At 43.9% G+C, this 72,089-nt stretch overlaps 3 protein-coding genes and 1 pseudogene across 6 annotated transcripts; 2 read left to right on the top strand and 2 right to left on the bottom strand.

Annotated features, from left to right (window-relative positions):
* Positions 1-23,214: 23,214 nt before the first annotated feature.
* Positions 23,215-38,908, top strand: LOC106573697 (WAP four-disulfide core domain protein 1). 3 transcript variants are annotated; one of them, XM_014148982.2, is made up of 8 exons: positions 23,215-23,363; positions 26,378-26,750; positions 36,776-36,974; positions 37,154-37,237; positions 37,336-37,476; positions 37,559-37,609; positions 37,701-37,766; positions 37,936-38,908. In XM_014148982.2, exons 2-7 carry the CDS (start codon positions 26,640-26,642, stop codon positions 37,763-37,765), a joined length of 651 nt encoding a protein of 216 aa, XP_014004457.2. In that variant the 5' UTR covers positions 23,215-23,363; positions 26,378-26,639; the 3' UTR covers position 37,766; positions 37,936-38,908. The 3 variants fall into 3 exon arrangements, with proteins under 3 accessions (XP_014004457.2, XP_014004459.2, XP_045553135.1); XM_014148984.2 differs by lacking the exon at positions 23,215-23,363 and having other exon boundaries at positions 26,190-26,750; positions 37,893-38,908; XM_045697179.1 differs by lacking the exon at positions 23,215-23,363 and having other exon boundaries at positions 26,190-26,750.
* A 128-nt stretch (positions 38,909-39,036) lies between these two features.
* Positions 39,037-47,976, bottom strand: LOC106573694 (U3 small nucleolar RNA-associated protein 4 homolog). Of its 2 annotated transcripts, none has more exons than XM_014148977.2 (17): positions 47,857-47,976; positions 47,322-47,490; positions 46,918-47,106; positions 46,725-46,809; positions 46,471-46,560; positions 46,135-46,346; positions 45,730-45,904; positions 45,533-45,624; positions 45,264-45,360; positions 45,031-45,095; positions 44,712-44,834; positions 44,135-44,288; positions 43,864-43,970; positions 43,642-43,737; positions 43,302-43,487; positions 42,968-43,078; positions 39,037-39,410 (listed from the first exon to the last, which is right to left on the bottom strand). In XM_014148977.2, exons 2-17 carry the CDS (start codon positions 47,478-47,480, stop codon positions 39,294-39,296), a joined length of 2,058 nt encoding a protein of 685 aa, XP_014004452.1. In that variant the 5' UTR covers positions 47,481-47,490; positions 47,857-47,976; the 3' UTR covers positions 39,037-39,293. The 2 variants fall into 2 exon arrangements, with proteins under 2 accessions (XP_014004452.1, XP_014004451.1); XM_014148976.2 differs by having other exon boundaries at positions 47,322-47,509; positions 47,857-47,966.
* Positions 47,938-49,592, top strand: LOC106573698 (chromosome transmission fidelity protein 8 homolog; annotated as a pseudogene).
* Positions 49,593-52,078: 2,486 nt separating this feature from the next.
* LOC106573695 (hyaluronan synthase 3-like) lies at positions 52,079-57,170 on the bottom strand. Its single transcript, XM_014148979.2, has 3 exons — positions 56,526-57,170; positions 55,640-55,741; positions 52,079-55,512 (listed from the first exon to the last, which is right to left on the bottom strand). The coding sequence occupies exons 1-3, from the start codon at positions 57,168-57,170 to the stop codon at positions 54,583-54,585; spliced, it is 1,677 nt and encodes a 558-aa protein (XP_014004454.2). The 3' UTR covers positions 52,079-54,582.
* Positions 57,171-72,089: the final 14,919 nt, after the last annotated feature.

A 72,089-nucleotide genomic window follows, 5' to 3' on the forward strand; every position in this document is an offset into this window, starting at 1 on the left:
GTAGAGATGGCACTACATTACTTTAGACTAGAGCAATCGCCAATCACTAAAGTGACTTCTTGTAGAACAGCACTGTGGCATTATCTGTAATCAATAGTCCTAAGTGGATCTTAATTACCCTGCTAAAACATTTAAATCCGTGTCTCTGTAGCTGCTCATTAGAGGAACTGGAACATCCTAGTCAACATAGCAAGGCAAAGCACTACTACTGTCCTGACAGCAGGTTATAGCCCATGTAGGGATCCAACACTTAGAAGACCAGGAGATGTGATAATGCATTTTAACCACCCCTGACTGCCCTAAGGTCTTCAGTGGCTGTATATTCTTGATACACCTGACTTGTTAAAGCAGGAGGGCTGAGTTCACAGAGGCCAACATGGCATTACAGAGATCCCTCTCACTATGCGATACAAGTGACATAAATCCCATTGCCCTTACAGTGCTGAAGGAAATAAGCCATCACAGACGTGTTTGTTTTGCTGTTGAGAGGACACACCTATGTTATAGAAGAGGCAAATCATTGGATGTGCAGCCATTACCAAATGTACTTTCATCACTGACTCTTACATTATCTTACCAAACACTTTCTTTTCAAGACTAATAATATTGTTGCAGAAAATGTTCTCAGTTGAAATGTGAAGAGAATTAATTTCTGTTTTCATAGTTTTACTTTATATGGATCTGATTGACAAGCAACAGGCCTAATAAACTCTCCACTTTCTGGCATTAATGATGTGCTAATTCCATGGAGCCCAGAGTGTGTTTGCTTGCTTCTCACATACTGTTTGTCATGTGAGAATCTACTTTATCTCCCTAGGAGTTTACCATCCTAAGTCAATGAATACTTGTTATGGAAACTTCTGCTACTGTATTCTGTATAAAAGAGGAAAAGCCAAGGGATTGAATGTACATTTTCTACACTATTTTGATTAGGTTGGTGGCAGTGAGATTTATTAAGGGAAAGGCAAAGTGTGAAGGATTCATTGATTTCTGCATATATCAATTAAATCCAGATACTTTATGTTACATGCATATAACAATAAGACACACACAAACCACAAAACACAGATGTTGGCTTTTCAATGGCCACAATTAAATGGCAAACCACATCATCTCACCTTTCATTTCTGAATTACAACTCAGAGTTGGTGAAACGTATAGTGAAATATAACACACCCGTATAACATTAGCTCAGTGTCTCTGCTGACCAGCTGTGCTCAACACAGGTTAGATACAATAGTCTCAACTGCTGAGGTACAGGTAAAACCCCTAGGGGAAGCAGAAATCCAATGATCTCATACAGGCCTCTGACTCAACAGCATTAGGAAGATTCAGGAGTGTAATCTGTGATAAAATATAGCTGGTCTCACAACTGTAGGCATACAGTAAGTGCTCCCAGTAACTCAGCCTATATTGCCTTTTTAGCTTAGAGTAGAACGTTGGGTAATTGTTTTGACTTAAGGTCAGATATGGTTCAGCTCCTCAACCAGATAGCAATGTGCTTGAAGAGGGATTTCTCAATCACGCATTAGAATAGAATGTGATATTGACTTTAATTGAAATGGTGCTTCTTCGTTAACATACTGTAATATCCCCCAGTGTATAATAAACCAACCACTAAAATGTGTTGAGTGTTTACACAGGACATGCATGGTACAATACATGATTACTTTGCAACTGAGGGGTATACTACAAAATAGGATCAATAACCACATAATTTTCCTCCCTCATGATGCCATCTATTTTGTGAAGTGCACCAGTCCCTCCTGCAGCAAAGCACCCCCACAACATGATGCTGCCACCCCCGTGCTTCACGGTTGGGATGGTGTTCTTCGGCTTGCAAGCCTCCCCCTTTTTCCTCCAAACATAACGATGGTCATTATGGCCAAACAGTTCTATTTTTCTTTCATCAGACCAGAGAACATTTCTCCAAAAAGTACGATCTTTGTCACCATGTGTAGTTGCAAACCGTAGTCTGGCTTTTTTATGGTGGTTTTGGAGCAGTGGCTTCTTCCTTGCTTAGCGACCTTTCAGGTTATGTCGATATTGGACTCGTTTTACTGTGGATATAGATACTTTTGTAACTGTTTCCTCCAGCATCTTCACAAGGTCCTTTGTGGTTGTTTTGGGATTGATTTGCACTTTTCGCACCAAAGTACGTTCATCTCTAGGAGACAGAACGCGTCTCCTTCCTGAGCGGTATGATGGCTGTGTGGTCCCGTGGTGTTTATACTTGCGTACTATTGTTTGTACAGATGAACGTGGTACCTTCAGGCATTTGGAAATTGCTTCCAAGGATGAACCAGACTTGTGGAGGTCTACAATTTTTTTCTGAGGTCTTGACTGATTTCTTTTGATTTACCCATGAAGTCTAGCAAAGAGGCACTGAGTTTGAAGGTAGGCCTTGAAATACATCCACAGGTACACCTCCAATTGACTCAAATGATGTCAATTAGCCTATCAGAAGCTTCTAAAGCCATGACATAATTTTCTGGAATTTTCCAAGCTATTTAAAGGCACAGTCAACTTAGTGTATGTAAACTTCTGACCCACTGGAGTTGTGATACAGTCAATTATAAGTGAAATAATCTGTCTGTAAACAATTGTTGGAAAAATGACTTGTGTCATGCACAAAGTAGATGTCCTAACCGACTTTCCAAAACTATAGTTTGTTAGCAAGAAGTGTGTGGAGGGGTTGAAAAACAAGATTTAATGACTCCAACCTAAGGGAATGTAAACTTCTGACTTCAACTGTACATTGTCTACTGGTATAATATTAATTTGAGAACATATAGCTGAACATGTAAACAATGTGTGAGTTTAGCTATTCTCTGCTTCAGATGACAGATGCCCATAAAGCCAGTAACGCCATCATACTCTAGGCGTATGGCTGCATTGGTGATGCAAACCATATGATACGTTGTAAAATGTATTCACATAGCTGATATAGTGAGAGAGTGACAATCAAACCAAACAGATTGGAGATCAACCAGACAAAAAGGAAATGTTCATTTGAGAATAAATCTAATCAAATAAAATAAAATGTTATTTGTCACATGCGCCGAATACAACAGGTGTAGACCTTACCGTGAAATGTTTACTTACAAGCCCTTAGCCAACAATTCAGTTCCAGAAATAGAGTTAATAAAATATTTACTAAATAAAATAAATAAATTACAAAAATTACAAAAATAACACAATAAATGTACATAACAATAAAGGGGCTATATACAGGGGGTACCGGTACCGAGTCAATGTGTGGAGGTACAGGTTAATACAACATACAGTAGAAACAGAGACAGAACCCCTTCCCCTCTTTATTGCAGGATTGTGATAAGTGATTCATCAACATTGACACTAGTTCATTTTGAGCAATAGTTTAACAATTAAAACAAATGTAAACACTTCATTTCATAGAACAACACTTAATCACTTCAAAATGTACAAATAAGCTAACTCCTACGTAAAGATTAGACATCTTAGTCTAAACAACATAAGATAATTTAGTAATAACAAGTAGGCTATTAACAACAACAACCTCCATACAGTGGTGGCCAACCTTGATCCACTGGTCCCTGATCTTCTGGGTGAGCAGACTTCTATTCCAGCCCAGCTTTCGCACACTCATTAGATTTGATAAGTTGTATCAGGTGTGTTATTGCTGGGCTGAAACAGAACCCTGCACACCCAGCAGACCTCCAGCAGGATCGGCCTGCTCCAATTGTAATAGGTTTATACATTGTGTGTGATGTTTAACTGTAGTTTTGTTTACAACATTTGCTAACATAGTTAGGCCTACACATACTGTATAACATGCAGGCTTTCCATTAGGAAAATGTGGCGCCAGACATTTGACGGGCAACATTTTAATTTATCTGACATTTGAGAAATCTGCCAGACTCATATGAATTAGGTATGTAACCTGATTAGGGCATCCACCCACGGTGCTCAGAATGACAGAAATCACATTTAGATTATGGTAATTAATATTAACAGAACAAGCAAGTCTAGGACGCAATAATGTGCTGTCCTTCTTATCAAATTCTGATGTGCACTTTGAAGATGTTCGAATAACTGTCCACATTTACTTTTCCTCAGCCAACAAGACAGGTAATGAACAGCAAAACCACTAGCCTATGTCAATCTACTATCACCCATAGTAGAAAAGTTGACCTATTCTATTGGTCAGCTTGCCAAGAAATTCCAAACAGACTCTGGGACAGTTGTGGGAAGATACTTTTGTATATATAGTGTATGTGGACACCCCTTCAAATGAGTGGATTCAGCTATTTCAGCCACACCCGTTGCTGACAGGTGTATAAAATCGAGCACACAGCCATGCAACCTCCATAGAGAAACATTGGCAGTGCAATGGCCTTACTGAATGGCTCAGTGACTTTCAACATGACACCGTCATAGGATGCCACCTTTCCAACAAGTCAGTTCCTCAAAGTTCTGCCCTGCTAGAGCCGCCCCAGTCTACTGTAACAGCTATTATTGTGAAGTGAAAACGTCTAGAAGTGGTAGGCCACAACAAGCTTACAGAACGGGACTGCCGGGTGCTGAAGCACGTAAAAATCGTCTGTCCTCAGTTACAACAATCATTAACGAGTTCCAAACTGCCTCTGGAAACATCAGCACAAGAACTGTTCGTCGGGAGCTTCATGAAATGGGTTTCCATGGCCGAGCAGCCGCACACAAGCCTAAGATCACCATGTGCAATGCCAAGCGTCAGCTGGAGTGGTGTAAAGCTCGCCGCCATTGGACTCCGGAGCAGTGGCAACGCATTCTCAAGAGTGATGAATCACACTTCACCATCTGGCAGTCTGACAGATTAATCTGGGTGTGGTGGATGCCAGGACAACGCTACCTGCCCGAATGCATAGTGCCAACTGTAAAGTTTGGTGGAGGAGGAATAATGGTCTGGGGATGTTTTTCATGGTTCGGCAAGGCCCCTTTGTTCCAGCATACAATTACATTATAGACAATTCTGAGCTCCCAACTTTGTGGCAACAGTTTGGGGAAGGCCCTTTCCTGTTTCAGCATTACAATGCCCACGTGCACAAAGCGAGGTCCATACAGAAATGGTTTGTCGAGATCGGTGTAAAAGAACTTGAATGGTCTGCACAGAGCCCTGACCTCAACCCCATCAAACACATTTGGGATGAATTGGAACGCAGACTGCGAGCCAGGCCTAATCGCCCAACATCAGTGCCCAACCTCACTAATGCTCTTGTGGCTGAATGGCAGCAAGTCCCCGCAGCAATGTTCCAACATCTAGTGGAATGCCTTCCCAGAAGAGTTGAGGCTGTTATAGCAGAAAAAGGGGGACCAACTCCATATTAATGCCCATGATTTTGGAATAAGATGTTCGATGGGCAGGTGTCCACACACTTTTGGGCATGTAGTGTAGATCCCAAATTCATACAACCAGTAGGCATGGGCTACATAAAAAAGAAACATTAAAAATGGGCTACATAAAAATTTTAAATTAAAAAGTCTGATGCAACATATCAGAACGTTTAGCTTAAAATGTTGATAAACTATTATTTCTTCAGACAGTAGGCTATGCTCAAATGTTCGTTCCATAATGCAATTAGCGGAAAACACTGTTGTCAAAAGGGCACCTCACATTCCAGCGGTTTCATGGGATAGAGACAGAAATATCCGTTAGAACTTAGAAAGAGAGGAGATCTAATAGGCTACTTTGAAGCAAGGTAAGACATGCCTTATAATATGTATTAAAACGTTTCGGTTTCAAATAACTAAGCATATCTTTTCACAATGCATAGCCTACTTCCTCCAGCTCACTGCAAAGTGGCGTGTGATGCGATGATAAAGCCTGCCTTCCATGGCCGTTTGAGATGCTGCAGCAGCAGCTCTCGAGACGTCGAAGAGTTTTCTGCTCAAAGGATCTGTATGTTGTATGCTTGTGATAAATAAGATACATGACGAATATACTGTAGCCTACACACATGCCAATTTAATTCCACTAAAGTATGAAAATTAACCTATAGACTGATAAGGGACAGATCGCAATTTACTTGGGGGGAGGTGTGGTCCAAAATAGGGGAGGGTTGTCAAACGTTTTTCCTTTGAGGATTCTTGTGTGTTTTTTTTATTGGGCCACAGGGGAGGGTAGTGCTTTTTTTCCATGGTTTACATTCACTCTTCTGATGGTTTTACTGTATAATTTCTTCCATCCTAGCCAAATTTCCTCATCCGCTTGCATGCATCTATATCAAGGTGTTTTGGTACTTCACTTATACACTATCCTTTTCCATGTGCTAACTTTTACTATACTACAGGTCAGTATAGTCTAGCAGTCTAATGGTATATCCTGGCCTCTATCCACCATTCATAGTGACAATAGTTGCATAGCCACAGTCAAGGTGTTTTGGTACTTCCCTTACACACTATCCTTTTCCATGGGCTAACTTTTAGTATACTACAGGTTAGTATAGTCTACCAGTCTAATGGTCTATTCTGCCCTCTATCCACCATTCATAGTAACAATAGTTGCATAGCCACGGTTAGTAGGGGTGCTGAGGGTGCTGCAGCACCCCCTAAAAACTCAGAATATTTGTTTTTTTTAATAATAGTGGTAGGTGGATCGTTTGTCCAGATCTGCAATAGGCTAACTAGCAATCATACCACACAAAAATATTCAAGAATGCAAACACTTATTTATATGAATCAACAAGAACAAATAGGAAAAGCTGATAGGCAGCAGAGAGGTCAGGTGCATCATTGCGCATGAAAGAACAGTGAAGACATGAGACACACAGCTCAAAAATCTCCCCTATTGATCTTGTTTAGGGACAATACACTTATCCTACCTAGACTAGCCTACAACACCACAATGCAATGAATAATTGCATTATAGTTTTCAAGGGAATGACACATTCTAGCCTACAGTGAAAATGTAATTTACATTTTAGTAATTTAGCAGATGCTCTTATCCAGAGCAACTTACAGTAGTGAATGCATACATTTCATACATTGTTTTTTCTTCTTCTTTTTCTCTCCATACTGGTCCCCCATGGGAATCGAACCCACAACCCTAGCGTTGCAAACACCATGCTCTACCAACTGAGCCACACAAGTCCTTTGAGTAATTTGAATAATGGCACAAAAGCCCTGTGATTTGAATGTTTCATTCAATTTGGATCAGTTGTGGGTCGACTCTCCACAGTTCATAAGGTCTAGAAAGGGACAGTAGCAGGCCAGTCTGGCTGTATTTTTACTTTTGATACTGAATGCGCTGTCTGTTGCAGATCATTCTCCCAAGTCGTCCTATAATAATGTGGCCACATATGCTCCTGGTAGGCCCAGTTATTCAGGAAAGCTTAACACATGCTCTGCCTCCTCTCCAATCTGAGCGACTATTCCTTGTGCACCTAGAACCTAACGCTTTAATATAGTCTAAATATATATCATTGAACTTTTTCAACGTATTACCTTTTATATTTGGCATAAACACAACCAGTCAAAATGTTTGAATCTGATTAGGCTACTTCAAAAGTCTCCTGTAGGCATACGCACATTCATCCAAAATATAATTCCAGCAGTGGCGGTTGATGCTGTTTAAGATGAGGCAGGATGTTAGTTTGTTTCTTATGAACATGGGCTTATTTCTATTACAGCATATTGGATGACTGTCATTCATATTCCATTCACCTAGCTCAATGTAGCATCAATAGGTTTAGGCTACTGCATGATACTCAAATTCTTCCTGAAGACATCATGAGGTTGCTACAACCTAGCCTATGAATTAAAGTTTACAATAAGGTGCACAGGTCGAGAGAATTTTGAGTAATCAAGTTGACAGACAATGACACATTCACTACCGCCTGGCACACTCCTGCCTGCATCTGTGATCTAGGGTGTAATTATTAGTCCAACAGTTGCAAACAAGAGTTTCTATTGGACAAATTCAGGAATATTTATTCCAGTTTTGTTCCGTTTGCTTCCATTTAAGAAACGTTTTTCAATAGAATCTGCGCAAGGCAACAGATCACATGCAAACACAGTTCACTTTCATACCAGACACATACAAACAGCTCATTGTACACTGCTCAAAAAAATAAAGGGAACACTAAAATAACACATCCTAGATCTGAACGAATGAAATAATCTTATTAAATACTTTTTTCTATACATAGTTGAATGTGCTGACAACAAAAACACAAAAATAATCAATGGAAATCCAATTTATCAACCCATGGAGGTCTGGATTTGGAGTCACACTCAAAATTAAAGTGGAAAACCACACTACAGGCTGATCCAACTTTGATGTAATGTCCTTAAAACAAGTCAAAATGAGGCTCAGTAGTGTGTGTGGCCTCCACGTGCTTGTATGACCTCCCTACAATGCCTGGGCATGCTCCTGATGAGGTGGCGGATGGTCTCCTGAGGGATCTCCTCCCAGACCTGGACTAAAGCATCCGCCAACTCCTGGACAGTCTGTGGTGCAACGTGGCGTTGGTGGATGGAGCGAGACATGATGTCCCAGATGTGCTCAATTGGATTCACGTCTGGGGAACGGGCGGGCCAGTCCATAGCATCAATGCCTTCCTCTTGCAGGAACTGCTGACACACTCCAGCCACATGAGGTCTAGCATTGTCTTGCATTAGGAGGAACCCAGGGCCAACCGCACCAGCATATGGTCTCACAAGGGGTCTGAGGATCTCATCTCGGTACCTAATGGCAGTCAGGCTACCTCTGGCGAGCACATGGAGGGCTGTGCGGCCCCCCAAAGAAATGCCACCCCACACCATGACTGACCCACCGCCAAACCAGTCATGCTGGAGGATGTTGCAGGCAGCAGAACGTTCTCCACGGCATCTCCAGACTGTCACGTCTGTCACATGTGCTCAGTGTGAACCTGCTTTCATCTGTGAAGAGCACAGGGCGCCAGTGGCGAATTTGCCAATCTTGTTGTTCTCTTGCAAATGCCAAACGTCCTGCCCGGTGTTGGGCTGTAAGCACAACCCCCACCTGTGGACGTCGGGCCCTCATACCACCCTCATGGAGTCTGTTTCTGACCGTTTGAGCAGACACATGCACATTTGTGGCCTTCTGGAGGTCATTTTGCAGGGCTCTGGCAGTGCTCCTCCTGCTCCTCCTTGCACAAAGGCGGAGGTAGCGGTCCTGCTGCTGGGTTGTTGCCCTCCTATGGCCTCCTCCACGTCTCCTGATGTACTGGCCTGTCTCCTGGTAGCGCCTCCATGCTCTGGACACTACGCTGACAGACACAGCAAACCTTCTTGCCACAGCTCGCATTGATGTGCCATCCTGGATGATCTGCACTACCTGAGCCACTTGTGTGGGTTGTAGACTCCGTCTCATGCTACCACTAGAGTGAAAGCAACGCCAGCATTCAAAAGTGACCAAAACATCAGCCAGGAAGCATAGGAACTGAGAAGTGGTCTGTGGTTACCACCTGCAGAACCACTCCTTTATTGGGGGTGTCTTGCTAATTGCCTATAATTTCCACCTGTTGTCTATTCCATTTGCACAACAGCATGTGAAATGTATTGTCAATCAGTGTTGCTTCCTAAGTGGACAGTTTGATTTCACAGAAGTGTGATTGACTTGGAGTTACATTGTGTTGTTTAAGTGTTCCCTTTATTTTTTTGAGCAGTATATATATAATTCCTTCTCACATCTATCTACGTTCTCTCCTCCTATCACCTTTTCCCCTTCACTTGTGGACTTCAGAGCACAACACATCAGCTGTCTTTGATCAGGCGAAAAAACCTTTCCAAACCAAATCTTCATATCATGACCGCTAACCACTACACATAGCCTACATCGTTTGTCACGTCATAGTCAAAATAGCTACCACAACTAATGCGTTAGTAAACCTGCTACAATCATGCAGGACAGTCATTGGCGACTCCATTACCCGCAGTATTAGACTTAAAACGAATCATCCAGCGATCATACACTGTTTACCAGGGGGCAGGGCTACCGACGTTAAGGCTAATCTAAAGACAGTGCTGGCTAAAGCTAAAACAGGCGAGTGTAGAGATTATAGAGATATTGTTATCCACGTCGGCACCAACGATGTTAGGATGAAACAGTCAGAGGTCACCAAGCGCAACATAGCTTCAGCGTGTAAATCAGCTAGAAAGATGTGTCGGCATCGATTAATTGTCTCTGGCCCCCTCCCAGTTAGGGGGAGTGATGAGCTCTACAGCAGAGTCTCACAACTCAATCGCTGGTTGAAAACTGTGTTCTGCCCCTCCCAAAAGATAGAATTTGTAGATGATTGGCCCTCTTTCTGGGACTCACCCACAAACAGGACCAAGCCTGGCCTGTTGAGGAGTGACGGACTCCATCCTAGCTGGAGGGGTGCTCTCATCTTATCTACGAACATAGACAGGGCTCTAACTCCTCTAGCTCCACAATGAAATAGGGTGCAGGCCAGGCAGCAGGCTGTTAGCCAGCCTGCCAGCTTAGTGGAGTCTGCCACTAGCACAGTCAGCGTAGTCAGCTCAGCTTTCCCCATTGAGACCGTGTCTGTGCCTCGATCTAGGTTGGGCAAAATTAAAAATGGCGGTGTTCGCTTTAGCAATCTCACTAGTATAAAGACCTCCTCCATTCCTGCCATTATTGAAAGAGATTGTGATACCTCACATCTCAAAATTGGGTTACTTAATGTTAGATCCCTCACTTCCAAGGCAGTTATAGTCAATGAACTAATCACTGATCATAATCTTGATGTGATTGGCCTGACTGAAACATGGCTTAAGCCTGATGAATTTACTGTGTTAAATGAGGCCTCACTCCCTGGTTACACTAGTGACCATACCCCCCGTGCATCCGGCAAAGGCGGAGGTGTTGCTAACATTTATGATAGCAAATTTCAATTTACAAAAAAAAAAATATGACGTTTTTGTCTTTTGAGCTTCTAGTCATGAAATCTATGCAGCCTACTCACTCACTTTTTATAGCTACTGTTTACAGGCCTCCTGGGCCATATGCAGTGTTCCTCACTGAGTTCCCTGAATTCCTATCGGATCTTGTAGTCATAGCAGATAATATTCTAATTTCTGGTGACTTTAACATTCACATGGAAAAGTCCACAGACCCACTCCAAAAGGCTTTCGGAGCCATCATCGACTCAGTGGGTTTTGTCCAACATGTCTCTGGACCTACTCACTGCCACAGTCATACTCTGGACCTAGTTTTCTCCCATGGAATAAATGTTGTGGATCTTAATGTATTTCCTCATAATCCTGGATTATCGGACCACCATTTTATTGCGTTTGCAATTGCAACAAATAATCTGCTCAGACCCCAACCAAGGAGCATTAAAAGTCGTGCTATAAATTCTCAGACAACCCAAAGATTCCTTGATGCCCTTCCAGACTCCCTCTGCCTACCCAAGGACGTCAGAGGACAAAAATCAGTTAACCACCTAACCGAGGAACTCAATTTAACCTTGCGCAATACCCTAGATGCAGTTGCACCCCTAAAAATTAAAAACATCTGTCATAAGAAACTAGCTCCCTGGTATACAGAAAATACACGAGCTCTGAAGCAAGCTTCCAGAAAATTGGAACGGAAATGGCGCCACACCAAACTGGAAGTCTTCCGACTAGCTTGGAAAGACAGTACCGTGCAGTATCGAAGAGCCCTCACTGCTGCTCGATCATCCTATTTTTCCAACTTAATTGAGGAAAATAAGAACAATCCGAAATTTCTTTTTGATACTGTCGCAAAGCTAACTAAAAAGCAGCATTCGCAAATGGAGGATGGCTTTCACTTCAGCAGTAATACATTTATGAACTTCTTTGAGGAAAAGATCATGATCATTAGAAAGCAAATTACGGACTCCTCTTTAAATCTGGGTATTCCTCCAAAGCTCCATTGTCCTGAGTCTACACAACTCTGCCAGGACCTAGGATCAAGGGAGATACTAAAGTGTTTTAGTACTATATCTCTTGACACAATGATGAAAATAATCATGGCCTCCAAACCCTCAAGCTGCATACTGGACCCTATTCCAACTAAACTACTGAAAGAGCTGCTTCCTGTGCTTGGCCCTCCTATGTTGAACATAATAAACGGCTCTCTATCCACTGGATGTGTACCAAGCTCACTAAAAGTGGCAGTAATAAAGCCTCTCTTGAAAAAACCGAATCTTGACCCAGAAATTATAAAAAACTATCGGCCTATATCGAATCTTCCATTCCTCTCAAAAATTTTTGAAAAAGCTGTTGCACAGCAACTCACTGCCTTCCTGAAGACAAACAATGTATACGAAACGCTTCAGTCTGGTTTTAGACCCCATCATAGCACTGAGACTGCACTTGTGAAGGTGGTAAATGACCTTTTAATGACGTCAGACCGAGGCTCTGCATCTGTCCTCGTGCTCCTAGATCTTAGTGCCGCTTTTGATACCATCGATCACCACATTCTTTTGGAGATTGGAAACCCAAATTGGTCTACATGGACAAGTTCTGGCCTGGTTTAGATCTTATCTGTCGGAAAGATATCAGTTTGTCTCTGTGAATGGTTTGTCCTCTGACAAATCAATTGTAAATTTCGGTGTTCCTCAAGGTTCCGTTTTAGGACCACTATTGTTTTCACTATATATTTTACCTCTTGGGGATGTCATTCGAAAACATAATGTTAAATTTCACTGCTATGTGGATGACACACAGCTGTACATTTCAATGAAACATGGTGAAGCCCCAAAATTGCCCTCGCTAGAAGCCTGTGTTTCAGACATAAAGAAGTGGATGGCTGCAAACTTTCTACTTTTAAACTCAGACAAAACAGAGATGCTTGTTCTAGGTCCCAAGAAACAAAGAGATCTTCTGTTGAATCTGACAATTAATCTGGATGGTTGTACAGTCGTCTCAAATAAAACTGTGAAGGACCTCGGCGTTACTCTGGACCCTGATCTCTCTTTTGAAGAACATATCAAGACTGTTTCAAGGACAGCTTTTTTCCATCTACGTAACATTGCAAAAATCAGAAACTTTCTGTCCAAAAATGACGCGGAAAAATTAATCCATGTTTTTGTTACTTCTAGGCTGGACTACTGCAATGCTCTACTTTCCGGCTACCCAGATAAAGCACTAAATAAACTTCAGTTAGTGCTAAATACGGCTGCTAGAATCCTGACTAGAACCAAAAAATTTGATCATATTACTCCAGTGCTAGCCTCCCTACACTGGCTTCCTGTTAAGGCAAGGGCTGATTTCAAGGTTTTACTGCTAACCTACAAAGCATTACATGGGCTTGCTCCTACCTATCTTTCCGATTTGGTCCTGCTGTACATACCTACACGTACGCTACGGTCACAAGACGCAGGCCTCCTAATTGTCCCTAGAATTTCTAAGCAAACGGCTGGAGGTAGGGCTTTCTCCTATAGAGCTCCATTTTTATGGAATGGTCTGCCTACCCATGTGAGAGACGCAGACTCAGTCTCAACCTTTAAGTCTTTACTGAAGACTTATCTCTTCAGTAGGTCCTATGATTATGTATAGTCTGGCCCAGGAGTGTGAAGGTGAACGGAAAGGCTGGAGCAACGAACCGCCCTTGCAGTCTCTGCCTTGCCGGTTCCCCTCTCTCCACTGGGATTCTCTGCCTCTAACCCTATTACAGGGGCTGAGTCACTGGCGTACTGGTGTTCTTCCATGCCGTCCATGGGAGGGGTGCGTCACATGAGTGGGTTGAGTCACTGACGTGGTCTTCCTGTCTGGGTTGGCGCCCCCCCCTTGGGTTGTGCCGTGGCGGAGATCTTTGTGGGCTATACTCGGCCTTGTCTAAGGACGGTAAGTTGGTGGTTGGAGACATCCCTCTAGTGGTGTGGGGGCTGTGCTTTGGCAAAGTGGGTGGGGTTATATCCTGCCTGTTTGGCCCTGTCCGGGGGTTTCATCGGATGGGGCCACAGTGTCTCCTGATCCTTCCTGTCTCAGCCTCCAGTATTTATGCTGCAGTAGTTTATGTGTCGGGGGGCTAGGGTCAGTCTGTTACATCTGAAGTATTTCTCTTGTCTTATCCGGTGTCCTGTGTGAATTTAAATATGCTCTCTCTAATTCTCTCTTTCTCTCTTTCTTTCTCTCTCTCGGAGGACCTGAGCTCTAGGACCATGCCTCAGGACTACCTGGCATGATGACTCCTTGTTGTCCCCAGTCCACCTGGCCGTGCTGCTGCTCCAGTTTCAACTGTTCTGCCTATGGAACCCTGACCTGTTCACCGGACGTGCTTGTTGCACCCTCGACAACTACTATGATTATTATTATTTGACCATGCTGGTCATTTATGAACATTTTAACATCTTGACCATGTTCTGTTATAATATCCACCCGGCACAGCCAGAAGAGGACTGGCCACCCCTCATAGCCTGGTTCCTCTCTAGGTTTCTTCCTAGGTTTTTGGCCTTTCTATGGAGTTTTTCCTAGGGAGTTTTTCCTATCCACCGTGCTTCTTTCACATGCATTGCTTGCTGTTTGGGGTTTTAGGCTGGGTTTCTGTACAGCACTTTGAGATATCAGCTGATGTACGAAGGGCTATATAAATAAATTTGATTTGATTTGTAGTCAGCAGCAATCAGTTTAGCAGTTACACCGGCTAAACTAGCTAAGTAAGTGAAACTGAAACTGAAAAAATATATACTACAAATTACAGCTCTCTCTCTATCTCTCTCTAAGCTAGCTAACATAGCATCCCTCTCTGTTTGAGCCGGGTGTTTGAGTAGGCTAAACTAGCTAGCTGCATAAGCAGTTTAGCAGTTACATTGGCAGGCCGCAGTGGCAATAAATTAATAAAACCAAAAGCTTACCTTAGCCAGCTAGCTAACATATGGCATCAAAATGTTGAGAATCTGACTTCCCCCTAGCTGATCATTGTCTGCAACCAGCTCTGATCATGAAGTAATGAAACAGGCAGGAAGAGTGAGCCCCTCTGTGGTGGTCGGCGAACCCTCAACCTTCTGGCCCGTAGCCCTGCATAGCATCAACTGTAACACAAAAGCAAAGTAAATATCCACGTTTATAAACACAAGGTTGCAACAGTTATTGTTATTTGTGGTCGTAAAGATAATTTAGAGTTAATTTTATGAGGGGGGCACAGTGTTTTATTTATTTTACAGTACAAGGGAAGGGTAGTGTAAAAATATGTTCTACACCTTGCACTACTCAGTAGCCTACACTCTCAGCTGGAGCTGCAATTTCACCTTCTCCATGGCTGTCATCTACAAATCTATTTGGAGACTGTGTTTTTCATTTACAAAGATTACATCAAGATAGCTAGCTAATAGAAAATTAGCTAGCTGGTGACAATTCATTTAGCTAAACAGTGTGTAAAGTTAGCTAGCTAGCAGCTCAGTTTAGTTTGAAATAAATATACATCGCAGACTGTCGGCCACACCTGATAACTTGAAAACCAACACTTGAAACTAGCACAATAAACAGCACCCCTTCTACAGGCGTGTGGGGTTGGTTCTTGAAATGTAACATCCAATCAAAATCTTGCTGCTGGGAGCCAGCGGACCATTCAAACAGTTTTTACAATACAAAATTCTCTAGACCTCCAAGGGAGGCATGACAATGACGTGAATTTGAAGGTAAAGCAACGCACAATTTTAGCCAGGGTGATGTAGGGACACCACATAGTTGTCATTTTTTATTTAACCTTTATTTAACTAGACAAGTGAGTTGAGAACAAATTCTTCTTCACAATGACAGCCTACCAAACCCTAACCCGGACGACGCTGGGCCGATTGTGCGCCGCCCTATGGGACTCCCAATCACGGCCGGTTGTGATACAGCCTGGATCCTGCTGGCTATAGTCCTGTTGTTGTGTCTCCTGGCCTCCTCCTTCCCTGAGTGCAGACTATGGCCTGGTGTTCGGACCACCGTTTCCATCCACATCCCTGTGCTGGCTGAGGTGGTGGGCGTGCAGCGACTGGGGACCGCCCTCAGAACATGTAACCTTGAGTAATGAACCTTGTGTGATTACTGTAACCATGTTCTGGTTTTAACTGAACATCCCCTTGTGTAGCTAACCACCGGGGGATTTTATATCTTCCATGAAAGGTCATCATCCTGTAGATTGGGGCTTTAACTAACATTCATATACAGAGATACTATATTCATTGACGGTCACAAATATATTTCATTATGCTTTACAGTTCTGTTAATTTCATGGGCTATTGGTCTCATGATAAATGTCTTTTTCTGGGATGGGTTTCCTCTCCATTGACTTCCTCTTCTAACACACACGCTTCGCTCCAGCTCTTTGTCTGAATGTAAAATTATGTTTCACAGACTATGATTCTTCACAGACCTTGTGAACAACTGCACTCACAGCATTAGGTAAAAATAAAAACAGCAAAGGCACTCTTAAAAGTAAACTCTGGTCCAAAACAAATAGAAAACAACCTTGTGGAAGAATACCAACAGTACAATAGATGTGCCCCACCACCCACAGAATATCTCTGATAACCATAGCATTTGGGGTTGTTTACTGAGCTGGTAACATTTTGCCCCTCTCGGTCTAAACAATAGCAGTAAATATAGCCTGCCAAATCAAGGCTTGGTTTGGCACCACACAGCTCGGACATGCCAGAAAGGGTCGTACCTTATAGCACATCCAACACTAAATCAAGTGGAAAAACCAAAGTAAAAACATGACTTTCATTGTGGCTCTAGCTTTTCCAGAAGGTCTCTCTCTCACTCACCATTACTCTTCCCTCTGATTAAACAACACTACTGCTGAGAGAGAGAGAGAGAGAAGAGAGAGAGAAGCGGTTTCAAAATATCACAAAATTCTGTTTCAAGTTAACATAAAGAAAATTGTGCTAAATATACGTTTTATGTTGATTGTAAGCAAGATATGAGTTGGCTTGTGTAATTCTTAAACAACTTAGTGTCTGGAAATAGTAAGCAATCCTTGGAGTGAGGGGAACAAAATACTTAGATCACATAATTAGCGAAGAAAACTATTATATTTGTTCACCTCCTGCATCCTCTCTTGTCTCCTTTTGAAAAAGGTCAAAGTTAATCGAAGAGAGTCAACGAGGAGAGTGAAATGCGCTTGCTTGAAATGAGACGTTTTTTCTCCGCTCATGCGTCATTAGGAAAATTACGTTTTCAGGGTGGATCCCAAAATAAATGTGTAAAGTGGTCCAAATAAATTAAGTTAGTTGTGAAAGACATGTATAGAAAAAACAATAAGTAGCATATTGTTTTTAAAACGTGTACATGTATTTCTCCTCTGAGAAAACAAATGCTGATTCATCGGTGTGGCAGATTTCAAAACTCTTCCGCGGTAGGATGCACGAGTATCCTTGATGAAGTGGCTATCAAGGAGGGGACAACAATCTTCTGTTTGCATACTAACGAATACACTCCTCGACCACTCCACCACTTATCGATTTCCGGGTCACGGAGAAGAGAGGACGGAGAAAAGAGGATGGAGGACAGCCTTTTTCCCAAATGAGAAAACCCTAGAGAATTTGTAACTGTAGGTGGAAGAATGAGATGGAGAGGAGACAGGTGGGGCTAAGCCCTAAGGAACTTCCTGAGCCCAAAAGTGCTGAAGAGACAGGAGAGGAAAGGCCTCACCAGTCAAGAACCTCAACAGAATAGTGACAATCACATTCAAGATTTATCTTCTAAACTGTTTCTGCTGAAACTACTGCCTTACAGCACTGGTGGTCACCTCTGTTCTGCCCAGAGTTTAAATGAGCTAATAAGGAAATAGCCCCTAAACTCTTCCGGATGGCTTGAAGTATCACAACAACTATGCAGGTATTCACTTTTGATTCACTACAACAACAAAAAAAATGGGATAATGACCAAAATAAGGTTAATTCCTCCACAATAATGCTTTGATACCCACACATTCAAATATCTGGGACAGGTTTGATAATTCCAACACGTACTCCCTCTAGTGGAGCTTAGAGGTATTTTAAAGCAGAGTCTATGGCTAAACTCAGTGGAATCATGTCAGAATATATTTATTGCTGGAGCTGGCACTAACTCACATGATTTAGATAATGAGTGTATCAGTTGTAAACCATTTTGTGGATCAGTAGTAATAGAGGGAATAACCTTTGCAGTAGTAAAAGCTACAGCTGACCAAATACACATTAAAAACACATTAACTCACTGCCATCATAAGGGGAAATTAAATTGTGTAGGCTACTGTGAAACATTGCTCACAAAGGTAAAAAATTCAATTGTTCTTTATCATTGGGAATGCCAGAGAAAAAAAGGTCTCTCTGTTTTCTCAGCTCTGGAATGTTTTGTGCAAAATATGCATCAAAGATAAGTAAACTCTACAGAACTGCAATAACAAAGGTGGCCTGATAAAAATTGTACCCCTGGAATAACACAAATAAGCATTAATAAACATGTCACCTTCCATAAATCTAGAATAATAAACTACAAACTGAGGTATAGCCAAAGTAAGCTGTTCCATAAACACTGGCCCAGGAATCTCCCACCACATACACACACACACAACGCATTCACATACACACACACACGCACACACCCACGTGCACACACACATGCATGCATGCACAAACACACTGAAACACACACACACACACACACACACACACACACACACACACACACACACACACACTGAGAGCCCCGTCTGTGTAAGATGGTTGTCTCCCAAGGGAAGAGCCCACCTATTATCTTACAGAGGACTACCAGATCAAAGAAACAAATTACCACAGGATTTCCGTCCCATGGAACTAAAACTCCTATTCTCTGTTGTAAGTGGATGTTTCATCTTTTGATCACTTTCCAGTCTGAACTATCTAAACCCACATCTCTCTTACTTGTTTGAGCATATTGTATGCATTGTAAAAAAATACATGTTGATATAAGGCTAACATTCTTTAAGGTCCCACATGTGAAAACCTTTCTGAGCATCATATTTCCTCCATTCAAATACACAAGCCCTCAGTGCTATACTGGAACAAATGGTACAGTATACGACAAATTAAGATAACTGTTGGAATCCCGCTTGAGTGTATACAGCCACTGAAAGACATAGCGTAGCACATATGCTTCAAGTTACGATGCAGGGACAGTAAAAAGTAGGAAAATACATTTCTCACCTACAAGACGTCTTTACAGAGAGACAGGAGATAATAATATGTTGGGAAAGTGGGACATGTGACCTCAGACTTAAACTCTTATAAAGCAGGAAGACAGGAAATCCTTTGATGTCCTAAAAAACTCCCAGATCCACCTCCCCTCACGTTCTCCCCCAGTCTCTACCACACCCCCAACCCAACCCCCCTTCATTTTGACCTCACTGTTGGACACCTGGGCAGACGGTCACTATACTAACGGCGGGTTTAAATGTTTGCTTTGACCTTGCTTTCAGGGGTCACCTTGTGGAATTCCAGGCAGCTACCTGAGTTCAAAGGGCCCCCGGCTATATGCGTAAGGGGAGAGAGGGACAGCTGGAGGCAGAGAGAGAGACGGAAGGAAAAGGAGGGTCCAAGTGAGGCTTGAGGAATGTGGCAAAAGTAAGGAACAGACAAAGAAGTAAAGTCACTGAGAGAGAAGTTGGTAAGAGGAGGGAGACGAGAGGAAAGGGGGAAATGATGGAGGGAAATAGGGGGCAGAAAGAGAGGTGGAGGGTGAAAACGGTAGATAGAGGTCTAGGTTAGAGGGGGGACAGGATAATCCCCCAGCCCAGTGTGGATGGCTCCCTACAGTTCCTAGGGGTGGCAGAGCGGCACTGATTGGGGGAGATCAGGGAAAAATGGCCTTAATGAGTTGTGATTGGGCCAGCTGCAGGGGGTTAGGATAATGAGCAGCTACAAGCACGAAGAGCCTCCCAGATGAGCAGTTAAGACCTGCTATAGCGTCTTTCGTTAGTGAACTTGGGGGAAAAGTTCTAAACAAGAGGGAAAGTGTGATGTGAACATGATGGTAATTTTATCCAATTTAAATCAAAAGTAAAACTCAAAAGTGTACAAGTTCAAAATCCTAGACTCAAAGTGAATAAAGACTGAAAACTTAAAAGCCAATTTCTTGGCCAGTGTGGTCAACCGAAAGCAAATATTTCAAGTTGAAAAACAATTATTTGAGTTTACCCATGATGTTGTACAACCATTCCAGTCTGTAAATCATTGTTTCAGTGGAATATATATTTATTCTAGCTCAAGTTCAAACCCAGGTAGCACATTTTGTTCCTTGGAAGTTGTTGGAACTCACGTTTTAGGTTTCCCATTCGTCCTGAGCGGTAAAACTGAACGTTTTTTTTAAACATTCTGAGAATGGAAGTGAACATTTTGCCTATTCTGGGTGACCCCTGGCACTGGCTGAGAGAAAGGAAGGTGCAAATTAGTGAGATAGAAGGGGATTGGGGCAGGTGTGGACAGACAAGGAGTGGCTGTCTCACCGCAATCCCTGCTTCAAGACGCAGCCTGAGATTTCCCAACTAGCACAAATGTTCTGAGAACCTGGATGAGACTGTGGTTGTCCTATGGCTATTTTTCATACAACCTTCGCACAACTTTCCGGGAATGGTGCAGGATAGTTGCTTGGCTTCGGAACATTCTCCCAGGTTCTCAGAGTGTTTTGTCTAGCTGGAAAATCTCAAGCTGCCTCTTGAAGCAGTGATTGCAGTGAGACAAGAGCCAAACAGATGTGTTTAGTCTCTGAGCGCCACACCTTGTCTGTCCACACCTGCCTCCCTCCCCTCCTATCTCACTAATCTGCACCTTCCTTTCTCTCAGTCAGTGCCAGTCTGCAGCTTCAAACAGCTGCACTACTCAGGCTCATCAGTGCTTTTGTGTTTCCTAGACCCCCCCCCCGCCCACCCACTCACTCACTCACTCACACGCATGCATACAGTCACATGTATATACCATCCCCACATACTCACTCACACACATCCATATAGAAATTAAAACGTCCTTAGACAAACAAACACTTGTGTATGCACATAACCTTTAACATAAGCACACAATAGAGTATACTATAAACCATGCATCTGTATTTTTATTTAACTAGTCAAGTCAGTTACGAACAAATTCTTATTTATAATGACGGCCTACCCCAGCCAATCCCTAAGCCGGATGACACTGGGCCAATTGTGCGCCGGCCTATGGGACTCCCAATCATGGCCGGTAGTGATACATCCTGGAATCAAACCAGAGTCTGTAGTAACGCCTCTAGCACTGAGATGCAGTGCCTTAGACCGCTGCACCACTCGGTAGCCCAATATCTGGAGGAGAGTAAGAGATTTGTGCACAAATCATTTTTCCATTACCAACTTAAAAGCCCATGTGAAAACAGTACAGTTAATGTAAGGGACTGTAATGGAAGCTGATTGGTTTACCAATTTGTCATTGCTGATCCCTGACCCAGTGAGTCCTGCCCTGATTGGGTCTCCAATTTGGGGAACATTAATGAAACTACTTCCTGCACCCTGCTGCCCCACTGACACCATGGAGGGTCACAGCATGCCAGACCTGGCTGATGTTACACATTAAGTGAAAAAACATACACATCTTGCCACACACAGACACAGGCAAAATACACACACAAGCACACATGTACACACGTCCCACACATTGAATCCAGTCTTTCCCAGATGGTATTATGTGATGAAATGTTGCTCTGATGGGCAAATGCACTGGGGCAAATGCACTGGGGTCTGCTTTAACATCCTCCCTTCGTCATCAGAATCTCCCTCTTCTTCCTCAGTCTCACCATCATCCCACTCAGGTCCGAAATGCTGTGTGACATGGCTGTCCACCATGGTCCAGCTGCAGTGGCGGTTTGTGCCGTTTAAGATGAGGGAGGATGATCATATTTTTCATGAGCATGTCATTGATGTTCCATTCACCCAGCTCAATGTAACATTGCTAGGTTTAGGCTACTACATGATATTCAAATTGTTCCTGTACCCATCATGAGGTCGCTACAATTAAAGTTTACAACGTAAGTGCACAGGTTGAGAGAATTTTGAGTGATCAAGGTGACAGACAGTGACAAATTCAATACCGCCTGCACACTCTTGCCTGCATCTAGCTGATCTAGGGTGTAATAATTAGCCCAACAGTTGCAAATCAGAGTTTATATTGGTCAAATTCAGGTATGTACATCTCCATTTTGTTCCGTTTGCTTCCATTTAAGAAACATTTCTCAACAGAATCGGTGGAATGAATACACCCCTGATCACACGCAAACAGTTCACTTTAATAGTATCAACATAAAAACAGCATAATCACTTTGCTCATTGTATATATAATTCCTTCTTGCAATTATCTACGCGCTCTCATCTTCTAAGCTTTTTGCTTCGCTTGTGGATTTCAGTGCACAACACATCAGCTGTCTGTGATCAGGCGAAACAAAAACATTCCAAGCCAAACCTTCATATCATGACCGCTAACCGTTACACACAGCCTACATTGTTGGTACGTCATAGTTAACTAGAACTATTAGAACTAACACGTTAGTAAACCCGCTACAATCATGCAGTACAGTGTACTGAAAGAAAGAAGTTTAGCAGTTACACTGGCGGGCCCTGGTGTCAATCAATAAATAAAAGTTTACCTTGACTTGGAAGAGTTCCAGTGTTGGATAGCCATAGCCAGCTAGCTAACACAGCATCCCTCTCTGTTTGAGCCGGGTCTTTGAGTAGGCTAAACTAGCTAGCTGCATTTGCCAGCTATGTGAAAGTTTAAAGTTTCACTCGCTCGCTCTCTCTTACTTCTCCTTAATTTAGGAAGAAATGTATTTGTTCAAAACTGTTCAACTATTGTCTTTCTCTCTCTTTGAGTCAACTACTCAAAACATTTTATGTACTGCAGTGCTAGATAGCTAGCACTAGATTCATTCTAGTGCTAGCTACTAGATTCATTCTCTGATCCTTTGGAGGAAGTCCTCGGAAGTTGTCATAATTACTGTGTAAGTCTATGGAAGGGGGTGAGAACCATGAACCTCCTAGGTTTTGTATTGAAGTCAATGTACCAGAGGAGGGCAGAAGCTATCTGTCCTACAGCTAGACCATGGTGCTACCCTACAGAGTGCTACTGAGGCTACTGTAGACCTTCATTGCAAAACAATGTGTTTTAATCAATTATTTGGTAACGTGAATATATTTAGTAGAGTTTTATCTAAAAAGGGTGGTCCTCCCCTTCCTCGGAGGAGGAGCCTCCACTGTCCAGCTGGCCTGCATTAGAGCAGCTGAGATCTGCGATCCACCATGGTTGGAAAGAAGCATGTGATGTGTGCAGAAAGCCATCTCTCCTCTAACAGAAACTTCCCAATCTCCAGAGAACACTGCCTCAGATCAAAGGAATGTGATGCTTGGATTTTATAAAAACTCTCACCAGACTCCAAAATAGAAGGTACAGGTCAGTGAGTGTGTGTGTGTGTGTGTGTGTGTGTGTGTGTGTGTGTGTGTGTGTGTGTGTGTGTGTGTGTGTGTGTGTGTGTGTGTGTGTACACGCATGCATCACTGAATCTGTTTGCAGTATCTCTCTACACTGCGTGGGAAAGACTGGTGTTAGGAAAACCAATACATTCAAACAGCCACAGGTCACACTACATTCAAACAGCCCACTGCCCCAAAGGACAAATAGGCTACAATCATAGTGTGCAACAAGACGCTATAAGAATTTATAACAATCAGCCAGGTCACCGTGATACAAGTCAGTATTGGTCGTTCATGTCTGAGGATGTCGGGAGATGACATGGAAACCGGACACCAGGGGCAACAGTGAGTGCTGTTACCTTCAAGTAGATTTCTGTTTTGCTAGGGTGTTGTTGACAGGGATGGTAGCCAGTGGTGTCATACTTGAGTAAAAGTAGAAAATGACTCAAGTAAAAGTGAAAGCCACCCAGTAAAATACTACTTGTCTAAAATTATTTGGTTTTAAATATACTGAAGTATCAAAAGTAAAAGTAATTGCTAAAATATACTTAAGTATCAAAAGTAAAAGTACAACAATAAAAAAATCCTTATATTAAGAAATCTTTTTTATTTTTTTAAGGATAGCCAGGGGCACACTCCAACACTCAGACATAATTTACAAACAAAGCATTTGTGTTAAGTGAGTCTAACAGTGACAGATCAGAGGCAGTGGGGATGACCAGGGATGTTATCTTGATAAGTGTGTGAATTGGTCCATTTTCTGTCCTGCTAAGCATTCAAAATGTAACAAGTACTTTTGGGTGTCAAATGTATGGAGTAAAAAGGACAAGTTGTCAAAAATATAAATAGTAAAGTGAAGTACAGATACCCCAAAAGACTACTGAAGTAGTGCTTTAAAATATTTTTACTTATGTACTTTACACCACTGATGGTAGATGGGTGTAAGCATCTAGCTCTGGTCCCACCGGTTGAATGTTCAAATCTAGTGATAGAAAGTTGTTTTTTAGATTTTTGTTCTAAGCCTATCCCAAACCTTAACCATAAACCCATGACTAAACATAACCCTAATCTGAAAAATTCAGAGTTAATGCCTAAACCTAACCTGCTTAAACATTTCGAAATTTGATGTTTGGAACAACTTTTAAATTTGACGTTTGAGAAACATGGATGAACGTTTAATTCTGACATGAGACTGTGAGAGCTTGTTGTAACAAACACAGAGACACACAACATAGTCAGGTCCTGTTTCATGTGAAGAGGCACCCAGGCTTCGTGTCAAGCTTCTCTGAGTCAAGTTCTTCAGTGTCCTTGCTGTAGAATGGGAGGATCATGACAAAGTGTTGTGCTGGTGTGCTGGGGTTTAGGCTGGTGGGTGGACTGGACACAGGGATGTGTGTTTTGTAGCTCCATGCAGCTGTTGGCTCCAGGGGAGGGAGTGCCAGGCATCCAGGCGTGCAGGGGGCTGCAGCTGTCCCACGGGGGGACAGGGGTGTGTGGGGAAGGTGGGGCAGTCTGGGGTCGCAGTGACAGTGATGGGTGACCCCCTAACCCCACGGTGTAGAAATTAGACTGACTGCTGTCTGCATGGAGCACAGCCACGTCTAACACTGAGCTGTATATAGACTGGCTATAATCAACAGTCCTATAAACACCACTCAACAACTCTACCCCTGCTGTATTATGGGGATATAATAATGGGCATATACCAACAACCAACATGACACAACCATTCCCTAAAGCAGGGGTGTCAAACTCATTCCGTGGAGGGCATAGTGTCTGCTGTTTATTTTTTTTTTTTCAATTAAGACCTGAGGGGAGTTTCTTACTAATTAATGACCTTAATTCATCAATCAAGTACAAGGGAGGAACGATAACCCGCAGACACTTGGCCCTCCATGGAATGAGTTTGACACATGTGCTCTAAAGAGTTTCATCACGTGCTGATCTGAGCTCCAAATATTGCATGCATTGTGCCTCTCTGAGTTATGTAGCTCCATAGTCTTTTGTTTCTGCTGTTATTACTGTAGCTACTGTATCACATTACCTGTGCTATCGAGCCAATGCAGTACCCAATTCCTGGCAGGAAACATCACATCATTCCATCATCAGCGGTGATTGTAGCCATGTCTTTAAGCAACTCTTCCCGACTTATACCCCATCCAGGCTCCGCTGGGGACAGACAGGCATGTCTCTCCCTTGCTCTATTCTCTCTCTCTCTCTCTCTCTCTCTTTTGTGTTACTATAGCTAGGGCCCCATTGTGACATAAGCCTTGCTCCTGTAAAACTAATAATGACAAAGATTTGTACAGGCTTAGCATTCTTTCCCCCTTTCAATGCAGGATACGGGAATGAGGGGGCCAGGGGGCTGAGGGGATTTAGGTAGTGAGAAGGGTGAGGGGATATGTCCTAGTTTGAGAGGGAACATGCTATTTCACAGACGAGTGGCCCCTACTCTGGATCACGCAACATGCTTTTATTCTTTCTGGTTGAATGCCTACATTATCCTCTCAACATACAGCCTATTCAGGAATGCATAGTCATGGCACTCCCAGTGACTTTCTTACAGTATATCATGAATTTCCTATTCCCACAAGTTAGTCATTATGTAAAATGTATGCATATATAGTTAATACTGTAATATGATATACAGATTTGACTAAATTCAGTAACCCCTTTACAGTATACTAAACATCTTTCTCACTCTCTCTCTCTCTCCCTCTCTCTCTCTCTCTCTCTTCCCCTCCCTCCTTTGAGCTCCCTCCTCCTTCTCCCGCTCGCTTTCTCCTTCCCTCTCTCTCAGTGAAAGGCAGACATGTGCTTGCCGTGCCAGCAGACCGATTTAACCCTCTCCTCAGAATAACTAATGCACAGACAGCTGGCTTACCCTCCTTGACTCCCCTAACTATCTCCCTCTTTCTTTTCCCTCCACAGTGGCTCTATTAATTCTTTCTCCTCCTTTCCTTTCCTCTCTTCTTATTTCCCCTGCAGTTTCCCCTGCTCAGACGGATAAAAATAATTGTCCTATAGCAGAGCTTGTGTAATCGCTGGCTTCACAAGCACGGGAGCCACTGCCTCAACACCGGCCCAATAAGGAATACCAAGCACTGGACTGAACACCACAGTGTTGAAGAAAAGGAGAGAACATTTTCTAAACTCCAAGGAAGAAGGATACAGTAAGGAATACAGAGAGTGACAGAAGAAGAGAGAAGAAACAGAGTGAGGAGTGCAGGAGGAGTGAAGTGTTAGGACCATGCCTGGCTGTCACATCCGGACGCCCCTGATGTTGGTGCTCTGCATGCTGGTGCTGTCCTGTGGGTCAGGAGGTGCCCGGCGGATCAGAAAGAGAGGGCTTAACCAAAAGGTGGGGTTTAGACCTGATATGAGTACCTTCACTGCAGCAATACTCTCTCTCTCTGTGTGTGTGTGTGTGTGTGTGTGTGTGTGTGTGTGTGTGTGTGTGTGTGTGTGTGTGTGTGTGTGTGTGTGTGTGTGTGTGTGTGTGTGTGTGTGTGTGTGTGTGTGTGTGTGTGTGTGTGTGTGAAGAGAGAAGGTAAAGCTGGTGGACATACAATACATACACTGTTTTGGCAGGGTGGCGTAGTTTGGAGGTTTTAGCAATAGCAGCACCATGGTTTCATGAATGCTGTGTAGTCCCCTGTGTATTGTCCTCTCCACTCTGTCCTGGCTATGTTAGGAGTGGAGGAGTGACGGACGGTCATGCAGAAGACTGAACACAGAGAAACAGAGCATGGCCATTGTCACAGAGGGGTTTCTGTAGTAAGAGCAGCAGACAGAGACAGCGGTGGAGAGAGAGATGGGAGGCAGAGAGAGGGGCTGTAGAGGCGCACAGGATGGAGCTCTCTTTTTCCCTCCAGAGCAGCAAAGCAGAATGAGCAGCTGGCCAGCACAGCCAACAATCTGCTAGCATGGGGAAAACATTACAATAACCACAGCTTCCATTGATTAGTAACACACACCTGGTTTTGTATCACATCTAGGGGGATACTCTCTGATCCTGATACTCTCTGATCCTGTCTGGACATCAAATCTAATTTTATTTGTCACATGCTTTGTAAACAAAAGGTGTAGGCTGACAGTGAAAAGCTTAGGTAGCGGTAGAGTGATAGGGGTAAAGGTACGTAGGGGTAAAGTGATAAGGTATAGGTAGGGGTAGAGTGGTAGGGGTAAAGGTACAGTAGGGGTAAAGTGATAAGGTATAGGTAGGGGTAGAGTGGTAGAGTGGTAGGGGTAAAGGTACGTAGGGGTAAAGTGATAAGGTATAGGTAGGGGTAGAGTGGTAGGGGTAAAGGTACAGTAGGGGTAAAGTGATAAAGTATAGGTAGGGGTAAAGTGATAAGGTATAGGTTGGGTAAAGTTGGGTAAAGGCGACAGGATAAATAATAAGCAGTAGCAACAGCGTTTGTGATGAATCAAAAGAGTTAGTGCAAAGGGGGGTCAATGCAGATAGTCTCTGTAGCTATTTGGTGAACTATTTAGCAGTCTTATGGCTTGGAGGTAGAAGCTGTTCTTAGGGTCCTGTTGGTTCCTTGACTTGGTGCATCGGTATCACTTGCCGTGCGGTAGCAGGGAGAACAGTTTTTGACTATTTTTACACCGCCTGGTAAAGAGGTCCTGGATGTTAGGGAGCTCAGCCCCAGTGATGTAATGGGCCATAGGCACTACCCTCTGTAGCCAGATGCAGCCAGAGAAGATGCTCTCAATTGTGCAGCTGTAGACATTTTTGAGGATCTGAGGGGGAAGAGGCGTTGTAGTGCCTTTTCACAACTGTTGGTGTGTGTGGACCATGTTAATTGATTCTTGATTCTTCGCAATGTTGTGCTGCTATTTTTATTGACTTGGCCAAAGCTTTTGATACGGTAGACCATTCCATTCTTGTGGGCCGGCTAAGGAGTGTTGGTGTCTCTGAGGGGTCTTTGGCCTGGTTTGCTAACTACCTCTCTCAATGAGTGCAGTGTATAAAGTCATAACATCTGCTGTCTCAGCCACTGCCTGTCATCAAGAGTGTACCCCAAGGCTCGATCCTAGGCCCCACGCTCTTCTCAATTTACATCAACAACATAGCTCAGGCAGTAGGTAGCTCTCTCAACCATTTATATGCAGATGATAGTCTTATACTCAACTGGCCCCACCCCAGATTTTGTGTTAAATGCTCTACAACAAAGCTTTCTTAGTGTCCAACAAGCTTTCTCTGCCCTGAACCTTGTTCTGAACACCTCCAAAACAAAGGTCATGTGATTTGGTAAGAAGACTGCCCCTCTCCCCACCGGTGTGATTACTACCTCTGAGGGTTTAGAGCTTGAGGTAGTCACCTCATACAAATACTTTGGAGTATGGCTAGACGGTACAATGTCCTTCTCTCAGCACATATCAAAGCTGCAGGCTAAGGTTAAATCTAGACTTGGTTCCCTCTATCGTAATCGCTCCTCTTTCACCCCAGCTGCCAAACTAACCCTGATTCAGATGACCATCTTACGCATGCTAAATTACGGAGACGTAATTTATAGATTGGCAGGTAAGGGTGCTCTCGAGCGGCTAGATGTTCTTTACCATTCGGCCATCAGATTGCCACCAATGCTCCTTATAGGACACATCACTGCATTGTATACTCCTCTGTAAACTGGTCATCTCTGTATACCCGTCGCAAGACCCACTGGTTGATGTTTATTTATAACACCCTCTTAGGCCTAATTCCCCCCATCTGAGATATCTACTGCAGCCATCATCCTTCACATACAACTCCCATTCTGCCAGTCACATTCTGTTTAAGTTCCCCAAAGCACACACATCCCTGGATCGCTCCTCTTTTCAGTTCACTGCAGCTAGCAACTGGAACGAGCTGCAACAAACACTCAAACTGGACCGTTTTATCTCAATCTCTTCATTCAAAGACACTTACTGACAGTTGTGGCTGCTTTGCGTGATGTATTGTTGTCTCTACCTTCTTGCCCTTTGTGCTGTTGTCTGTGCCCAATAATGTTTGTACCCTGTTTTGTCCTGGTACCATGTTGTGCTGCTGCCATGTTGTGTTGCTGCCATGTTGTTGTCATGTTGTGTTGCTGCCATGCTGTTGTTGAAGGTCTCTCTTTATGTGGTGTTGTGTTGTCTTTCTTGTTGTGATGTGTGTTTTGTCCTATATTTTTATTTAATTTATATTTATTTTTAATCCCAGCCCTTGCCCCTGCAGGAGGGCTTTTGGTAGGCCGTCATTGTAAATAAGAATTTGTTCTTAACTGACTTGTCTAGTTAAATAAAAAATAAATAAAAATAAAAATTCCTTAGTGATGTGGACACCGAGGAACTTGAAGCTCTCGACTCGCTCCGCTACAGTCCCGTCGATGTGGATGGTGGCATGCTCGGCCCTCCATTTCCTGTAGTCCACGATCAGCTCTTTTGTCTTGCTGACATTGAGGGAAAGATTGGTGTCCTGGCACCACACTGCCAAGTCACTGACATCCTCCCTATAGGCTGTCTCATCATCATTGGTGATTAGGCCTACCACTGTTGTGTCATCAGAAAACGCAATGATGGTGTTGGAGTCGTGTGGCGCCACGCAATTGTGGGTGAACGGAGTACAGGAGGGGACTAAGCATGCACCCCTGAAGTGCCCCCCCTGTTGAGGGTCAGCGTGGCAGATGTGTTTTTGCCTACCCTCACCACCTGGGGGCAGCACGTCAGGATGTCCAAATCATCAAACCAAACTTTATTTATGTAGCACATTTCAGACATGAATGCAACGCAATGCGCTTTGCAAAAAAATAATAATAAATGAAAATAAAAACAGAAATATTTACTATACAACAAACACAAGGGAATAAAAAAACTAAAGAATAACAAAAACTGAAAAACTAAAAAAGCACCCTAAGGAAAAGCAAAAAAAGGTGTGTTTTAAGATCTCTTTTGAATATGTCCACAGTTTCAGGTTCTCTGGCAGGCTATTCCAGAGGCTGGAGGCATAGTAACTAAAGGCTGCCTCTCCATACATGTTGGTCCTAGGCTTTGGGATAGTTAATTGGTCAGTGCCAGATGACCTGAGGGACCTACTGGGTACATAACTTAAAAGCATGTCTGACATGTATTGGTTCACAATAGTGGATTGATTTAAAAACCAATAGAATAATCTTAAAATTAATTCTAAAACTCACAGGCAGCCAGTGCAGAGACGTTAAATCCGGTGTAATGTGTGCTCTCTGTCTGGTCTTGGTCAGTACCCGTGATGCAGCATTCTGTTTGTTTTGTAGTTTACCAATGGCAGGAGAGCATTACAGTAGTCAAGACTGCTTGTAATAAAAGCATGGATGAGTCTTTCTGTATCAGCCTGAGATAGAAACAGCCTCACCGTGGCAATGTTCCTCAGGTGGTAAAAAGTTATTTTGGTCACATTCCTAATATGTGATTCGAAATTGAGCTCAGAATCTAAAATGACACCTGGTGTTTTATCTTTATTGCCCAGGATCCAGTTGCAGAGGGCGGCGTTCAGTACCAAGGTCCCGAGCATAGTGACGAGCTTGGAGGGCATTGTGGTGTTGAACGCTGAGCTGTAGTCAATGAACAACATTCTCAAGGAGGCCTTCCTGTTCTGTTTCTGGGCCATCTGCCTCGGCCTCTCAAGACTTTTATGTCCTCCCCAGGTGATTCTCACATCTATATTTACCATCTCATAGCTACAGCTCCATATCAATGGTAGCAATAAGGAAATTAATCCCATGGGATTGGGCTGTTTGTGTGCTGAGACATCAGAACGAACAAGATTGGAAGAGGCATCCTAATTTTCCTCATTCCAGTATGTCAGCCAAATTCATTTACTAAACTATTCCAAGATGGCTGCACTCAATGTAGGTTATAATCCCTCTAGTGTAGCCAGTAAATACCACTCTCTATATAAATAGGAGAATAAAAAAAATACAAATATGCATAACAAATACAAAATATAATATGGTTTTGGCATACAGTAAAAAAAATTATTCTGGAAGAAATCCACAGGTGGTAAAGTCTGTTTCATACTTGGTTTGAGTAAACTTCTGTGTCGGTCAGAGTTAATACACTTAGCCCACTGAGGCTTTGATAGGAGTTATGAACATTAATCTCAGTCAGATGATATCATGTGAGGATGTCTGGACATTACTGTACACACCCACAGGATTATCAACTCCCCGCTGAGAGCAGGCTGGAGAAGCACCCCCACAGCTCTCTGTGATAGTGATAGTCCAAACATCCATCAAGATAAAACAACATGGTAAAACAGTTAGTATAGAAGCAGGCAGTCACCTGCATGGGTGATATGTCTCAGTCTAACTATTAAAAAAGAGCATTTGTCTGGTTACATTCCATCCTTTTATACATTAAGGTCAAAACCCGCCAGCTGTCAGTCAATCAGTTAGTCAGCCAGTCAGTGACTCAGTCAGTCAGCCAGTCAGTCAGTGTTATGGCAGGAAATCAAATCAAATCAAAGTTTATTTGTCACGTGCGCTGAACACAACAGGTGTAGACCTTACCATGAAATGCTTACTTACAGGCTCTAACCAATAGTGCAAAAAAGGTATTAGGTGAACAATAGGTAAGTAAAGAAATAAAACAACAGTAAAAATATACAGTAGCGAGGCTATAAAAGTAGCGAGGCTACATACAGACACCGGTTAGTCAGGCTGATTGAGGTAGTATGTACATGTAGATATGGTTAAAGTGACTATGCATATATGATGAACAGAGAGTAGCAGTAGCGTGAAAGGGGAGTTGGCGGGTGGTGGGTGGGACACAATGCAGATAGCCTGGTTAGCCAATGTGCGGGAGCACTGGTTGGTCAGCCCAATTGAGGTAGTATGTACATGAATGTAGAGTTAAAGTGACTATGCATATATGATAAACAGACTAGCAGCAGCGTAAAAATAGGGGTGGGGGGGCACACAATGATAATAGTCCAGGTAGCCATTTGATTACCGGTTCAGGAGTCTTATGGCTTGGGGGTAAAAACTGTTGAGAAGCCTTTTTGTCCTAGACTTGGCACTCCAATACCGCTTACCATGCGGTAGTAGAGAGAACAGTCTATGACTGGGGTGGCTGGGGTCTTTGACAATTTTTAGGGCCTTCCTCTGACACCACCTGGTGTAGAGGTCCTGGATGTCAGGCAGCTTAACCCCAGTGATGTACTGGGCCGTACGCACTACCCTCTGTAGTGCCTTGCGGTCAGAGGCCGAGCAATTACCGTACCAGGCAGTGATGCAACCAGTCAGGATGCTCTCGATGTTGCAGCTATAGAACCTTTTGAGGATCTCAGGACCCATGCCAAATCTTTTTCGTTTCCTGAGGGGGAATAGGCTTTGTCGTGCCCTCTTCATAACTGTCTTGGTGTGTTTGGACCATTCTAGTTTGTTGTTGATGTGGACACCAAGGAACTTGAAGCTCTCAAACTGCTCCACTACAGCCCCGTCGATGAGGATGGGGGCGTGCTCGGTTCTCCTTTTCCTATAATCCATAATAATCTCCTTAGTCTTGGTTACGTTGAGGGATAGGTTGTTATTCTGGCACCACCCGGCCAGGTCTCTGACTTTCTCCCTATAGGCTGTCTCATCGTTGTCAGTGATCAGGTCTACCACTGTTGTGTCATCTGCAAACTTAATGATGGTGTTGGAGTCATGCCTGGCCATGCTGTCGTGGGTGAACTGGGAGTACAGGAGGGGACTGAGCACGCACCCCTGGGGAGCTCCAGTGTTGAGGATCAGCGTGGCAGATGTGTTGCTACCTACCCTCACCACCTGGGGGCGGCCCGTCAGGAAGTCCAGGATCCAGTTGCAGAGGGAGGTGTTTAGTGCCAGGATCCTTAGCTTAGTGATGAGCTTTGAGGGTACTATGGTATTGAACGCTGAGTGGGAGCCAATAAATAGCATTCTCACATAAGTGTTCCTTTTGTCCAGGTGGGAAAGGGCAGTGTGGAGTGCAATAGAGATTGCATCATCTGTGGATCTGTTTGGGCGGTATGCAAATTGGAGTGGGTCTAGGGTTTCTGGGATAATGGTGTTGATGTGAGCCATTACCAACCTTTCAAAGCACTTCATGGCTACGGACGTGAGTTCTACGGGTCTGTAGTCATTTAGGCAGGTTGCCTTTGTATTCTTGGGCACAGGGACTATGGTGGTCTGCTTGAAACATGTTGGTATTACAGACTCAATCAGGGACATGTTGAAAATGTCAGTGAAGACACCTGCCAGTTGGTCAGCACATGCCCGAAGCACACGTCCTGGTAATCCGTCTGGCCCGCAGCCTTGTGTATGTTGACCTGTTTAAAGGTCTTACTCACGTCGGCAACGGAGAGCATGATCACACAGTCGTCCGGAACAGCTGATGCTCTCATGCATGCCTCAGTGTTGCTTGCCTCGAAGCGAGCATAGAAGTGATTTAGCTCGTCTGGTAGCCACGTGTCACTGGGCAGCTCGCGGCTGTGCTTCCCTTTGTAGTCTGTAATAGTTTGCAAGCCCTGCCACATAAGACGAGCGTCGGAGCCGGTGTAGTATGATTCAATCTTAGCCCTGTATTGACGCTTTGCCTGTTTGATGGTTCGTCACAGGGCATAGCAGGATTTCTTGTAAGCTTCCAGGTTAGAGTCCCGCACCTTGAAAGCGGTAGCTCTACCCTTTAGCTCTACCCTTGCAACATGAACTGGTGCTAGAGCAAGGCTGGTCTGGAGAACTTTCTAAGCACAGGGGATCTCAGCATGGGAAGGAGGGTGGAGAATGGATGCTGTTGTATTACAGAAGAAAGAGATACGGATCTAAATAACATGGTCAATGCATAAGTATGACTATCATTAAATAATCAGTGCAATCCATACATCTATTTGGGGTGTACGAATGTATCACATTGCACATCGTTTCACTGGAGAAGCTGAGTGGTGTGCTTCCTGGAGTTCTAGGAATCAGGATGTGTCTGATCTAAGGACTAGATACAGTACAGACGTCAATGGCCTGATTACAGTTTACATCACAGTCTGGAGCCAAATAAGGTCTCTGATGGCTTTAGCCCACTCTGCTGAATCGCTCAGCTTTGAAATCCCTGCCCTGGAAGAAATCAATATAACAGGTCTGCTGGTATCTCTGTGGCCCAGCAGGAAGAGACCAATGACTGTAAATAAACAATGTGGGACTGAACATCAAACAGACACATGCAGCACGGCACAGTACAGGACATGGTAGGGCAGCTTGGCATTCAGACTGATAGACAGGAACCGGATATTCTACTTCCTCTGCTACTGAGATCTGAGGAGAAACCATGGGAACTGAGCACATAATGAACCATGGTCACTGTAGCTCACGTTGTCCAATCACATGGATAATCAGCCTCACTCTTGTACTTTAAACCTGGAGTTGTCTGAACTGCATTTGTAAAGATACAGGGTAACATGAGGATGAAAGTGAATGGCCTACTTTGTCTCCCATAATCATTACCTGTAAATTTGTAAACATGATTAGAATCCTTTTGTAGACCCAACAGCATTGTGACGTGATTGGCTTCTCTTTGAGATACTGTAGGATAGGCTAATATAGCTCGGCCTAGAAACCCTCAGGAGACAGTCAGAAGATCTGAGAGATGATGGATCCAATCTGGCCAATGTGGACCACAGCTGCTAAAAGCATGAATTCTTTGAATGAAGAGAGCCCTGATGTTGCCTGATGACTCATCCTGAATTTAACTCTGTTGCTCTATCGATCGCTCCATAGAAACGTTAGTTGGCGTGTTGTATGGCCAGAGCGATGTGGATGGGTAGCTAGGCAAGCTCTGATAAGGTCAAAAGCTCTAAAGATTCATTTTGAGGAAGGAGAATTGCTGTAAAGCGCATAAAAAATCTGGAAGTGCTACTAAGACATGGTCAATTAGCATAAAATCAGGATCAATAACCTAACCAAGGTCAGCACTGTGTTACTTTTACTGCAGTCACACTGACATGGAAGGAAAGAAAGTAGTGCACTCGTGTGTTGCCATGCAAAAGCTACAAGTTGATCCAGTCACTGAGCCATGGTAAGACCTGGCACCCCACCCACCAGGCTGGCAGCTGACAGAGCAAATTATTTGTGTGTTTATTACAAACATGCATTCTGTGTCAAACACCAGCGCCAAACATTTGCTTTCGTTTTTACGGTTGGTTTGGAAGAGCAGTCGATTAGCCTGCCAAATAAACAGCGCAGTTTTAACGATCACGTGCAGTCCGCAAGCCCATTATCTAATTAGTGAGAGGGGGAAAAACTCTCAGAGGGCCCCTGGCACAGTCTCTCTGTCAGGGGGAAAGGGACAGGGACACCTTACCTGGGCCGGCAGGGCATCCACGTCGAGAGCAGCAGGATGTGCACTTGAAATTACAGTGTCTGGTCTGGAGCTCTATGATAAAGATGGGCTTTGGTTAACATTGGCCAGACTACATGGAACATATGCATTCGGAATGGAGTTGGCAGAGTGAGCCCCTCAGAATGAGACTGTGTGGTTGGTCCTGTACAGTAGGCTAGCTCAACTGCAACTGGAAAACGGACCTGACTGTATCTGTTGCTGTGCCAGAGCAGCTCCTCTATGGAATAGCACTTGGAAAATATTAGGAAAGACCCACAAACGCTACCTCCTTAGCTCTATGGTTATAAGCACATCACATACAGAGATAACAAACCTGAATAAACCAGTGTTTGACCTATAAAATCCTCCAAGAAGTAGTTCACACCATAGGTGCATGGAAATAGTTGAAGTTTATTGAACCGAGCAAAGCAGTAAGTACAGCCATGGCTGTATTACACAACTGATTATGTAAGTGTTTCACAAGCTCCATTAGAGAAAATCACAGACCACCACTGTTCAGGTGAGGTGGAGAATGTGTGTTTGGCACTATCATATTTTCCTGTATCACATTCACATTCTGTTCCTAGACCGTCACTGAAAATAAGAATCTGTTCTTAACTGACTTGCCTAGTTAAATAAAGGTAAAAAAAAAAATTTTAAATCCCCCTTGACTTTTAATTTTTTATTTGATATATTTAACCTTAACTGACTTGCCTAGTTAAATAAAGAACAAATTCTTAGCCTTTAGTTCTTTATCGCTCTACATATTTAGAGTGAAGGTCAAGGTGTTTACTAACAGGCATGATAGCTTAACACAGGAAATATAACAAATGTTGCACCAAGTATGTTACAAAAATCCATTACCGCCACCTGCTGGTCAAAGGTGTAGGACAAGCACATGTCACAATTCATCTTTGTAGGCCTACTGTATGTACAAAAAGACTCCAGCAATCACCTACTATGTTGAAAATGACCCAGGTCTCTCTATGTTTCAGCCTCAGGATAGTAGACTGCACATTTCTGTTCAAACAAAGTCATTCTGTTATCTCCTCTAAGGACTATGAGTACCCAAACCAGCAGTCCCAATCCACGCAGCACCAGAAGAATGACCGCTGCCCACCCCCACCTCAGATGCTGCCGGAGAGGGCCTGCGAGGTGCCCGGCTGCCGCTCTGACTCAGAGTGTGAGCGCCACAAGCGCTGCTGCTATAACGGCTGCATCTACGCCTGTCTGGAGTCAGTGCAGCCCCCACCAGGTAAGCGCCACTGATCTAGATGACAGTACACAAAACCACACTTATCGACCCATATGACGGCACGCATGGTCATACATAGCGTGGGCATGGTTCTAACCATTGGTACTAGGATATGCAGTAAAATTCTGACGATATCATTAGGATCAAACTTACCAATGATGTCTGTTTGTGTTGACCAGTGCTGGACTGGCTGGTTCAACCCAAGCCTCGATGGCTGGGAGGGAATGGCTGGCTTCTAGACGGTCCAGATGAGGTACTGCAGGGTGAGTAGCCTGGAACATCACCATTAAAACAGACCTGATCGCTACACCATCAGTGTGTGTTTAGTTGACCTCTGACCTGTGTGTCCCCTGCTCTCCAGCGGAGGCCTGCAGCACCACAGAGGATGGTGACGAGCCCCTGCACTGTCCAACAGGCTATGAGTGCCACATCATCAACCAAGGAAACCCCGCCGCTGGCATCCCCAATCGGGGACAGTGCATCAAGTCTCGTGGCAACTCTGGTAAGGTCCAATTCAGTCAGACATTTAATGTAGTTCTAAAAACTGGCATAATCACGAACTAGAGGTGCCATTTCTCATCTAGATGGACGTCCCATGAGGCAAAAGTCCTATAAGGACTATAAGGATTACTTGGGTAAGTGTGGTGATCAACTGTCCACTATACTCCATAATTATACTGCTAGGGTCTCTTTTACATGAACATGCCTGTCATTTCTCCACTATAGGAATTGGAAGCAGCTCTAATAATGCAGTGGCCTATGAGAAACACAACCACAAACACATGGGATGAGGTAGGTGTTATTGGGATGCCATTAACGAAAATAAGCAAGAGGACAGAATACAGCCTATATTGTTTGCTATGACTGAGCTATCAAAGGTCAATATAACAATCTATAATAACCATTTCTATCTGACAGATAGTTTTGAAGAGACTACCAGATTTTCACTGTCTCTCCTCAGATCTTCAGATACCTCAACACAGAACCTCAGCTATCAGAGCCCACATATCATACCTCTCTTGACAATGGAACACAGAACAACCAGACAACCTCATGGTGCTTTACACTTCCCATGTCTGGCCTGGGGAAAGGAGGAAACCAAGTCTTCAGTTCCTTCTTCTTCACAAACTGGCATACCCCTTTGGTTGTAATAATGCTGCAGGCAGGGTTTTAAACAATACTTTAACAGATTTACACACACACAGAAACATGCTTTGGTTTAGTCATGGGTAAGACGTAATGGTGTTATGGTTGAAAAGGAGAAATGAACAAGACACAAAGCCCCTTTATTGATCAGTCTCAAACAGCAAAAAAAATAAAGCCTTTTATCTATACACAATATCAAAGTAGATGCACTGAAAAACCCCACAACCAGACACACACACTTATCTCATAGAATAAGGACTATGTGCTGCTGTTGGCCCTCACCCTTCAGGATGAAGATCCCATAAACACACAGACCAGGAACAGACCCAGAACCACCAACACACTCCATACATGATTAATGAAATAACTTCACAGCTGCCCTCCACTCTGCTTACATGTCAATCATGGTGGGAGAGCAAGCGGGGCCTTATACCAGTATGACCCCATCATCCACACACAGTAGCTGTTCAGTGTTTGTATCGACTGTACATGAAATTGAACATATTCTATTCAGTATATTCAATCAGTCAGTCCAAAAATGAACATTAGTATGACAGAAAGACAGGTGTGAGTGGTTAGGAATATCCATGTCTGGATTTTAGTACATCAAATGGTGCTCAGTCTCTTCTAACAGAACAATAAGCTGGTCTACATGACTAAATTCCACAACTAATAAGCTAGAGGTATGAACATGTAACCATTTTCTGAGGGAGACAGTAATATCCAAATGTCAAACTGGTGCTGTAATGTAGCTTTGTGTATTACAAATAAACTGTATGTTTGAGGAACGGTCTGCTATTTACATTATTGTAGACTTAACCATGAGACAAACTTTACACCGAAACCTAACCATTCAGGATTGCCTGTCCTTGGCAATTTTAGGTCATTACCTTGCAAAAACTGACAAAACAGTCTGTACATTACAGTAAATATTTTATTTATTACTGTATCAAACAGTCTTTACAAAGCATGGGTCAGGGGTGTTTAGAGACAGGCTGTGCTCCGATTCCCTTCCCTGCTCCTGAAATGTGCAACTGGTCACAGCAGTCGCAATCTTTTAAAATGCAATGAATGTGTGCCCACTTCGGGTAGAAGGATAGAGAATCGAAGGACAGCCACAGACAGACAAAAAAAAACAAAAAAATAAATAAAAAACACACCTCTCCCTATTGTTTATGTGGCAAACTTTTTCTGTCTGACGGGAGCAGGTAGCTGGGATGCGATGGCCAGGAGGGGGCGCTCCACCATCACCAGAGACTGATCACCCAGCAGACTCACAGACAGCAAGTCCTACACAGGAAACACATCAGAGGATAGAGAAACTGATATGACCCATTATCACATTTATAGAATCTAAACATCTCATTATTGTATATTAGGGTCTAACCAAACCCACGGTTTGGTACGTATTGCAGTTTTGGTGTCACGGTTCGGTTTCGGTACAGCAGGAAAATGAAATGCCATTCACATTGTTCAGCATTCACAATGTTCCTGGAATTGTCTGTTATGACAGGATTGGTATGTTGGGCCTCAAGTTTCCACTCTGAAGCTGCATTTGTAATAGAGGTCGACTGATTAATCGGAACGGCCGATTAATTAGGGCCGATCTCAAGTTTTCATAACAATGGGTAATCAGCATTTTTGGACACCGATCATGGTCGATTACATTGCACTCCACGAGGAGACTGCGTGGCAGGCTGACTACCTGTTATGCGAGTGCAGCAAGGAGCCAAGGTAAGGTGCTAGCTAGCATTAAACTTATCTTATAAAAACAATGAATCTTAACATAATCACAAGTTAACTACACATGGTTGATGATATTACTAGTTTATCTAGGTTGTCCTGCGTTGCATATAATCGATGCGGTGCCTTTTAATTTATCATTGAATCACAGCCTACTTCGCCAAACGGGTGATTTAACAAGCACATTCGCGAAAAAAGCACTGTCGTTGCACCAATGTACCTAACCATAAACATCAACGCCTTCTTAAAATCAATACACAAGTATATTTTTAAACCTGCATATTTAGTTAATATTGCCTGCTAACATGAAATTGTGTCACTTCTCTTGCGTTCTGTGCAACAGAGTCAGGGTATATGCAGCAGTTTGGGCCGCCTGGCTCGTTGTGAACTGTGTGAAGACCATTTCTTCCTAACAAAGACAGCCAACTTCGCCAAACGGGGGATGATTTAACAAAAGCGCATTTGCGAATAAAGCACAATCGTTGCACGAATGTACCTAACCATAAACATAAATGCCTTTCTTAAAATCAATAAACAGAAGAATATTTTTTTAAACCTGCATATTTAGTTAAAAGAAATTCATGTTAGCAGGCAATATTAAACTAGGGAAATTGTGTCACTTCTCTTGCGTTCATTGCACGCAGAGTCAGGGTATATGCAACAGTTTGGGCCGCCTAACTCGTTGCGAACTAATTTGCCAGAATTGTATGTAATTATGACATAACATTGAAGGTTGTGCAATGGATGCCACCCGTTAGATAAAATACGGAACGGTTCCATATTTCACTGAAAGAATAAACGTTTTGTTTTCTAAATGATAGTTTCCGGATTCGACCATATTAATGACCTAAGGCTCGTATTTCTGTGTGTTATTATATTATAATTAAGTCTATGATTTGATAGAGCAGTCTGACTGAGCGGTGGTAGGCAGCAGCAGGCTCGTAAGCTTTCATTCAAACAGCACTTTACTGTGTTTGCCAGCAGCGCTGTTTATGACTTCAAGCCTATCAACTCCCGAGATTAGGCTGGCAATACTAAAGTACCTATTAGAACAACCAATAGTCAAAGGTATATGAAATACAAATGGTATAGAGAGAAATAGTCCTATAATAAATACAACCTAAAACATCTTACCTGGGAATACTAAAGACTCATGTTAAAAGGAACCACCAGCTTTCATATGTTCTCATGTTCTGAGCAAGGAACTTAAACGTTAGCTTTTTTTACATGGCACATATTGCACTTTTAGCTTCTTCTCCAACACTGTGTTTTTGCATTATTTAAACCATGATTCATTATTTATTTGAGACTAAATAGATTTTATTGATGTATTATATTAAGTTAAAATAAAAGTGTTCATTGTTCATTCAGTATTGTTGTAATTGTCATTATTACAAATATATATAAAAATCATATATTCTGGTCCTCCAATAATCGGTATCGGCGTTGAAAAATCATAAATCGGTCGACCTCCAATTTGTAACCATGTGGGAGGTGGGAATTTACTAGTTGTGAAGTCGTAAATACCAGTTGGATGCGTTCATGTGATTTGAACTCATTGAGAAACACTGATTGGCTAATGGCCAACCAGCTGCATCAACCATAAACTAAAAGTACAGCTTCATGCTTGTAAACAAATTAAAGAGTTTAAAAAACATTAGATTGCCTTCTATAAATAGTGTTTTGTTGTTGCATTTAACTGCCGAAAATGCTGTTACGAGGCAATTTCCTTAGTAGGTAACGTCAGAGGTCACCGTGTGGGAGAAGTGGGTGCTCAGCATGATAAACGAGTTTCCCTACTAATAATTACCAGTTGGAGAGCCGTTCGAGTGGATTTTTCCCCAGTTGTATGTGGTAAATTCCCACTTGGTTACAAACGCACCATGACACAGCCTCTTCTCAGTGCCAGATGTGCTTTTGTGACTCTCATAAAAGGAGGTGTGTCTGTAGCGCGGTACATCTCCCACTCCAGAGTAATGTGATGGGCGGTCAATGTTAAGCACAACACAGTATTGGCCAATTCCTTGAAAACTTCGGCTTTGGTTTGATGAATTTGGTGCACGGGGGAAGCTCGTAACGTGGCTTCAGCACTGTTACAAGGTGCTGAAACCCCTATTCTTAACCAAAGAGAATAGGCACATATGTGGCTATAAACCAAAGACTGTAAAAAAATATATAATTATAAACTGGGTGGTTCGAGCCCTGAATGCTGATTGGCTGACAGCTGTGGTATATCAGACTGTATACCACAGGTATGACAAAACATTATTTTTACTGCTCTAATTACATTGGTAACCAGTTTATAATAGCAATAAGGCACCTCGGGGGTTTGAGGTAAATGGCCAATATACCACAGCGTTGCGTCGTGCTTAAGAACAGCCTTTAGCCGTGGTATATTGGCCATATACCACACCCCCCGTGCCTTATTGCTTAAATATAGCCCACCTATCGATCTTGTAATTTCTTTGGCCCGGTCAAAATCACCTGCTTGAACGCAGAGGGGAGGTGATGTGTTTCTTTGCGCTTCCTTGCTCTGGAAGACTGGGGCGACGTTGACGTAAATGTGTCAACATATTTGAGGTGTTGGCAGCTGCATAGGCTATTCTTGTTGAGCGTGGAGACATACTGTTAACGTTTGATCCACAACCCTCTGTCAATCCTCCTTGTAATCTACTAGGAAGTCAAAATGTTCCCAAACTGGAGAATCTTCCACCTGGTTTATCACCCCCACTACTCGCCATCGTACAGAGCTACATTAGTTCCCGGCTGCGCCTCACAAAAAGGACAGTTTGAAACATGCCAATTAAGATTAGAATTTTGATTAGGCATAGGCTCTTGTTGTTTCAACAGAATAGCCTGAAACAATTTTTCAGCTCAGATTTACTTGAGGCATGTGTCAACAACATAGCGTAGGCATAGCCTATAGGCCTAGTGTTTCTATTTGTATGTATTCATTTGGGTTCACAGAGACCGAACCAAGGTCCCCCATCGAACAGTTTGGTACGAATATGTGTACTGTTACAATCCTACTGTATATAAGATATATCCAACAGAATCCTGATATTGTCCCACTTTGGGTTCTACCTGGCCAAACAGACACTCACCTGGAAGGTTTTACATATTTTGAAAGCATGGAGGTGACTGGGCCTCTCCTGCTCTGATAGGCTTCTGAGGGTCATCTGATTGTAGAACTGGGTCTTCTGGTCAGGGAGGGGCTGAAAGGGTAGAGGGTGACAGTGTTAACCTCACAGGCCAGTAAAAGCAGGTGTATTCTAATGATAGTCAATATGACCCATAATAGGCCACTAAACCAACACTGTTCCTTTAATAGATGAAAAGGCTCAACTGAGAAGGACTGCTAAAGGCCATTATGACAAGGACATTGATGGATAAACACTTTAAAGAAAGATGCCTGTAGGAGAGATGCAGGTTTCTTACCAGACTTTGGTCGATGATGCAGAACATGTGCATGTCGTGCAAGAGGATCTGCTCAGGATTTTTAGGGTTGAAGGTCACGTGGGTGACGGGTGTGTCCCGGTCCAACCACAAGTTGTGGAGCCCCTGCTTCTGAAGCTTTCGGCTCCAGTCTGTGTACTGCTTCTCCACTATAGAGTACTCAAATATCTATAGACATGGACCAAAGAACAGTCAGCATATCTACACGTGTCAGAGTACTAAATCATAAACCTATGGGAGAAATCACAAGTTTCCTCAAGATCACTCCTGTGACAGTGACAGTACAGTGCAATGGCAGTATGAGAGATGGCATGGTGTTTACCTGTTGGTCAGCGTGCACCATGGTCAGGTTGTTGGTGGTGGGGTGGATCCCCATGGCACTGGGACAGGAACTATACACAGGTACAATACAGTGGAGCTGGAACACAAGAACAGGGTCATGTGAGGCTGTCATTGGAAACAGATTACACTACTTTTACAGTGTTACTTTTAGTCTTACAGAACAGCTGTAGAGCTTGACTGGATCAGTGGAAAACACACTCACCTTTAGTTTCTGTACATTGTAGACGTGGATCTCACAGTCACTATTTGCTGTCGCCAGCCACTTCCCATCCACACTGTTAGTCATTAAGTGAATGGGCTGTCTGGACCCTGGAGAAGGAAACAGCAGAGTGAGGCCATGTTACCAAAAACACAGATTAGGTTATCCAGCACAAAGCTTTGGTTTTTCAGTGAAGAACATCAAAATTGCAGTTTCAGCAAGCAGTTTGCCAGTTGACAGGTCAGATAACCAATATTGCCGATGATCCACTGACCTGACTTAGGCTTGAGGGTGTGCACATACTTGCACTCAGATTGGCTAAGGGCAATAACGAGGACTGATTGGCTGAAAGCAGCAAACAGTTTGGAGGAGTCTGAAGAGAAACACAGCTGGTGTGCAGAGCGCAGGACCTTTGGAAGCTTGGGTACCTGGGGGAAAGAGAGATTTGTAATACTTATCTTACTGAACAATGTATGAGGAGAACAAGACTGGGTTCAACCAGCAATGTTGCCATTTTAAACTGACATTTTAAAGCACTGACAAATGGTGCCATGTACTTGATGCTTAGTCTAAATATTAGGGTGAAATTATTGTCTAGTCAAAGCTGGACCATTTGAATGATTATAAATTTGACTGTGCCTTGGGAGAGTGAAAGCACACAATCGTTTTTCAGATTCAACAAGCTCAAATGACATTCAACTAGAATAAACAGGATTTTATGAATTAGTCAAACAATGAAATGGGATTTGTGTAGCAGATCAGCAAACCCCTTTTGCAAACATGATAAAGTAGGTGAGGAGGCCGGTTGTGTGTCTAACATAATGGAGACCACAATCAAGACTTGGTAATACCTTGGTTATGCTGATGTCGTTATTGTCCGTCTGCAGCCTGTAGAGACGTACACTGGACATGGTGGAGTAGGCTAGCCATCCTCCACAGGAGGACAGAGCACTGCAGCAGATATGATCCTCACCCTGAAGGGAAACATCACAGAAAAACAAAACTACAGTTGCAGGATTTCTTCGGCATGACATAAACTCAGAATATGCCACTCAAATTCAATGCATACTGTCATTATATCAGCTAAAATGAAATTCCCAAAGGTGAGGTGATTTTGGATAGTTCTACAGATTGAGGTGATAAACAGTTGTATGCAGGAGAAATACCTACCTTTCTCTTGAGATGGAGGAGTTTCTCAGGTTTCCTCTTCAGAGGCAAGCTGTCTCCTGGCTTCCCTGAAAGTTAGAGAGATGTGTTGTCAAATACAGCACACAATAACTATACCCATTAGACAAGTGTGATAATCACTCCCCTTTGTTTGAAAAGTTGCCACAATAATTTGCATGATATTGACTGTATTTCTCCCATCTCCCTCTTTCCATCCGTGCGAGTGAGATTCTCACCATGTCCATCACTCTCTCCCAGTCTCCACAGCTCCAGCTGGCCAGGGAACTGGAAGAGCAGTAGCCCTGCCTTCTTTGCACAAAATACTAGATTCCGCTGAAAAGAACAGTAAAAACAGGATCAAATCAAGATTTTTTGTGCAATTCTATAACAATCTGTTCAACGTTAATATGAACATTCTGTTGAATTCACTATTCACAATCTATGCAATTAACATTACTTGCAACAGCTCTGATACTAGTGTAATTTCTACTAGTTCCGTACTCACATGGGGAAAGTGGATCTTGCGAAGTGCCGAAGCATGTGACCGCTCATCAAACTTCTCCAAGAGGGGTCTCACTACAAGCTGGGTATCCATACCTGAAGAGAGAATGTATCCAGAATTAGTAATGCAGTCAATATAGGGCAACATTTGTTGTACTACAGTAGCATTTCACCCTCATCCATTTGAACATTAGCACTGACCTCCAGAGACGATGGCAGTCTCGATCTCAGCCAGGGCTCTGACATCATGCGTGTGGTTCTTGAAGGTCCTGGTTCTGACCCACTCCTTGTCCTGCTGCTGCTGCAGAGTAGGAGCAATGAACTGGAACTGGATCACAGTGCCCTCTGACGTCCCCGCCACCACACTGCTCTCATCCTGTCAATCATACACAGACCAGTCTACAAGGAAGCTCCACTCTAGTCAATCCTACGAATTCACATTAGTTGGGTCAAACAAATCATGTTCACCTGATATATATGGATTCAGACAATCAAAGAGACATCTACATTCTCTGGCACCTCCTAATAAACAGAGTGCAACAATCTGGAAGGAGGGATAAGATATTGGTAAAGGCCAAGTGTCCATCACAGTGAACACCATCTCACCTTGGAGACAGACAGTGCAAGCACATCCCACTTGGTCACCAGGTGTGTTTTGACAAGCGTGCCGGTGTGTCCGTCCCAGACTTGGACCTTCCCAGCAGAGTCACCGCTGATGATAGTACAGTCTGACAGGAAGACTACACTCCAGACTACAGTCTCCCGACTCTTAGAGCCTCCAAAGCCCCGGTCCACCAGGAGCCTCTGTACAGCACGACCTGAAACAACAAACACTGGAGGTCAGGATCAAACAAGTCCAAAATTGGAAACCTATCAAAAATGCACTGTGGTTAGCTTACTAACTGTCTGACAATATTTTTTACATGGCTGTTCCTAACTCACCTGTCGGGACATCAAAGACACGGATCATGTCCATCATGCCAGCAGCAATCTGTGTGCCAGAGGGGTGCCAGGAGAGGGATATGATGCGACCTGAAAGACAGGATTACACAGTTTAAACTGCACTAGAAGAGGTCAGTTGTCAACACAGCTGCAACCCCATTGACAGCAAGGATGCCAAATCATATTAAGAAAGGTTGCAATGTAAGGAAGGAACAAATGTTTAGACAAGTGAATCAATCCTCTGTTCAATTCACCTTTCTGTCTGTCCAGATTGCGCTCAAACTGAATGCGCTCTTCAAGTACCTCAAACAACTTCACTGTCCCATCTTCACATCCGATCTAACATGTTTAGAAAAAAATACATTATTTAAATTTCAGCTAAAGTCAGCATGAAAAACACAAATTCCAATATGTTTGAAAGGACACTATTACAGAGAGGTGACTGACTGCTAAGTGTGTCCCCTGAGAATTGCTGGTGATGGTCCAAATGGGGCCCCCATATGCCTCCAGGGAGTACTTGGGTCTCAGGTTCTCCAGATCGTATTCTGTGATTTCTCCATTTAGGCCAGCACTGAACAGGCGTCCTCCAACCCAACACAGGGCCTCGATTGACCGGGAGTCCTTCCCTGGAATAACCTGCAGATTCCAAAACAAGTGTTAATTAATGGCAAGTTTGACAACCAACCGTGGGTGTATTTCTGTCGATAATGTTAATCAACAATAAGCATCAACAATGTCCTAAGAAGGGAGCTGTAAAGCCTTTTAAGTGTGCTATAATGTAGACTAACGATCAAGCATAATGTTTATTTTCATTCTGAATAGGCCATACATTTATACAACGAGTTACTAACCTTTTCCTGGAAATAGTGGTCTGCGAAGTTGAAAATCTCCACACTCCCATCCATTCGTCCCAGGGCCAATCTCTCTGTGTGGGCATTGAATGCCATAGCTCTGATGGCAGTTGGCATGTAGTCGAAAAATCGAACCCGGTGCACTTTAAACTCCCCCATTGTCGCTAATCTAAGAAAACAGTTCGATGCTAAAATTAAGAGGATTAACAGTTTTGCATGGAAGTCATTATTGTTATGCAGTTAGCTAGCCTCGTGCCGTGTGTTAACTTCCGGCTAAACTGTTATAATGCGATGCAAGTCATAATTTGAAACATGTAAGCAACAAAATGGCTAACTAAAAACAAAATAGCTCGCTAATTAGTTCACGTTCACTTAGTTAGCTAACTAGCTACGTTACTTGGCGCAAACTATTTGGTTGGTTAGCTAGCTGCTCGTTTGACACTGAAAGAACACCGCTTGCCTATGCGCAAATCATTATATTGTTGACATGTAACAATTTATAATGCACATACAAACAGTTAAAGAAAACGCTTACTTTTATCGTCCCTTTCTTTAGTATTTTCTTCACTTTTCCCAAACATTAATTCCTATATCCACACGTTGAATTACAGCAGACACCACGTTGGACACCTTTGAACCGGAAACGAAAACCACTACATGCAAGTGACGCGACTGTGCGCCGGATGAAGGTGGGACATCTTCCTGGCGGGAAAAACATGAAAACAAACAGGACTTGTCAGTGACAGAATTAGTGTTAATGCGTCATTATATTTACCTAACAATATTGCACTGATTGCCTGTGTTACATCTCTCTTCTTCTCCTCCCCTGTCAGTGTTTCAGTTATCTTTCTGCGAGCAGCACAATGGTTCAAATTGTTGAAACCTCAAGGTAAGACTTCTCAATCATCTGAATTCTTATACATGGTCAATTCAGAGAAGTTTTGTCTGTCTCGTCGCAGAGTATGAAAACATTCAGGATATTATAACTTCCCTAACTAGCTAACTATTTCATTTCATCAGATGGTAATGGACAGAGTTCGATCTGTTGAGAGACTGACAGCATTGACACTCGCAATCAGTCAGCTGTTGTGTATAAAATATGAATTTCATAATGTTTAGTGACAATGTTTGATGTCTATGTATTTGGTGAATACATCTGTTTCTACTCCCCTATCCATCCCTGTCCAGTGTGGATGGTCCTGGTCCTACTGAGTGGCTGCTGGTTGAACTCCAGGGGGAGATGATGTCCAGGCAGATCTCTGAACCTGATGGGAGATTTGCTCTACACCAAAGAGGCACATGACAACATGGCACTATAATGCAGTGCTAGTACACTCTTCTGTTACCTCTTTCCAATCAGAGATGTTGTTTCTTGTCTTTACTGTGCTCACCTGTGTCCCCTCTCCAGGGTGTACCTGTGCTCATTGTGGGACACCACATCCTCTATGGGAAGGTGGTCAAACTGGAGAAGCCCTTCGCTGTTTTGATGAAACACTCCCACAAGGGGAGAAGGTTCCCATGGAAATCAACCAGCAGAACCCCACCACCTACTCTATTTCTGCCCTCATCAAGAAGAAGCTCATCTTCAATACTCGCCCAAAGCCCATCATCACTAATGTGCCCAAGAAAGTGTAGTGAAGTGCTTGGTCATATGCATTATAGGGCTCACTGTCGCAAAACAATTTTAACTGGGAAAAAAGTTCCTGTTGCAGTCTGTTTTCTTCCGCTTTGTACCTAACGACCTTGACCCTGGTCACCTCTGTGGGAGCAAAGGACATGCTGCACTCTTAATGACTCCAGACCCACAAGTATGGAGCACACATTGCAAGACTGTACTTGGGACACACTCCTCTGACTTGAGGTTATGGGACATCTGAAACTAGGCTGTGTGCATATTTGTTTTGTTATGTCAGTGCTGGAATTTACTAAACGCTGTGGTGTATTATTAAAATATCTTTATTGTTGCACTTATCAAATGACAGGATTTAGTAATGCCTTGACATGACATTTGTACAGTGATTATTTTCAGATGGGGAAGAAATCGCCACAACAGTCGAATGAGAATATTTTTTATTCAGATAAAAAATACATTTTTTTTCAACTGCTGTACAAGTCGGGAAAATAACTGTTTTGATTTGAAATACAAAACCTTTTTCCAACAACATGTCTTGCCTTTTATAATTAAAGATGTACATAATGAAATACATAGGTGGTTACAATACTTTATTTTCAGCTATTACATACCAATAAAATATGTATTTTATCTTTCAATAGCCATATGCTGGTGCATGATTCTGAGTTTTTCTGTACCCTACTACTGTATTAGAAATGCTATCTTGGTTTATTACTTTTTTAATCCCTAAATCGTAATAGGGATAATGGTAATATGAGTGATGTCTCATCCATGAAACTACAAAAAGACCAGTGTAGCAATGTTGAGCACTAGAGACCAAACTACACTGAATAACAGATCATTGTGCTAACTACATCACATTGTAAAAATAATGTAAACCGCTATTGTTTCATGAAATGTACAAATCCCATAGTTCCTTTTAAATAGTCTATTCTTAAACCCATAATTCTTGTACATCTTCAAAATATCTTTGAATACATACAATACACAAAATATATTACTTTGCAATATACTGTGAAACATTTCCTATATGTAACATTGAATGATGTATGAGCTGAGATACCATGGTTTGTTCTATAGGCTCAACAGTTGTTCTGCGGCATTGAGACACAACTTAGAAAAGTCTGGTATAGATTTTCAGTCACAGACGTATTGAATAGTTACATAATTATATTCAAAACAATTATATTATAAGACTGGGTTTTTTCATGTAAGATATGCTTACAAAATATGGCTGGACATCTACAGTCACTCAGCATTATGAGACCGATTGATTTGTTGTCAGAGGCAGGCAGTATCAAGGAAATCAAAAATTGCTAATGACAATATTGTAGACTGAAAGCAGATGTTCAGCCTGAAAGATAGGCTATAACAAAGATTGTATTTGACATCTCCACACCATACAAACGAATGCCAGACAACACTGTCACAGTCATCTCTATGGTGTCCTTGCCACTCAATTCTTCACATAATCCCAATAGCTATGTCAGAATCAGAATCACCTTTATTCGCCAAGTAAATTTACATATACTCATAATTTTACTTGCTGATATGGTGCTGCTAGTTTACATACAGTCTTATTACACAGTCACCTGTCATACACACTCAGGAGTAGAAAGGGAAAGGTAGGCCACATCTACATGTTAACACAGATGAATAATAGAGATTAGTTTGCTGTCTGTACACAATTTTAAACACTAAATTCAGTGTTCCAGCATTCAGTACTTATTCCTTAAAGTGGACCAAAGGGGTTGCAAGCATCCCTAGCCTCCTAGAGGCTGTTTATGTGTGTGTTTAGGGGAAAGGGGGAGGGGGAGATCCCTTCTTGGCATGCACATAGAAGTGTAACCATAGATGTTTTTGCTCCATGATGGCTGAAGGGACTAATTCATCCAGCCACACAGTACATATACCGATAAACCCACTATAATTGAGAATTTCAATAAGCATTTTTCTACGGCTGGCCATGCTTTCCACCTGGCTACCCCTACCCCGGTCAATAGCACTGCACCCCCCACAGCTACTCGCCCAAGCCTCCCCCATTTCTCCTTCTCCCAAATCCATCCATCGATCCTCGACTTTGGCGATGTCATTTACAAAATAGCCCCCAACACTCTACTCAACAAATTGGATGCAGTCTATCACAGTGTCATCTGTTTTGTCACCAAAGCCCCATATACTACCCACCACTGCGACCTGTACGCTCTCGTTGGCTGGCCCTCGCTTCATAATCGTCGCCAAACCCACTGGCTCCAGGTCATCTACAAGACCCTGCTAGGTAAAGTCCAAATCGCATCTCTGCATGTCTGTCAGACATATCAGTGTGGATGACGGATCACCAGCTCAAGCTGAACCTCGGCAAGACGGAGCTGCTCTTCCTCCCGGGGAAGGACTGCCCGTTCCATGATCTCGCCATCACGGTTGACAACTCCCTTGTGTCCTCCTCCCAGAGTGCTAAGAACCTTGGCGTGATCCTGGACAACACCCTGTCGTTCTCCACTAACATCAAGGCGGTGACCCGATCCTGTAGGTTCATGCTCTACAACATTCGCAGAGTACGACCCTGCCTCACACAGGAAGCGGCGCAGGTCCTAATCCAGGCACTTGTCATCTCCCGTCTGGATTGCTGCAACTCGCTGTTGGCTGGGCTCCCTGCCTGTGCCATTAAACCCCTACAACTCATCCAGAACGCCGCAGCCCGTCTGGTGTTCAACCTTCCCAAGTTCTCTCACGTCACCCCGCTCCTCCGCTCTCTCCACTGGCTTCCAGTTGAAGCTCGCATCCGCTACAAGACCATGGTGATTGCCTACGGAGCTGTGAAGGGAACGGCACCTCCATACCTTCAGGCTCTGATCAGGCCCTACACCCAAACAAGGGCACTGCGTTCATCCACCACTGGCCTGCTGGCCCCCCTACCTCTGAGGAAGCACAGTTCCCGCTCAGCCCAGTCAAAACTGTTCGCTGCTCTGGCACCCCAATGGTGGAACAAGCTCCCTCACGACGCCAGGACAGCGGAGTCAATCACCACCTTCCGGAGACACCTGAAACCCCACCTCTTTAAGGAATACCTAGGATAGGATAAAGTAATCCTTCTAACCCCCCCCCTTAAAAGATTTAGATGCACTATTGTAAAGTGGTTGTTCCACTGGATATCATAAGGTGAATGCACCATTTTGTAAGTCGCTCTGGATAAGAGCGTCTGCTAAATGACTTAAATGTAATGTAATGTAATGTAAATGAGGGATGCAAACTATATTGAAAGCAGGTGCTTCCACACAGGTGTGGTTCCTGAGTTAATTAACAATTAACATCCCATCATGCTTCGGGCCATCATGCTGGGCAGGCTAATATTTTGGCTACCATGGCTATGCCCCCATCAGTGGTGTAAAGTACTTAAGTAAAAATACTTTAAAGTACTACCTAAGTCGTTTTTTTGGTCATCTGTACCTTACTTTACTATTTATATTTTTGACAACTTTTACTTCACTACATTCCTAAAGAAAATATTGTACTTTTTACTCCATACATTTTTCCTGACACCAAAAAGTACTCGTTACATTTTGAATGCTTAGCAGCAAAAGGAAATTGTCCAATTCACGCAATAATCAAGAGAACATCTCTGGTCATCCCTCTGCCTCTGATCTGGCGGACTCATTAAACTCATTAAACACACATTTATGTCTAAATGTTGGAGTGTGCCCCTGGCTAAAGCAAGAAAATGTTGCCGTCTGGTTTGCTTAATATAAGGAATTTGAAATGATTTATACTTCTACTTTTACTTTTGATACTTAAGTATATTTTAGCGATTACATTTACTTTTGATACTAAAGCATATTTAAAACGAAATACTTTTAGACTTTTACTCAAGTAGTATTTTACTGGGTGACTTTCCCTTTTACTTGAGTCATTTTCTATTAAGTATCTTTACTTTTACTCAAGTATGAGAATTGGGTACTTTTTCCACCACTGGCCCCCATAGGATGACAATGCCCCCCATTGACAGGGCATGAGTGTTTGTGCATGAAAACGATGTAAGCCATATGCCATGGCCGTCTCAGTCACCAGATCTCAACGCAAGACAGCGTTTTCTACCACCATCAACAAAACACCAAATGATGGAATTTCTCGTGGAAGAATGGTGTCACATCCCTCCAATAGAGTTCCAGACAATTGTAGAATCTATGCCAAGGTGCATTGAAGCTGTTCTGGCTCGTGGTGGCCCAACGCCCTATTAAGACACTTTATGTTGGTGTTAACTTTATTTTGGCATTGCACTCAGGAAATAACTTCAAAGTACTACATTTTTGTGGGGGCTCTTTCTCTGTTTAACCCCAATTTCAGTATAAAAAAACTCAAAAATAATATGGTCACAATTCATGGCCACCAACACTTGAAGGAATTGCAAACAATCGTGTGCCTTGTGAAACTGATGTGGAGGTTGCAGTTTTGAGCCCCAACAACAGCAAACTCTGATTCATAGCCAAGACAACACTGCAAAACATATTCCTGGTGGCCCACAAAGTTTGTACTTGAACATCTATATCACCTCTGGAAATGTACTGTACCATCAAATTGACCTACCGCACCATTGGTCGATAGAGGCTGAGCAAGTCTGTAAACAAACATTGTTTTATGTGTCTTGTTTGCACTTTCAAGTTTCAAGTTATGCAATCCTCATTTAATAAAATATGAACACAACTTAAATAGCACACAAGTGGAAACTTCCACGACATTATCTCCATTCTCCAACAACAAAAACACATGTCAACTTAGACATGGTAGCACCTACACTAATACTACCTGACCTTGATAAAATGGGATCATGTTTTTATTTTCTCATTATGGATTTACAACTAATAACAGCAATGGAGTTAGTACTTGTGTTGTATTAATGGTACGACGTGTCAAAAAACAAGTGCTCTTTGGTCATAGTCTACATGATGGAATTAATGTGGGATTGTCCTCACTTGGAAAAGTACATCCTGTAATGAACACTGCTGTATAATGTGTATACAATTTGGCACCCATAGAACAAAATAGCCACAGAAACTCACTGACTCATTCAATTGAGTGTCAATACTCTTGCAAGCCATTAGCTTACGAGCTAAAAGTTTACCCTGGGCCTGTTCATCAGCACCAAATGTATTTGTAAGTTATGTTTGTATGAATGTTAGATTGTCTATCAATTATTGTATTACAAAAATACAACTGTAGATCATTGTGTCTCCTGATTGAGGCAGAGAAGGCCCTCAGCTCAGTGCATCAAGTTGGTAACATATCAACATTGCTTCATACTGACACACACCGTGTCATAGCTCTTACGATCTCTGGTCTATCCTGGCCACACCTTGTCCCACCATGGCCAAACGGGCTGTATGATAATGTGCTTTATATCCATGGTAAGCACCATGCCCACTGGTAGAGGACTCTGTACTGTAGAAAAGGTTTGTAACCTACTTAACCAAGTCTCCCAGGTTAATGTGAGAACTGTCCATCCATTGTCATTCTACAACACATTCATGCCCCATAGGTCCCAGAGGTTTAGCACCATGGAGACAGAGTGGTGGGGCCACAGACTGGCTCAGTTGTTCTAGCAGCACCACAAAGGACTGAACAAGGATCCATGTCTTATGCCTCTGCGTACGGTAGGTGGTACTGCTCCTCCCTCTTGTTGCAGCGCTTAGCCACAATAGCCAGGTAGAGAACCAGCAGAATGAGCCAGTAGCAGGCGTACAGGATGACCCCAGCGATGAGAAGCGCTTTCTCTGTTTCACTGAAGGGCTCTTGGGTCTCACAGTAGATGGTGTAGGCAACCCCACCCAGCAGCACAGCCCCCCACACCGTGACGGGCACCGCCCCTATGAAGTTCACAACAATCTTCCTCCGCCCTGACGTGCCCCAGCCAGCCTTATTGATAGTGAGCAGGGCAAAGATCTTGGCTGGCAGCAGGCTGGACATGTAGAGGAGGGAGTAGAGAGACATGAAGATCATGACCAGACTGCCCCTCAGGAAGCAGGCGTAGGTGGCCTTCACCATGCCAACCAGTTGCACTGTCAACAGGAAGAGAAGGATGTTCCACAGGCGCCCGCGGTAGAACAGGTGGATCACTGTGGCAACCAGGAAGAAGGGGAAGAAACCCGTCACCACAGACTCGTATGTCATCCAAAGGCTGTGCTTGTGGAACCAAAGGGCGTTGTACAGCCACTCTCTGAAGTAGGACTTGCTCCAGCGGGTCTGCTGGTTGAGCCAGCGGAGGTAGCGCGTTGGCGTTTCAGTCTGGCACTTGGAGCGGGCCGTGAACTTGGTCTTGTAACCAAAGCTCAGCACGCGGTTGGTGAGGTGGCGGTCGTCACCGAAGCTGCACTTGCTGCCCAGGAAGGTCTGGTGGTACCATGGCTCCAGGAACTGCTGCAGCAGGGAGTTGCGGTACATGCCCAGGGGACCACTGATACACTGCACACAGCCAAAGTAGGACTGGCAGGCCCGCTCCACGTTGAAGGCCATCCAGTAACGAACACTGCTCAGGAAGGAGATCCACGAGTCATACTTATTCAGGATCTGAAGGGAAACCGAGACAAGTGAGGAGAAACTGTTACTGGTGATTCAGTAGAACTAGTAAGTACATTTAGAAAGGATGACAATAACAACAATGTGACGGGTCTTCTTAGAGAAAGAAGTCTCTCACCTGAACATCTCCACCTACTCCGCCCACCTTTGCATCCTCTTCTAGAATCTTCAGCATCTCTATGGTGCACGCTGGATCCAGAACTGTGTCTGAATCACACACCTGCAAAGCCACACATACACAGGTGCATTATTTCCATCCTTATAATATAACTGACATGGAGCCAAGTTGGTGGTAATGGGATTGGCTTTGACAGTAGATTAATCTAATTTGCTTATCCCATCACACAATCAGCTATTGATCTTACTATGATTGCTGTAGGGATGATATGTGTGCAATACACACTGATGTGGTCTACATTAATAAATTAGTGATTAAGTGTTTATAAATGATTGCGAAAGACCCAAGAATGAAGGCTTAGTGCCACAGCAGGTGTTTCAGGTCCCCTGTGTTTCATCAGGTGCCACTCAAGTTAGCTGGAAGAAATTAGAGACTTCTGACAGCACACAGGTGTTCAAGAAGCATACAGAAGAGATTCAGCTAAACAACTGAACTTTGACCCTGGAAATCCAGTAATATACTGTATTATTGCTCTATGTATACAGTATGCAAGCCCAGGAGCAATGCAGACATTTCAATCAGTTGCTATAATAAGTAACACTTGAGAGGGTATAAAAGAGTACCCACTTGGGAGGGGGAAAAAATGCTGTTCGTGACTGGCCTTTGAGTAATGGGATTACCTCTGTGCGCGTATGTGTGTGTGTGCGCGTGTGTGTGTGTCTGTTCGCAGCTTTGAGATATTGCTCTGTAATGGAAGAGCATCGATACAAGGCCTTGTGCCAAAGTCTGTGGAGACTCAGTCACAAGGAGATAAGGTTACCTATTTATATCAAGCAGGACAGAGGACCCGTTGAGAGATGCAAAATTTAAACACAGAGAGACTTACCTGCATATAGTCCACAGAGTCTCCCAGGGCTTTGAAGGCTGTGTACATCACCTCTCTCTTCCCCCCCCACTCCTGCATGATACAGGAGTAGCGGCAGCCTCTCACTAGCCTGGCCACACGTGCAGCCTCCTGCGCATGCAGGGACGCTGCTCCAGTCCCCCCTCTGCCCACCCCTCCACCCCCGTCACTGTGGTAGTTCCCCTTCCACACCACGCTGCCAGCCTGGTCCACTCCACCCATCACCTCCTGGAAGATGTCCATCATGTAGTGGTCCTCCGGCCTGTTCCCGTCCACCACCAGCACCACCTTCAGGCTGGGGAAGGAGATGCGGCGCACGCTGCAGAGGCACTTCCTCAGGTAGTCTGGGTCCTCCTGGTAGGCTGCGATGCACAGGGCCACAGAGCGCCGCAGGTGCTGGGGCCGGGCGGGGCTGCGCATGTGTCTGTGCTCCAGGAAGGCAAACAGGCTCTGGAGGAAAAGATGCAGGGACAGGATGGCTCCGTACAGGCCGAAGGACAGGTGGTGCTGCTCTGTGTGGATGAACTGATAGCCAGTCACATAGGCCAGCAGGATCCCAAACAGGACCACCGCGGCGAAGAGGGTGGTGGTTACGATATGCAGCACAGTCCTACAGCGAGAGGGCATCTGGGGGGGAAAGGAGAGGGGAAGGAGTCAGGATGGGGACAGACAGAAATGTCGGAGGACAGACAGAGCTCAGGTTGGGTTTGGAGGGAGGCAAAACAAGAAACCACATGTGTTTAAGAAAATCCAAAGCAGGTAATACACTTTGAGATGCCTTATATGAATCCATCAAATATCATTTTTAGCCAGGCCTTGAATGTATAAATACATGTGGTTGGGTTTGTTTAGTGGTGAATCTATTTTATATTGCCCACATCAGTAGTTGTCCATACAGTAATAGAGAACACTCAGGGCTAGCTCACATAGGCTTGCCCTGATAAGCTCCTAGGAACTGCGGGCAGATGATGAGGTCACAGGTTTACATGTGTAGACATGTTTATTGGCTCCCTTATTTTGGTAAATGTAATTGTAATTTCCTGTCACACCCTTAACGACCAGTACTCTTCTGAAACATACACTAACTAGGCTATCCACTGTTCATAACACTAAATAATGGGATGGCTACGTCGAAAAGTAAAGATTAAGATTCAAGCAATACCCACATTTTTCCAAATGAAAGAATGTGAAAGACCTCACCTAAAAAATGCAGAATAAACACGGAGAAACAACATAGCCATTTACAACCTTTAAACAATCTCTGGAAATGATGCCTAGTTTATCAGTTGGCCTTCATTTTCCTGACAGACAGAAACAACTTGCTAGAGTAACTTCTGTCTGGCATCTCCAGCAGTCTTCAGACTCAGTCAGACTCTCTCTCTCCTCCCAGGTTAATGACGTTAATTGAAGGCGAGGCAGGGCTTGGCAGACACTCAGGAGTGGCCAGAATGGAGAACAATCCCCCCCCTTTCATTGATTAAATTACCTCCCTGTGCACCCCTCTCAGTTCGCCTGGAGAAAGACGGCCCTCATTCACAGCCTTCATATCATAACATACAATTCTATGGAAAACACTGGCAGAAATGTAATTAACTACTCACAAAGTGGATTTACATCCTGGCACTGTCACACATACTGTACATTCTCTCATCATATTTCTATGAGAACCGCTTTCAATGTAATAATACACTAAGGAACTTGTAACACACACACACAGTCAACCCTGGTGTATATATTATTTATTCTACTGCGTGACCAAATCACTACCCACTTCATATTTGTAAATCCAGTGTGAATAAAGTCCATTATTACAATGCATACTACCTCTCCTAATACTTGTTATTTTTGACTTGACTCTTTCATTGTTATTTATATTGATTAATGTACTGTATTGTTGAGGGAGCTAGCACATAAGCATTTCGCTGCACCTTTTATACATACTGTAAACTTTGTATGTGACGAATAACATGTAGATTTAATTTTATTTAAGCAACTTGTAATTAGAATAAATATGGTACACCACCAGAATAAATAGTACACTACCCAAACTCAATTTCCAGGATATCACATTATTCCAAATGTATTCCACCATGCATGGTATTGTATCTAGAATTGTTTTTGGAAAGTGAGTGCAGATTAATTCAGTGTCTACTGACAACACATAACTATTCCCCTCTGAAGGCCAGTCTATGATCCATGGACCATGGGGGGCAATAAGAGGGGCGAGGCAGCCAGCATGCTCTAAATGCCCCCTGGGCATAGAGAAGATGACAGGCAAGCAGACAGACAGACAGGGACAGGGTCTGTTTGACCCTAATTAGAGAGCCACATTCATTGGGGGGCTGTTAGCAGTCAGGATTAGAGAAGAATAGAGAGGGGGATCCATGTCAAACTCTATGGACTAAAAATCATGTTTCAGGTAGAAACTAGGACTTCCAAGTTGAACTGCACAGCCGATGAATAAACAATAAATAAATAAAACGAAGAGGAACGTTAGTTGTTGCTGTTTTTATGGCATCATGAAAAGTAGAGAAGTTGAACAGTGTCACTTATCACTGATGCAGAAACCCATAGAATTCCAGCCTCTGAAATGTCACATCGCCTAAACAATCACAAAATCAATTCTATAACCACCATACCTTTCTGCGCTAAACCCTCTAATTAACATATCCTCAAAAAGAAAGAGAGAGAGAGAGAGAGAGACCATTTTACTACTATACAATGCACTAACAAGCACAGACTGTAACCCTTCATCACCACTTAAGGCTATATCTGAACAATACTGTAGTCAGTCTCCATGGTAGTGAATGGTCAAAGCCCAGTACTCACTGTGGTGGTAGAGGTGATAGCTGGCTCACACCTGGAGGAGTAGGGTATCATCTCATGATCAGGGCTTTGTCCTGCTACTTAAACATACATATCCTGGTGTAGTACATGTATCTCATCTGGCTTGGATATCCCATTCACATTAAGAATCTGCTTTGCAATTCAGCGGCTCTCGGGCGAGCTGCAGGTCAGCATTCACAGAGGAGAGGCTGGCAGGTATTTTCAGGTGAGATCCAAGCACAGGCACAGGTAGTTATTCCCAGGTGGGTCCCAGACAGGTATTCTCATGGGTAATGCATCCCTCCAGCAGACTGAATGGACTGTATTCTCATGGGTAATGCATCCCTCCAGCAGACTGAATGGACTGTATTCTCATGGGTAATGCATCCCTCCAGCAGACTGAATGGACTGTATTCTCATGGGTAATGCATCCCTCCAGCAGACTGAATGGACTGTATTCTCATGGGTAATGCATCCCTCCAGCAGACTGAATGGACTGTATTCTCAGGTGTAATGGCAGGCTGGTGCAGACTGAATGAGCATTTTGGCTGTGGGACAGGCACTTTTACAGTGACTACAGAAGAAGGGAAGGAGGGAGGAAGGGAGGGGTGAGAAACCAAAGAGGAAAGGAGGGGGAGTGGATGACCGTGTGAAGGGAGAGAGCGATGGGGCAAGTCTCCTGCTGGCTGGGTTTAAACTTGACTCTTTATCAATCTATCTGTAACTTCCACAGCCTTGCTTTAATGAGTCATAGTTTTCCATCAGATCCAAGCCTGTGAATCAAAGCTCTGGAGCCAGGGCACAGTATCTGCAAATTACAATGATAAACTCAGTGGGCCAGAGATCTTTCTGCTTTCCATGCAAATGAGAATCAGCTGCTTACAGTATGTTTATATAAACATTGTCACCAGGACTAAGAATATGATATTATGTCATCTTCAGTATAACAATTCACATCTATTCCCCACTTGAGGGCTCTCTTTCAATCTCACAATATATACTACATGACCAAAAGTATGTGGACACCTGCTAGTCGAACATCTCATTCCAAAATGATTGGCATTAATAAGGAGTTGGTCCCCTCTTTGCTGACATAACAGCCTCCACTCTTCTGGGAAGGCCTTCCACTAGATGTTGGAACATTGCTGCGGGGACTTGCTTCCATTCAGCTACAAGAGCATTAGTGAAGTCGGGCACTGATGTTGGGCGAATAGGCCTGGCTTGTAGCTGGCGTTCCAATTCATCCCAAAGGTGTTCGATGGGGTTGAGGTCAGGGCTCTGTGTAGACCAGTCAAGTTCTTTCACACACATCTCGACAAATCTTCTGTGTGGACCTTCGATATGGGCTTTGTGCACGGTGGCATTGTCATGCTGAAACAGGAAAGGGCCTTCCCCAAACTGTTGCCACAAAGTTGGAAGCACAGAATCGTCTAGAATGTCATTGTATGCTGTAGCGTTAAGATTTCTCTTCACGGGCCTCCCGAGTGGCGTAGCGGTATAAGGCACTGCATTTCGGTGCTAGCTGCGTCACAACAAATCCTGGTTCAATCCCAGGCTGTGTCGCAGCCGGCCGCGACTGGGAGACCCATTTGGCGGCGCACAATTGGCCCAGCGGTGTCCGGGTTAGGGGAGGGTTTGGCTGGCCGGGTTGTCATTTTCCCATCGTGCTCTAGCGACACCTGCGGGCCGGGCGCATGCACGCTGACACGGTCGCCAGTTGTATGTTGTATCCTCTGACACATTGGTGCGGCTGGCTTCCAGGTTAAGCGAGCATTGTGTCAAGAAGCAGTGCGGCTTGGCAGGGTCGTGTTTCGGAGGACACACGGGTCTCGACCTTCACCTCTCCCGAGTCCATACGGGAGTTGCAGCGATAGGACAAGACTGTAACTACCAATTGGATATCACGAAATTAGGGAGAAAAAAGGGGTAAAATAAAAAAACGTATCTTCACTGGAACAAAGAGGCCTAGCCCGTACCATGAAAAACAGCCCCTGACAATTATTTCTCCTCCACCAAACTTTACAGTGGGCACTATGCTTGAGGCAGGTAGCGTTTTCCTGACATCCGCCAAACCCAGATTTGTCCGTTGGACTGCCAGACAATGAAGTGTGATTCATCACTCCAGAGAAAGGCGGCGAGCTTTACACCACTCCAGCCGAAGCTTGGCATTGCGCATTGTGATCTTAGGCTTGTGTGCGGCTACTCTGCCATGGAAACCCATTTCATGAAGCTCCCGACAAACAGTTCTTGTGCTGATGTTGATTCCAGAGGGAGTTTGGAAGTCAGTAGTGAGTGTTGCAATCGAGGACAGACGATTTTTATGGCATACGTGCTTCAGCACTTGGTGGTCCAGTTCCGTGAGCTTGTGTGGCCTACCACATCGCGGCTGAGCAGTTGTTGCTCCTAGACGTTTCCACTTCACAATAACAGCACTTACAGTTGACCGGGGCAGCTCAAGCAGGGCAGACATTTGACAAACTGACTTGTTGGAAAGGTTGCATCCTATGACCATGCCATGTTGAAAGTCACTGAGCTCTTCAGTAAGGCCATTCTACTGCCAATATTTCCTATGGAGATTGCATGGCTGTGTGCTCGATTTTATACACGTCAGCAGTGGGTGTGGCTGAAATAGACGAATCCACTTATTTGAACGGGTGTATACATACTTTTGTATATATAGTGTACTATATCTTACATTGGCTGAGGCAATTTCAAGGAATATACAGAAAATAAGGACTAAAATATTGCTAAAATACTCATCGAAAATGTCTCTCTTTTTTTAGAATGATTGAATCTATCTGTGATTGAAAGGCATCTTTCTCATTCCCCAATACAAAGAGGTGTGTGGTTGCAGAGCTAAAGCCCCTCTCTGGCAGACTGAGGTTGCTGGTAACTGTACACTATGGGGCTGACTGTTAGTCAAATAGAATGTATGAGCAGCTAGAGTAGCACCACTTCCCCTGAGGCCTGTTTTAGCCTGCTGACAAAACCCAACAGGGCCTTTTCAAAAGGCTACCATACCCCAATTTGGAGTCAACCAGTGATCCCATGTAACGTCAAACAGGCAACGTTTTCCTTGCACAGGTCACGTCTTCAAATGGAATTCTGAGGCGTTAGTTCCTGTCTGTCTGTCTTTCTAACATTGCACCAGCCTCAGGGAACCAACCACTGTGCTCTGCCACGAAATACAGAAGCCTATACCACACACTTAAAATACTAACCTGACACAAGCCGACACACAACCCACACGACTTGATTAGTGTGGTGTTAGTGTTAGTTAGCCAGCTACATAGTTGTCTGTGCTGTCTCTGTATCTAAGATAATTGTGTAGTTTGAGTTTGAGTATTATCGAGGTGTGCTAGCCAGCCGCGACGCGGCGCCAGACTTACTCAACACACCTAGTCATCATTAACCCACTGCCAGATAGCCATCCGTTACCGACTAGCAGCGCTGTAGTTACTAATACTTCACAACGGAACGATTTGACTAGTGCAGTGTTACCTAGCTAGCTACCTAGTTGTCTTTGTCATAGCTTGATAATTGTTAATTGATAATTGTTAGCTAGCCAGCCATCGAGGTTAGCTAGCCAGCTATTTCCGTCCCCCGCGACGCCATTTTTCCTAACCTAGCCAACTATTACCGACGAGCAGCATTGTTGAAACTAAATACACTACAAGGAACGTCTTGATTAGTGTTATGTTAGCTAGCTAGCTACAAAGTTGCTTTGTATCATGACAAGGTGTAGTACTGAAACGTAAGCTTAACTTCCTGAACATTCGAGACGTGTAGTCCACTTGTCACTCCAATCTCATTTGCATTAGCGTAGCCTCTTCTGTAGCTTGTCTACTATGTGTCTGCCTATCCCTGTTCTCTCTCCTCTGCACAGGCCATACAAACGCTCCACACCGCGTGGCCGCTACCGCTCTAACCTGGTGGTCCCAGCGCGCACGACCCACGTGGAGTTCCAGGTCTCCGGCAGCCTCTGGAACTGCCGGTCTGCGGCCAACAAGGCTGAGTTCATCTCAGCCTATGCTACCCTCCAGTCCCTAGACTTCCTGGCGCTGACGGAAACATGGATCACCACAGATAACACTGCTACTCCTACTGCTCTCTCCTCGTCTGACTACGTGTTCTCGCATACCCCTAGAGCATCGAGCCAGCGGGGTGGTGGCACTGGAATCCTCATCTCTCCCAAGTGGACATTCTCTCTTTCTCCCCTGACCCATCTGTCTATCTCCTCATTTGAATTCCATGCTGTCACAGTTACCAGCCCTTTCAAGCTTAACATCCTTATCATTTATCGCCCTCCAGGTTCCCTTGGAGAGTTCATCAATGAGCTTGACGCCTTGATAAGTTCCTTTCCTGAGGATGGCTCACCTCTCACAGTTCTGGGTGACTTTAACCTCCCCACGTCTACCTTCGACTCATTCCTCTCTGCCTCCTTCTTTCCACTCCTCTCCTCTTTCGACCTCACCCTCTCACCTTCCCCCCCTACTCACAAGGCAGGCAATACGCTTGACCTCATCTTTACTAGATGCTGTTCTTCCACTAATCTCATTGCAACTCCCCTCCAAGTCTCCGACCACTACCTTGTATCCTTTTCCCTCTCGCTCTCATCCAACACTTCTCACTCTCCCCCTACTCGGATGGTATTGCGCCGTCCCAACCTTCGCTCTCTCTCTCCCGCTACTCTCTCCTCTTCCATCCTATCATCTCTTCCCTCTGCTCAAACCTTCTCCAACCTATCTCCTGATTCTGCCTCCTCAACCCTCCTCTCCTCCCTCTCTGCATCCTTTGATTTCCTCTGTCCCCTATCCTCCAGGCCGGCTCGGTCCTCCCCTCCTGCTCCGTGGCTCGACGACTCACTGCGAGCTCACAGAACAGGGCTCCGGGCAGCCGAGCGGAAATGGAGGAAAACTCGCCTCCCCTGCGGACCTGGCATCCTTTCACTCCCTCCTCTCTACATTTTCCTCTTCTGTCTCTGCTGCTAAAGCCACTTTCTACCACTCTAAACTCCAAGCATCTGCCTCTAACCCTAGGAAGCTCTTTGCTACCTTCTCCTCCCTCCTGAATCCTCCTCCCCCTCCCCCCCTCCTCCCTCTCTGCGGATGACTTCGTCAACCATTTTGAAAAGAAGGTTGACGACATCCGATCCTCGTTTGCTAAGTCAAACGACACTGCTGGTCCTGCTCACACTGCCCTACCCTGTGCTTTGACCTCTTTCTCCCCTCTCTCTCCAGATGAAATCTCGCGTCTTGTGACGGCCGGCCGCCCAACAACCTGCCCACTTGACCCTATCCCCTCCTCTCTTCTCCAGACCATTTCCGGAGACCTTCTCCCCTACCTCACCTCGCTCATCAACGCATCCTTGACCGCTGGCTACGTCCCTTCCGTCTTCAAGAGAGCGAGAGTTGCACCCCTTCTGAAAAAAACCTACACTCGATCCCTCCGATGTCAACAACTACAGGCCAGTATCCCTTCTTTCCTTTCTCTCCAAAACTCTTGAACGCGCCGTGCTTGGCCAGCTCTCTTGCTATCTCTCTCAGAATGACCTTCTTGATCCTAATCAGTCAGGTTTCAAGACTGGGCATTCAACTGAGACTGCTCTTCTCTGTGTCACGGAGGCTCTCCGCACTGCTAAAGCTAACTCTCTCTCCTCTGCTCTCATCCTTCTAGACCTATCTGCTGCCTTTGATACCGTGAACCATCAGATCCTCCTCTCCACCCTCTCCGAGCTGGGCATCTCCGGCACCGCGCACGCTTGGATTGCGTCCTACCTGACAGGTCGCTCCTACCAGGTGGCGTGGCGAGAATCTGTCTCCGCACCACGTGCTCTCACCACTGGTGTCCCCCAGGGCTCTGTTCTTGGCCCACTCCTATTCTCGCTATACACCAAGTCACTTGGCTCTGTCATATCCTCACATGGTCTCTCATATCATTGCTATGCAGATGACACACAATTAATCTTCTCCTTTCCCCCTTCTGACAACCAGGTGGCGAATCGCATCTCTGCATGTCTGGCAGACATATCAGTGTGGATGACGGATCACCACCTCAAGCTGAACCTCGGCAAGACGGAGCTGCTCTTCCTCCCGGGGAAGGACTGCCCGTTCCATGATCTCGCCATCACGGTTGACAACTCCCTTGTGTCCTCCTCCCAGAGTGCTAAGAGCCTTGGCGTGACCCTGGACAACACCCTGTCGTTCTCCACCAACATCAAGGCGGTGACCCGATCCTGTAGGTTCATGCTCTACAACATTCGCAGAGTACGACCCTGCCTCACACAGGAAGCGGCGCAGGTCCTAATCCAGGCACTTGTCATCTCCCGTCTGGATTACTGCAACTCGCTGTTGGCTGGGCTCCCTGCCTGTGCCATTAAACCCCTACAACTCATCCAGAACGCCGCAGCCCGTCTGGTGTTCAACCTTCCCAAGTTCTCTCACGTCACCCCGCTCCTCCGCTCTCTCCACTGGCTTCCAGTCGAAGCTCGCATCCGCTACAAGACCATGGTGCTTGCCTACGGAGCTGTGAGGGGAACGGCACCTCCGTACCTTCAGGCTCTGATCAGGCCCTACACCCAAACAAGGGCACTCCGTTCATCCACCTCTGGCCTGCTCGCCTCCCTACCTCTGAGGAAGCACAGTTCCCGCTCAGCCCAGTCAAAACTGTTCGCTGCTCTGGCACCCCAATGGTGGAACAAGCTCCCTCACGACGCCAGGACAGCGGAGTCAATCACCACCTTCCGGAGACACCTGAAACCCCACCTCTTCAAGGAATACCTGGGATAGGATAAAGTAATCCTTCTAACCCCCCCCTTAAAAGATTTAGATGCACTATTGTAAAGTGGTTGTTCCACTGGATATTATAGGTGAATGCACCAATTTGTAAGTCGCTCTGGATAAGAGCGTCTGCTAAATGACTAAAATGTAAAAAAAAATGTAAAAAAATTTAACATTAAAACACACACACACACAAATTCACATAGACACATTCATCTACCCATGAACATAATGTGACTTACTCTCACCCCACTACATACTTCCTCTATTTCTGCTACTCAAATACAATAAACATGAATATATTCTGAGAATGTTTGTTTTAAGCCAAATGTTACCACCAAAATCCTGTTTTGGCCATTGGCACAGAGACCAGTCTCAGGTACTAGAGCAAACGAATTTGCTTCACATAACACTCCACACATTTGCTTCACACAAGACATCCTTTACAATGGTTTTATGTTCTCTTGCACACATACACATATAAAACACAGTATATATTGTCCCGTACCTTCCTGACCCAGAGTACAACTCGGGCTCCGTCTCCCCTCTGGAGTTACCCCTGCAGCTCCGACAGTGTGTCCGTCAGTCCACCCAGCTCCCGGTCTGCCCCACTCCACTCCACCACACTCTGCAGCACAGCACACTCCTTGTTCTGCTTCCCACGCACACTACATCTTTATTCCAACTCGCTTAATTTAGGAGTCCCTCATCAAAAACTACAGCTACCGCCTCCTCCTTCTCCTCTGTCTCCCCTGTCCCACCTCCTCTCCCTCTCCTCTATCTACCTGGACTGTCCTGGGGCATGAAGGCCCTCAGATCCCAGTGTCTCAGCCAGCAGTTGAGGTTGTTAGGCTGGGAGAAATGTACAGGAGGATAGCAGATCATCTGATCCCATCCCTGGTCCTGTCAGAATCTTGCCCATCTGGTCTGGAGTCCATGCCTGCTCACAGGTCTCTCCCATGGGCAAGCAGCCAGGCCACGATGTGGTAGAGGTTGGATGTCTAAGAATGGATCTCTGTAGCCTCCTGGCTGGTGCCCGTCCTTCAGTCCCCCTCTCTGTCTCAGTCTATCTCTCCTACTGCAGTGGCAGCTCCTCTCTGCATCCCTCTGCAGCACAGCCCAAATCTCTGCTCCCCTCTCCTCTGTCACACTGTCCTGGCTCGGTGCATAGCTGCCCAGACTGACGTTGCTTTTCCTCTTCAAGACCCCTCTACCCTCTCACTAGCTCACCCTCCTCTCCTGTCCTCTCCCCCTCCCTGTCCCAGCTCACTGCAGTGCAGCCAGCTTCCAACAAGACTAAGGACTGTTCAGACAGACCCCCTCTCCTCTCCTCCACACTGCCTGGCTCAAAGCATCCTTTATGGGCTTATTTACTTACCCACCCCTCCTCTCCCGGTGCTGCCGACAGCCTGCAGGTCCAACACAGGCTGGCAGAGTGAGGGAAAGAAAGAAACTGCAGCAAGCTCTGACACACAATCAGTACATGCTGTAATCAAATAAACTACTCAAGTCATACCCTGAACAACAAGTTACCAATTACCATATAACACACACACACACATAATTTATATATATATATATATATATATATAAACATAAACAGTACTAGTCAAAGGTTTGGACACACCTACTCATTCAAGGGTATTTTTTTATTTTTAATATTTTCTACATTGTAGAATAATAGTGAAGACATCAAAACTATGAAATAACCCTGTAATAGACACATCTCAACATCAGCTGTTCAGAAGAGACTGTGTGAATCAGGTCTTCATGGTCAAATTGCTGCAAAGAAACCACCACTAAAGGACACCAATAAGAAGAAGAGACTTGATTGGGCCAAGACGCAGAGTAGGTGAACGGATGATCTCCGCTATGTGTGGTTCCCATAGTGAAGCATGGAGGAGGTGTGATGATGTGGCGGTGCTTTGCTGGTGACACTGTCAGTGATTCATTTAGAATTCAAGGCACACTTAACCAGCATGGCTATCACAGCATTCTACAGCGATACACCATCCCATCTGGTTTGCGCTTAGTGGGACTATCATTTGTTTTTCAACAGGACAATGACCCAACACACCTCCAGGCTGTGTAAGGGCTATTTGACCAAGAAGGAGAGTGATGGAGTGCTGCATCAGATGACTTGGCCTCCACAATCACCCGACCTCAACCCAATTGAGATGGTTTGGGATGAGTTGGACTGCAGAGTGAAGGAAAAGCAGCCAACAAGTGCTCAGCATATGTGGGAACTCCATCAAGACTGTTGGAAAAGCATTCCAAGTGAAGCCGGTTGAGAGAATGTCAAGCGTGTGCAAAGCTGTCATCAAGGCAAAGGGTGGCTACTTTTGATGTCTGCACTATTATTCTACAATGTAGAAAATAGCATTCGTAACATATTCAGACCCCTTCACTTTTTCCACATTTTGTTACATTACAGCCTTATTTATTCTAAAATGGATTAAATTGTTTTTTCCCCTCATCAATCTACACACAATACTACATCATGACAAAGCAAAAGCAGGTTTTCAGAAATGTTAGCTAATATCACATTTACATAAGTATTCAGACCCTTTACTCTTGATGGTTCCAAATTGATTCCAAGAATGATGGAGGCCACTGTGTTCTTGGGGACCTTCAATGCTGCAGACATTTTTTGGTACCTTTCCCCAAATATTTGCCTCAACATAATCCTGTCCCAGAGCTCTATGGACAATTCCTTTGACCTCATGGCTTGGTTTTTGCTCTGACATGCACTGTCAACTGTGGGACCTTATATAGACAGATGTGTACCTTTCCAAAGCATATCCAATGAATTGAATTTATCACAAGTGCGTCTCAAGTCTCAAGGATGATACATGGAAACAGGATGCACCTGAGCTCAATTTTGAGTCTCATAGCAAAGTGTCTGAATACTTATGAAAGTATACATTTGCAAAGATGTCTTTTCTAAAAACCTGTTTTCGCTTTGTCACTATTGGGTATTGTGTGTAGATTGATGAGGGAAAAAATGGATTTAATCAATTTTAGAATAAGGCTGTAACATAATAAAATCTGGAAAAAGGGAAGGGGTCTGAATACTTTCCGAATGCACTGTATATATACAGACATATATACACACACAAGCGTACACATTAATAGCCATTTCATGGATAGCAATGGCACAGGGGGTGTGGGAGGAGAGGATACCTTGCTGGCTGTGTGTTTCAGTTAGTGTTGGTAACTGTCACGTGGTAAGCCAAGATGAAACAAAGCATTGCATCACAGTATCTGAGCATCTCTCACTGTAAGAATGTCCTTGGGAGTCAAGCTGAGGAGACACAGTTCCTGACAGGCTGGCACACACCATTTCTGCAATTTCGGTGTCCGGGTTCACTAATGTAACTCACCTGAACCTCACGTTTCTTATAAAGGTACTGTATCATCTGTTATGCAAATTCATTATAGTATTAATTCTCTATGCTCTCTCCTTAGAGAATTTTGAATTTGTATTTATTAAGGATCCCCATTAGCTGCTACTAAGGCAGCTTCCTGCGGTCCAGCAACATTAAGGCAGTTGTATACAGTTGAAGTCAGAGGTTTACATACACTTAGGTTGGAGTCATTAAAACTGGTTTTTCAACCACTCCACAAATTTCTTGTTAACAAACTATAGTGTTGGCAAGTCGGTTAGGACATCTACTTTGTTCATGACACAAGCGATTTTTCCAACAATTGTTTACAGATTATTTCACTTATCACAATTCCAATGGGTCAGAAGCTTACATACACTAAGTTGACTGTGCCTTTAAACAGCTTGGGAAATTCAAGAAAATTATGTCAATGGCTTTAGAAGCTTCTGATAGGCTAATTGACATCATTTGACTCAATTGGAGGTATACCTGTGGATGTATTTCATGGCCTACCTTCAAACTCAGTGACTATTTGCTTGACATCATGGGAAGATCAAAAGAAATCAGCCAAGACCTCAGAAAAAAAGTCTGGTTCATCCTTGGGAGCAATTTCCAAATGCCTGAAGGTACCACGTTCATCTGTACAAACAATAGTACGCAAGTATAAACACCATGGGACCACGCAGCCGTCATACCGCTCAAGAAGGAGACGCGTTCTGTCTCCTAGAGATTAATGTACTTTGGTGCAAAAAGTGCAAATCAATCCCAGAACAACAGCAAAGGACCTTGTGAAGATGCTGGAGGAAACAGTTACAAATGTATCTATATCCACAGTAAAACGAGTCCTATATTGACATAACCTGAAAGGCCGCTCAGCAAGGAAGAAGCCACTGCTCGAAAACCGCCATAAAAAAGCCAGACTATGGTTTGCAACTGCACATGGTGACAAAGACCATACTTTTTGGAGAAATGTCCTCTGGTCTGATGAAACACAAAGTACAACTGTTTGGCCATAATGACCATCGTTATGTTTGGAGGAAAAAGGGGGAGGCTTGCAAGCCGAAGAACACCATCCCAACCGTGAAGCACGGGGTGGCAGCATCATGTTGTAGGGGTGCTTTGCTGCAGGAGGGACTGGTGCACTTCACAAAATAGATGGCATCATGAGGTAGGAAAATTATGTGGATATATTGAAGCAACATCTCAAGACATCAATCAGGAAGTTAAAGCTTGGTCACAAATGGGTCTTCCAAATGGACAATGACCCCAAGCATACTTCCAAAGTTGTGGAAAAATGGCTTAAGGACAACAAAGTCAAGGTATTGGAGTGGCCATCACAAAGCCATGACCTCAATCCTATAGAATATTTGTGGGCAGAACTGAGAAAGTGTGTGCGAGCAAGGAGGCCTTCAAACCTGACTCAGTTACACCAGCTCTGTCAGGAGGAATGAGCCAAAATTCACCCAACTTATTGTGGGAAGCTTGTGGAAGGCTACCAAAACGTTTGACCCAAGTTAAACATTTTAAAGGCAATGCTACCAAATACTAATTGAGTGTATGTAAACTTCTGACCCATTGGGAATGTGATGAAAGAAATAAAAGCTGTAATAAATAATTCTCTCTACTATTATTCTGACATTTCACATTCTTAAAAAAAAGTGGTGAATCTAACTGACCTAAAACAGGGAATTTTTACGAGGATTAAATGTCAGGAATTGTGAAAAACTGAGGTTAAATGTATTTGGCTAAGGTGTATGTAAACTTCCAGCTGTACCATTTCAAGTATTCCATGACAATACATTTCATTTAACTTTACCCAAAACATTTAGTTTGTTCCCTCAGGCTACTACTCCAGTATCACATATTTACAATACAACACGTGTACGTGTGTGTAGAGTAGAGGTTGACCGATTAATTGGAAACGGCCGATTAATTAGGGCCGATTTCACGTTTTCATAACAATCGGCACAGCGGTTGCATAAAGGAGTAGTCTATCTATAATTCTTTAAATAATTGTTTTGTATTTTGTCAATGTTTATGATGAGGATTTTTTTTATTGATTTGCACATTCACCGGACGTTTTGGTGAGAATACATTTTCTGAATATCACGCGCCAATGTAAAATGCTGTTTTTGGATATAAATATGAACTTTATCGAACAAAACATACATGTATTGTGTAACATAATGTCCTAGGAGTGTCATCTGATGAAGATCGTCAAAGGTTAGTGCTTCATTTCGCTGTGTTTTGGGTTTTATTGACATGGCTGTGTGATTATTTTTGTCTATGTACTCTCCTAACATAATGTAATGTTTTGCTTTCGCTGAAAAGCCTTTTTGAAATCGGACAATGTGGTTACATCAAGGAGAAGTGTATCTTTAAAATGTTGTAAAATAGTCATATGTTTGAGAAAGTTGAATTATGACATTTTGAATTTGTTTTTGAATTTGCCACCCTGATATTTCACTGGCTGTGTCCCGCAGGTGGGACGCTGGCGTCCCACTTAGCCCTGAGAAGTTAACTGCCTTGTTCAGGGGCAGAATGATCGATTTTTA

Source organism: Salmo salar, chromosome ssa16 (assembly GCF_905237065.1).
Source record: "Salmo salar chromosome ssa16, Ssal_v3.1, whole genome shotgun sequence".
In the NCBI taxonomy this organism is placed as follows: domain Eukaryota; kingdom Metazoa; phylum Chordata; class Actinopteri; order Salmoniformes; family Salmonidae; genus Salmo; species Salmo salar.

Coding starts and splice junctions, on each gene's coding strand:
- LOC106573697 (XM_014148982.2), top strand. CDS start 26,640: ATGCCTGGCTGTCACATCCGGACGCCCCTGATGTTGGTGCTCTGCATG. Junction 26,751..36,775: donor AGAGAGGGCTTAACCAAAAG/GTGGGGTTTAGA, acceptor ATCTCCTCTAAG/GACTATGAGTACCCAAACCA. Junction 36,975..37,153: donor GTCAGTGCAGCCCCCACCAG/GTAAGCGCCACT, acceptor TGTGTTGACCAG/TGCTGGACTGGCTGGTTCAA.
- LOC106573694 (XM_014148976.2), bottom strand. CDS start 47,902: ATGTTTGGGAAAAGTGAAGAAAATACTAAAGAAAGGGACGATAAAA. Junction 45,096..45,263: donor GGGAGAGAGTGATGGACATG/GTGAGAATCTCA, acceptor TCTAACTTTCAG/GGAAGCCAGGAGACAGCTTG. Junction 44,289..44,711: donor ACGACATCAGCATAACCAAG/GTATTACCAAGT, acceptor TCTTTCCCCCAG/GTACCCAAGCTTCCAAAGGT.
- LOC106573695 (XM_014148979.2), bottom strand. CDS start 57,170: ATGCCCTCTCGCTGTAGGACTGTGCTGCATATCGTAACCACCACCCTC. Junction 55,742..56,525: donor ACTCTGTGGACTATATGCAG/GTAAGTCTCTCT, acceptor GTGGCTTTGCAG/GTGTGTGATTCAGACACAGT. Junction 55,513..55,639: donor GAGTAGGTGGAGATGTTCAG/GTGAGAGACTTC, acceptor GTTTCCCTTCAG/ATCCTGAATAAGTATGACTC.